General features: G+C 38.2%; 1 protein-coding gene across 4 annotated transcripts; it reads left to right on the plus strand.

Moving 5' to 3' along the window:
* The first annotated feature begins 409 nt into the window (after positions 1-409).
* acsbg2 (acyl-CoA synthetase bubblegum family member 2) lies at positions 410-43,937 on the plus strand. Of its 4 annotated transcripts, none has more exons than XM_088350091.1 (14): positions 410-554; positions 20,455-20,587; positions 21,905-22,026; positions 24,321-24,865; positions 29,741-29,829; positions 31,828-32,029; positions 32,105-32,254; positions 32,326-32,502; positions 33,951-34,132; positions 34,207-34,443; positions 36,924-37,141; positions 38,822-38,961; positions 40,259-40,502; positions 42,873-43,937. In XM_088350091.1, exons 2-14 carry the CDS (start codon positions 20,478-20,480, stop codon positions 42,980-42,982), a joined length of 2,526 nt encoding a protein of 841 aa, XP_088206217.1. In that variant the 5' UTR covers positions 410-554; positions 20,455-20,477; the 3' UTR covers positions 42,983-43,937. The 4 variants fall into 4 exon arrangements, with proteins under 4 accessions (XP_088206217.1, XP_088206215.1, XP_088206218.1 ...); XM_088350089.1 differs by lacking the exon at positions 410-554 and adding an exon at positions 716-860; XM_088350092.1 differs by lacking the exon at positions 410-554 and adding an exon at positions 720-864.
* Positions 43,938-59,572: the final 15,635 nt, after the last annotated feature.

Below are 59,572 nucleotides of genomic sequence, written 5' to 3' on the forward strand. Positions count from 1 at the left end.
TACACTTCCAAGTTTCAACGCACGATGGCAGCATAGATTTATTTTCAATTGCAAAAAGCATTAAAGTGACTAAATATTCAGCTTTTTTTAAAATCGAAATATAATTTTTAATCAAGGGAATATTTAGAAACATAATGTAACTTTCAAACACCACAATCGAGTGAACGTTGTGAACCGTTTATCAATTTAAGTCGACTTTAATACTGTAATTGAATGTAGCACATACAACAGCAATGACTTACCCCAATAAAGCGTGTGTTGAACCCAGAGGTTAACCTCCATAAACCACAAAATTTCTTATTATTAAAAAAGGAAAATAAGATGACTTAACTGTTGTCTGAAAAATGTAACAAGGGGAAAAAAATCTGCTCACTCCTTGAACCTTTGTTCCCGTGACATCAAAGATTTCTGACTTTGTGAGATCAAACACACTGCGAAATAACGTTTCTTCGAGAAGACTCGCATTTCCACATATGCGACGGTCAAGACCAGCTCGGGTTCGTCAGATTCCACAAACGTGACGACATAAACAGTGTCCTTCGTGCATCTTTAAGGTTAAGTTTTTAAATATATATATATATATATACATTTATTTTTTGGCTTTGTTTTGAGATGTTGTTCATGTACCATATATCACAGCGCCAGGCGTTTTAACCATACCAACAACATCTCGTGGATTTTACTGCTCAGATTTAGTAATGATAACATACCTTAATTTTTATTTCATATTGTATTTTGTATTACAATAATACGCTAAAAGTGGAGAAAGGCCTCGGCTTGTGAGTTTCTGTAACTATGTGGTCGCCTGAGTGAAAAATGAATGTCAGACGAGAGCATTGACACCGAAATTAGGATCAAGGGTGGGTAAGACCTTATTTCTAAATTTCTTTTTTTAATATTTTAAAGTTTTGAAAGCTTTAAAGCAACGTTTACATTGAATATGTAAATATATTGCTAGGGGAACTGTCGAGCCGGAACATTTGTGTCATTGGGCATGAGACGAACATATGCATAAGGGTTTCAATGTGATTTTTTTTTTTCAAATTCATAAATATTTTTATAATTTCAAAGTGTGTATTTAACTTTTGGGGATATATGTAAATGTAAACACGTAGTTCTCAATTTAGCCCATGTTCCCCCCTCATCTGATTTATTACAGGGCCACTGTTTGACTACACGATATCACTGTATTGTGTAGTGAAACCAAAAACGAGTGCTACAAAGCACAAATAAGAACACTAACTATGGAGACTCAAAGTGACCAAACTGCACTTTTTTTTCTTCTTTTCATGCAAGATGGGCGACAATCATGTTAGATCCCTGTTATGTTAAAAAACAGACATTTCTTGACCTATGAGTATTTGGAAAAACACGTTTGCGTGATAGTTATGTTTGTATCATTTTTTAAATTTATATTGTCAAGTCAAGTCATAATTATTTGTATAGCCCTTTATCATGAAAAGTCTCAAAGGGCTGTACAGAGCACAACAACAACAAAATAACTAGTAAAATATAACATCAGCTACATAAAATATGTTTGTAGGAACGGAAATATGTCAAGAAAAATATGGAAAAATAAATATGTAACTTGGTTAACATAGAATCCAAGTGCCAAATATGATTATATAAATAATTATAATATTGTAATGTAAAATTCATACTCAAGTAAAATTAATTGGAGTTAGATGGCTAGCTAAAACAGTAGAAAAATAGCATGCAAAAATGTAAAAAGCTGAATAGCTAAAAATATACGAAAATAGCTAGCTTAAAAAAACCTGCACTTGTTTTGCTCATTCGCTTTATGAAACCCAATTACTGATTGAAGTTTTTCATAGCACTAGGAGGCACTACATATTGTGTTTTTGTTTCAACGAATGACCTTTTTTTACCTCTCAATAATACACAGTGTCTCTTTAACAAAGACTAATTTACAAATGGAAGATGACAGAAAACTAAACAATGAGGTTATACAGCATAAAACAAAGGAATATTTGAATGACAAAGGTAAAGGAAAAGACTGAAACACATAAAAGAGGTCTCAAACTAATCTATGCTCAAAACATCAAAACAGGAACACACTTTAGAAGTTTTTACAGCCGCATTGTTTTAAGAAGTAGATATAAAGTGCAAATATTTGTTTTATTCCTTTAAAATTTCACAAAGAAAGTTTTGACTTGCTGAATTTACATTTATGTAGATAAATCTTAACAGATATTACCAAATTCAACATCCATTTTGGCCTGGTCATCCCGGAAGGGTGATTACCCTTATGTGCGGTCCCCATTTTCAAGGTTTCTTCATTTTCCTCATAGTTAGGTTTTTAAGTGTTTCCTTGCCCTCATGTAGGTTTTAGATCACGGAATGGTGTAATAATAGTCTGTAGTCTGTAATAGTCCGTGGTTTGTGCAGCCCTTTGAGACTTCTTGTGATTTAGGGTTATACAAGTGAACATGACATAAAAGACAAATTGAATACAACTCCCTTTGATTCCCTTTGTTCTTGTGAATAAAAAGCTCACTGAATTTCTTGCAGGGGTGTCAAACTCATTTTAGTTCAGGGGCCACATGTTAGAAAAAAGATTCACATGGGGGCTTGGAAATTAATGGCATACAACGTCTGCCTTGGCTGAAGGGCTGGGGTTGTTTTTGGAGGCTCAAAATTAAATTATGGATCAGGAATGTAAAATTCGATCGTAAAGCGATTTTCTTCTTTCATGCAGATTTAATCTCTCGAAGTGTTTATCAATCAGATTCAGATTCAGATTCAGATCTACTTTATTGTCATTCTAGTACACGTGTATACAGAACGAAATGTCGATGCATCTGACCCCCACAGTTTCCTTGAATGTACAGATATAAATAATGTTGTATTGTATTTTGGCTACGTATAGTATTTTACCATAGTGCCGATAGTGCAAGAAGAGTAGCTAACCAGATGTGCAAAATGGGCAGTCAGGTTAACAAGTCAGGTACACAGTAACATTAACACTGTAACAATAACGCTGTAATTACAATAGTGCAGAGAGCAATGTGCAAGGAGTGGCAAGCTATAAAAAAAAACTGCCAGTAGTGCAAAAAGTCAGATTAGCAGCCGTTTAGATTTAAGTTAACTATATGTTAGATTGACCATTTAACAGTCTAATGGCCAGGGGGACTAGACTATTGCGGAGCCTGGTGGTCCTGCACCGCACACTGCAGTACCTCTTCCCAGAGGCTAGCAGAGTGAACAGTCCATGATGGGGGTGAGAGGGGTCCCCGGTAATGTTTTTAGCATGGGATAGGCAGTGCTTCTGGCCAATGTCCTGAATGGAGGGAAGTGTAGTCCCGATTATTTTCTCTGCTGTCCTCGTTATCCTCCTCACACTACCCCAGTCGGTAGCGCTGCAGCCTCCACACCACACAGAGATACAGCTGGTCAGGATACTCTCTATGGTGCCCCTGTAGAATGTAATGAGGGAGGGTGGGGGCAGGTGGGCTCTCCTCATCCTCCGCAGGAAGTACAGGCGCTGCTGTGCCCTCTTAACCAGTGATGCAGTGTTCACGGACCAGGTGAGTTTGTTTGTAATGTGCACCCCTAGGAACTTGATACTGCTGACAACCTCCACAGCCTTGTTGTTGATGCAAAGTGGGGCATGGTTGGGCTGGTTTTTCCTAAAGTCGACAATGATCTCTTTAGTTTTGTCGACATTCAGGACCAGGCTGTTGTCCCTGCACCAGCCCACCAACTGCTCCACCTCCTCTCTGTAGGCCAGGTCGTTGTCATCCCTGATGAGGCCCACCACTGTTGTGTCGTCAGCATACTTCACGATGTGGTTTGTGGCGGACCTAGGGACGCAGTCGTGTGTCATCAAGGTGAACAGCAAGGGGCTTAGGACGCAGCCTTGGGGGGAGCCCGTGCTGAGGTAGATGACATCTGAACTGTTCTGACCTATCCGCACTGATTGGGGTCTGTCACAGAGGAAGTCCAGCAGCCAGTTCCGCAGGGGGGTGTTGAAACCCAGGAGTCTCATTTTGTCTACCAGATGTTGTGGGATGATGGTGTTGAATGCTGAACTGAAGTCCAGGAACAGCATCCGCACATGGGTGTTCTTCTCCTCTAGATGTGTCAGGCTCAGGTGAAGCGCAGAGGAGATGGCATCCCTGGTGGAGCGGTTTGTCCTGTAGGCAAACTGAAAGGGGTCGAATGAGGAGGGGAGACTGGAGGTGATGTGCTCTTTAACCAGTCTCTCAAAGCACTTCATTATGATAGGAGTCAGTGCAACGGGCCGGTAATCGTTGAGTGATAAGATCTGGGGTTTCTTTGGCACTGGGATGATGTTGGCAAATTTGAAGCATGATGGTACTTTGGCTTGGTCTAGCGAGGTGTTGAAAATGTCTGTTAGTACACAAGCCAGCTGATCGGCGCACTCCCTAAGTACCCGCCCCGGAATGTTGTCCGGGCCTGGAGCCTTCCTTGTGTTGACCCTTCTCAGGGTCTTCCTCACGTCAGATGAGTCCAGGTGGAGTGCCCTTTCGTCCTGATTTGGAACCGCTTTCGCTGCAGTGGTGCCGTTTTGTGCCTCGAACCTTCCAAAGAATTTGTTGAGGTCATTCAGAAAGTCCATGCTAGTGTTCTGCACTGGGGCGGTGGTTGGCTTGTAACTGGTGATGGCCTGAATGCCTTTCCACATATCCCTGGTGTTGGTTGTGCTGAGGAAACGTTCCTGGATTTTTTGACTGTGCGTTCGCTTTGCTAGTCTGATAGCCCGGTTCAGGTTAGCCCTTGCTGATAACAGCGCCTCCTTGTCACCAGATCTAAAGGCAAGGTTCCGTACTTTTAGTTGTTTTCGTATTTCAGCAGTCATCCAGGGCTTCTGATTGGCACGGGTGCATATAGTTTTGTTATTGCTGACGTCTTCTGCGCATTTACTGATGTAGGCTGACACAGAAATGGCGTACTCATCTATATTTATTTTGTTGTTGTAAGTGGCAGCCGATTTAAACATGTCCCAATCAGTGCAATCAAAGCAGTCCTGTAGTGCCTCCATTGCCCCCTCAGACCACACCCTCACCTGCTTCACTGTAGGTTTTTCTCTGGTCAGCAGGGGCTTGTATGCTGGAATTAGCATAATAGAAAGGTGATCTGATGAGCCAAGGTGGGGGCGGGGGGCTGCTTTATATGCACCTTTGATGTTTGTGTAGGCCAGGTCTAATGTGTTCCTACCTCTTGTAGCAAAGTTTACATGCTGATGGAAATGCGGGAGAACTGTTTTCATATTGGCCTGGTTAAAGTCCCCCGCCGCAATAAAAATGCACTCGGAGTAAGCATGCTGCAGTTCACTCACAGTTCGGTAGAGAACGTCCATTGCCTCCTTCAATCTTTCATTTGTAAAAAAAAAACAAAAAACGAACAAACAGTTGAAATAATTTTCACCACAGTCTAATTAAATGTACAATGTGTAATATTTGACCACTAGATGACAATGTAAAGTCTGATGGGAATGAAAACCAGTGCCAAATGAGCACCGTGTAGCAGCAAGACGCCAGAGAAACATGGCGGCAACTACGAGGTACGGATTCCGCTATGTAAAAGAAATGAAAACACTTTGACCTATGAATATTTTTATAAAATAATATTGGATAGTACATGTTTGTCTGCCTATTATTTAAGTCAATGCTTTTTTACAGAATGAAAGTTATTTTGTACCACTAAAAGGCACTAAATATTATTCACTGTTCCTTTAACTGTCACCTCCAGGTGATTAAAAAAAAAAAAAAAAAAATAAAAAAAAATATATATATATATATATATATATATATATATATATATATATAATGAACTATTGAATAAAATTACATTTTTAAATACTTGTAGATCAAGAAACGTGTATGTATTTTACATAGCATGGGGTCCACCATCTTTGTGCTACTGGTACCCCCAAAAACCTTGCGGAAAGCTCGGCAGAAAAATGAGAAGAAAAATGGTGCGTTCTGGTCACTTTGAGTCCCTGTAATTTGTATACTTCCTTATGCTCCGTAGCACTTATTTTCAGGTGCACTACACAATACAGCGACTTTTAGTGGTCAAATATTTCACAGTGTCCCTTTAAAAATTGAACAAAAGAATTTGGAGGCAATTTTTTTTTCACGACAGTGGCGCAAAAGTAACAGTTTTAAAAGTAAATACCTGTATACCATAAAACATCACTTGAAGTGTCTAACTTAGAAATGTTAACAAAAAAAATAAACAGAAATGGTGAGTGTTGTGCAGTGTTGGGCCTGGAACTGAAAAAGCTCGGTGACCTTGGGGGTATCGCACCCGCCCCGAGACTGGGAGGTTGTGGTTAAAGCCTCGGCCGAGTCATACCTAAGACTTAAACATGGGTACCCGTTGCCTCCCTGCTTGGCTTTCAGCATTAGGGGTTGGAATTGGGGGGTTTGGTCACCTAATGACTCCCAACACCTCAGTTGGGTTGAGCGAAGGGGCTGGGAATCCCCTCCTCTCGGCAGTAGCTCAGGAGGTAGAGCGCTCGTCTTGGGATCAAGGGATCCCAGTTCGAATCCCGGCTCGTAAGTGTTACATGTCGATGTGTCCTTGGGTAAGACACTGAACTCCTGATACCCCCAATAAGCAGGTTAGCGCCTTACATGGCTGCAAGGCCGCTATTGGGAAATGTGGAGCACATTGTAAAGCGCTTTGGGAAGTCATTGACTTGAAAAGCGCTATATAAATGCAGATCATTTCATTTTTCATTTCATTTCTCCTCTGAATCTCCCAAAAAGAATCAGAAATTACTCTAGCCACCTCCCACTAGCGGGATATGGCTGTGGTATATACAGTATATATAATGTATATATATATATATTTTTTTTTTTTTTAAATAATATATATAATATATATAATATATATAATATAGTTACCCGTTACTTCATTTAAAGAGTAATTGCATTACCCCCAAGATTATTGATTTTGTTTCTCTATTTTTCAAAATGTTTTTCTCTTTCTGCCTCGTTTTTCTCCTTCTTTTCCCCCTTTAATCTACTAACCTGGCCCCTGTGAGAGTTTTTTTCTACCATGTGGCCCACGAAAGTTTAACACCCCTGGGCTTGAGGCTTAAAGTAATGACATAAAACTTAGAGGGACAAGTTTAATATTTACTGACTCCTAGTGGTACAAAAAAATCATTCAGTAAAAAAAAACAAACAATCATTGATTTGAATACTATAAAATAAATCACAGTTTGAGATTTTTTCTTCTTTAATATTGTGGAATCCCCGGCTAGAAGTTGCCGCTATGGTTGCCTGGCATCTTGCTGCTCCGCAGTACTCTTTTGGCACTGGTTTTTATCCGCATTAGTCTATACAGTGCCATCTAATGGTCAAATATTACACATGTTTGTTTGAAACTTGTTTTATATCAAGACTATTATTGAATTGTTTTATTTGCCTGGTTTACACCAAATTGATTCTCCTGAGTGGAGTTACATGAAATGAGTCTATAACGCAGGGGTCGGCAACCTATGGCAAGCGTACCAGCAGTGGTACGCGAGGGGTTAACCAGTGGAAAGAGAGCGCACGGCAAAATAATAATGATTTATTTTTTTTTTTTTTTTTTAAAGCGTATTTACCTGAAATTTAGACATCCTCAGTTGCGCGCCATGTTATGTAAAGGATTTACGTTAGGCTTTACGTGGGTTTTTTAGTGTGAGTTTGCCCTGCGCCTCAGGGAGAGAGAGAGTGAGAGAGAGAGAGAAAGAGAGAGAGAGAGAGAGAGAGAGAGAGAGAGAGAGGAAGAAACACGCGCGCGCGATAAATGAACGAATCATGACGGCTCCTCAAGCGAAAAGATTGCGCTCTCTCCAGCCAGCGTGGACAGATGACTGGGTCTTTGTGCTAAAAGTGACCGTGCTGTTTTGTGCATTATGCCCCGAGAGCGTCAAGTTTTAAACGTCATTACGAGACGAAACATGAACATGAATTCAAGGCGGAGACATTAAAACTCGCTGTGTCCAGATACGGCAAACAAATATAAATCCTTAAAACTCCACCACTGAAGCTATTTAATAAATTGTTCACTGAATAGCATAGCACGGAAAACCATTTACTGATGGCCAATATTTTAAAGAAGGGTGTGTGTGCGCGTGTGTTCTGCATTGCTGCTGTTTTTTCAAGTTTTGATATTTTCTACAACAAGATATCATTGATAAAAGGTATAGTAAATGACCATATTACTTGTTTTTTGATTGTAGTTTATAGTTGATGAAGAATGATTGATTCTGGCTAATTCTTGTGGTAAAAAGTTGAAGTCATGGATGGCTACAGGTCTTTCCACATGTTGTTCACATTCATATTTTAGTTAATTGATTAACAAGAATAGTGGAAGATAAATTGGTCAGTTATACCAGTGTGCCGCTGGAATTTTGTCTTTCCAAAATTTAGGCCATTATTCAGTATTTTTGCACTCTTCAGACGAGGAACTGTAACAGTCATCCAAATCAGTAGGTGGCAGTCGATTTTTATATACTTTTTATGTACTAATTATCTGCTCTTGAGGTACACAGTACATTTAATAACTTAATTTATTAATTAATAAATTTAATTTAATTTGTTTACCAAAGCGGTTTAAGATTGTACTGTAAAAAATAAAAACATAAAGCACGTCATTCTTTTTTATATTAAGTATTATTTTCTTCTTTTTAAATACTAATTATCTGCTTATGAGGTAGTACAGTGAAATATTTGACATAACTTCATTTTCAAACATTTTCAACGGACGGTGTGCCACGGAACTTTTTTATAAATAAAAGTGTACCTTGGTTCAAAAAGGAGTTGAAAAACACTGAGTTATATGATTAAAATGTCTATCCATGTTGTATATTTGGACTGGTGTAAAATGACAGCTCTGTTGGATATGAAAAAAATGTTGTGCCAGTCATTAATCTTGGTGTGGCACACTGATGTACAAGGACATTTGAAAGTGGCACTCCGCATCGAAAATGTTGCTGACCCCTGCTATAAAACATGTATTGTAATATGTCATTTAGGACATCAGAACTTGCCTCACAATAGCATATTGTTAGTAGTCCTGACATGATGCCATAGAAACCTGCTCTAGTGGAGCATCTGTCGAGTGACTGGTGAGGTCAATGACTGAACGTAACCTTTTTGAGCGACACGTCAGCATCTACCGCGGCCAATAGCGTGTCGGCATGCGCGCGTGCGTGCTTTAGATTCTGCTGTCTGGTGATGCTGTGCTGTGTTTTCTCACTGAGCGATTGGCTGAGCCTAATCTTGCTATAGGAAGATGCGGCGGCGCGCAGTCAAGAGGGCATTCGTCGACGAGTAAGATTGGAGAAATGTTCCTTTTATAGTGCAGGAGTCACACTTGTGTGAGAACTCTTTCCACGGCCACTGAGATGATCTTGATTCATTATTGCAGGGGCGTCAAACTCATTTGAGCTCGGGGGACATGTGGTAGAAAATAAACTCCGTGGGGGCCGGAGTCGTAGAAAAGAGACAAAGGGAGAGGGGGGAAACAGAGAAATAGAGAGAGAGATACAGAGAAAGGAAGTGGAGGAAAAAGAGTGAACCGTGAAAGAGAGAGAACGCGAAAGACACAGGAAGAAAAAGAAAGAAGGTATTGAAAAAATGAGAAGAAAAGGGAGAGAGACTGGGAAATAGAAAAAGAGCGAGAGCAAAAGAGAGAGAAGAGAAGAAAGATAGTGAGAATAGAAGAAAGGGAGGCAAATAGAGAAAGGAGAAAGAGAAAAATAGAGAGAGGGAGAGAGGAAATGGAAAAGGGAGAGAAAGGCAAAGAAAGGGAGAAAAGAGAGAGAGAAGAGAAAAATAGAAGGGAAAAGAGAAAGAAAGAGAGGGAAAAAGAGAAAAAGTAGTTTGCAATAATCTGTTGTCTGTGCAGCCCTTTAAGACTCCTTGTGAAAAAGGGCTATACAATTAAACATGATTTGACTTGACAAAGAGAGAAAGCGAAAGTAAAAACATGAGAAAGAAGAAAGAAATGGGAGAAGTAAAAGAGAGAGAGATGGAAAAAGAGGAAGAGGAAAGGGAGAGAGACCGAGGTATAGCAAAAGATAGAGAGTAGGAAAGAGAGAAGAGTAAAATGATTGTGAGAGAGAAGGAAGAAAGAGAAATAGAGAGAGAGACAAAAATAAAGAAAGGAAGAAAGAGAATAGAAAAGGGACAGAAAGCGACAAAGAAAGGGAGAAAAGAAAGAGAGAGAGAAAAGAAAAAGTGTAATGGCCAAAGAGAGAAAACAACAGTGAAAGAGAATGAGGAGAAAGAATGAGAGACAAAAATGAGAAAGAGGGAGAGAGACAGAGAAGCATCAACACTGTCATCGTCAGTGGCGCCTGGTTTTGGCGACTACAAGTGGACATGTTTAAAATTACAGCTCGTTTTTCTCTTGCGCTTCCCTTTGTGTTGTCTAGCGGACCGGAATATAGCCCATGTTTGACACTCGTACATAATTATAACATACAGCAGGAATCATTGTGTATATTTTTTCACTGAAAATACTTCTACTTGAAGAAAGTGTTGTTTATAGTTAATATTTTTTGCTCGCTATTATATGGTATTTTAATCCAATCATATTTTAAAAAGTATTTGAATTGAATGAATGATAAAAAATTATTATTGAAGGTCGGGGGCGTCGTTTGAGGAGTCCTTAAAAAAGTTAAAATATTTTCTCTATTACGTATGTGTTAACAATTCCCAAACGGAGAGCCCTTAGGCTTTACTTTCCATCACGCCCATCTGCTCTTATCTTAATTTAAGCAAAGCTGTTCGGGGCAGAACGCATTAGGCAGGAGGAATGGGGAATAGGGAGGTTGGGCTGGAGAGTTGGATTACAGCTTTTTTCGCCCCTTGAAAACACTTGATAAGAGACCAGTATTTGAGTCTATGGTTGCTTTATTTTAAAGTGAGACAACATCTTGTAGTCATTTCTAGAATACAAAATAATAATTTTAAAACACTCAATCCAACAAAGAGATTTTTTTCTAAAGATAAAATAAATATTAAAATATGAATATAGATATTGAAAATCTATTTTAGATAAAATAAAACAAACAAATATTTGTAAAAGACATTTTTGTACAAATATCTGATAAAACTTACTTTAAATAGTTAGCGTTCAGCTTTTGTGCAAAAGAATAGGCATTTGTTGCATGTGTCTAACCACAATTACCTTTTGTGAACCATTGAAACAATAATTCTGCTAATTGTGTAAAGCTTGTAATCAGTTTCAACTCTTCAAGGGACATTGTGTATTATTTAGCGCCTCCTAGTGATACCAAATTTCATGCATAAAAATGGTAAATATTCTGCATTTCAATTAGTGCTTTTCAAGTCATTGAAGAGCTCCCAAAGTGCTTTACAATGAGCTTCTCACTTACACACACACACTCTCACACTATTAGCCAGAGGCAGCCATACAAGGCACCTACCCGCCTCATTATCTCATCTCATTAGCTGCACCGCTTATCCTCAGTAGGGTCGCGGGGGCCTACCTGCCTATCCGGGCAATTAGAGTTTCGGTGTCTTGCCCAGGGACACTTTGAGATTCAACCCGGAGGAGCCGGGAATCGAACCTGCGACTTCTCAGTCCCAAAACGAGCGCTCTAAAAAAAAAAAAGAAAAATAGCGAGAGAGAGAAAGGCTCGGTTTCCTCGGAGCTTAAGTAATCAGTCCATTGAATGAATTAAAATAACTACACATATTTCCGTCAAGTTCCTATCGATGCCGATAATCCGGCGGGCCAAATATCGGTCGGCCTCTAGAATGAAGACAGTACTGCAACATTAGAAAAATGGCTTGAATGTTTCCTACTTCAAGTATGTTTCTTCGGTGTGCACGGTCACACCATTAAAGCAGCACTGCAACATTTTTTCCACACTATTCAAAGTTTACAAGAGAGTAAAACTTTTAATAAAAACGAATTTGGCTGCTTTCACTTTGCAGTTACATTTAGGCTAAATCATATAGAAATACTTGTGGAGTCCATACTGTAAACCATTTGCAAAATTGACCTGGCTACATGCAAACAAATAGTTCTGTTCACATGAAGGTAGTACAGTATTATTATGTGGTTGCAAAACAACAACCTGTTTGTATGCAGATTGCTGCTGTAATAAAGTATTTGGTTGGCGTTGCGGTGGTTCATTGCTCTTTCGCAGAACTCCATGACCTGGCTTTTTGCATTTTCCCACATGCACATCTTAACGATACATATGACAGTGTTGAAAAAGTGATGGGTACCGGGGACTCACTTGCTCAAAAATCTATGGGTCCCAACAGAGATCTATGGGTCCCCAAAATTTAGTGTTGTGGAGGTTGAAATCGTAAATCGGCGACAAATATATAATATAAATCTATATATTCATTCAGTTTTAATCATCACAATTTATTGATAATACAAATCAGTTATTTCTTCCAAGATTTTTCAGTTCACAACAATATTGTACATTATACAAAATAATATTGCTGAAATATTAATTTATATATTGATGCAGTTTTAATCATCACAGTTAATTGGCAATACAAAGCAGTTATCATTTAAGATTTTTCAGTTCATAAATTCTTCGTGGTTTGCTGTCCCGCCACAGTTGTAATGCCTTCTCAAGGTCCAACCCATTATCATCCTCCTCATAGCGTAACCAGGAATATAATTCAGTCCATTTTGGAAGAAAAGTCCTTTCCTTGCTAGGAGTATTCTTTTGTTTATTTTCTTTAGTCAAATCGTTCGCTTCAACACACGTGTTTTCCTTGCCTCCGCGACCTTCCGAAGAATTTCTCCGCCTTTTTTCGTGCCAGAATTATTGCCGTTGTTATCACTTTCTGCATTATGTTTCAACATATTACTGACACTGAAGAAATTACCAATTTTGTGTTGATTTTCACCTAATACTGTTTTTTCGGAGGCATACTTAACCTTCACCTTATCTCGACGACAACCCCCACTACAGTGACGAGACCAAACTCGAAACGCGAGACCAAAAGAAAAATGGCGGATCTGCCTGAGTTTGGAGTGCGGTAAATATTTGTCCAAAAAAAAAGTAATTGGGTAATAATGACAATTTTTTGTCAAAAAAGTTGCGTCCTGGGGACGCACGATGATTTGACAGCAAAAAGGGACGCGGGCAAACGAGAACACTCTTCACATTAAAATAATTTTGGACATAGTATACTGACAACTTGGCACTTCGAGCCACTTTTATTTAAAATATATTCTTATTTATATTTTTATCTGTCACTCTATTGTGTCATGTATTCTGTGTAGCACTATTTAGATATTCTATATAACACGCTACAGAGGGCATTTGCACGTCACACTGGGTATTTGTATATTGTATTCTTTTTGCTTTATTATTGTATTGTTCTCAGCTCAGGGATGCTGCTGGAAATGTGAATTTCCCTTCGGGGATGAATAAAGTATCTATCTATCTATCTATCTATCTATCTATCTATCTATCTATCTATCTATCTATCTCTATCTAGACAAACCATGTCAGACTTTTTCATCTTTCCTGCCAAAGAAAAATAGTCAAAATAATAATGACAATATATATAATAGTAAAAAAGGTAGTACTTATAGAATTGTTTTTTGATGCCAACTAAAATGGCACTCCATAAGAAGTTCTGTAGAAATACTAAAAAAATACAACTAGAGTAATATTACAAATTCCTCAAGATATACTAAAAAAATTACAATGGAAATACTACGAAAATACTCCAGAAATACTACTATGAAAATACTTAAAAAATAGCAGAAATAAAAAACTACCACAGAAATAGTACAACCAAAATAATAGTCAAGTCCTGTTTATGTGTATACTCCTCAATCACAAGAAGTCTCAAAGCGCCACACAGACTATTGCAAACGACAGAGTATTAGTACACCATCCCCTGATCTAAAAACTACAAAAATACTACTTCAGAAATATTACAACAGAAATACTACAAAAATACAACTACAGTAACACTACAGATGTACTACAAAATTGTACTATTTTAAAACTGCAAACATACTACTACATAAATGATCCCGAAATACTTTAGATATAGAGAGTGATACTACAAAAACACTTGAGAAGTACTAAAAAAATCCGACTGCCGACATACTACAAAATACTACAGATATACTACAAAACATTATGACGGAAATACTTTAAAAATACTCAAGAAATACTACAAAAATACACCGAACCCTGATAAGCAGGTAGGCGCTTTGCATTGGCTGACACAACTACTAGCACAATGTAAAGTGCTCTGGGAGGTCTTCGGTGACTTGAAAAGTGTTATAAAAACAGATCATTTACCCTTTACTATGGAAATACTAAAAAAGTACTACAAACATAAAACCACAGTAATGCTACAAACCCAAAAATCAAATTTAGTGCTTAAGACAGGGACGCAATTTTTTTTTGCTTTAATTGTGAGCGTTTCAAAACCAATTTGATGAAACTCATCTATTTCAAAACAAATGACTGAGGATTCATGAAGTACTGTAAACATCCTTTTATTCATTGTTTTCCATGTCCAAAACCTTGGAGAAGGCTAAAAAGTTGAGGAAAGGTGTATTTTTGGATTGAAAGGTTTCAACAGGACAAAAATGTGATTTACAAAAATATTGGTTTAAAGTCGCTGCCATGCAGCGCAGTGGTTAGCGCGTATGCGGCACAGTTCTGAGGTCATGAGATCGAACCTTCCTGTGTGGAGTTTGCATGTTCTCCCTTCTCTTGTGTGGGTTTCCTCCAGGCACTGCGGTTTCTTCCCACATTCCAAAAACAGGCATAGCACATACCTGTCAACCTCCATGCCCTTACAAACTGTCGTATTTTCCCTTACAAAATAATCTTACACCATATTTTTTTTCAAACGTGTTTATTTATGTAGTTTAACATGTTATATTGTACATGTGTTTGGTTATATCATATATATTGTTAATTAACATTTTGTTGTGAGATCCTGAGTTGCTCGACATGAATGAGGTTTATTATAAAAGAAGTTCAAAAATTAAGTAGCTTGGACGTTCACTGTAGAAGGAAAAAATACATGCAAATATAATTAAGTAGAATAATACACTTTCTTATTCAAATTATGAATTCATTTTCTGCATTAAATTATTGTTGGTAATATACTGATTAAAGGGATAACCACAAACCAGTCTTTTTTCATTTTCTGATTTTATACTTCCTTTTTGTCTTAACTTTTTTATACAACATAATAATTCGTAATATAATGCATCAAAGCAAGTGAGCCGTTTGATAGCTGGCTCTCTTTAATGAGTTGAGCCGAAAAAGCCGGTTCTCTAAAAAGAGACGGGCTTCGTTTGCAACGAAAAAAACTATACCGAGATAGAGGTTACCGCGGCGAACTCGTTTGACTTGATTGATTTGCCGTTTCGAGATAGTCGGTGTATACCGGATGGTACCCATCATTGACAAATTTGCGTTTTTCCGTTCAGATTTTCTCGTACATCGTACACGTCTTAAAATGCATCATAAACGTACTTTGTACGGCAAAACCGTACAGGTTGACAGGTATGATATCAGGTTCATTGGCCGATTCAAATTGTCCCTGGGAATAAATGAGAGAGTGAGTTGTCTGTTTGTGTGCCTTGCTACTGGCTGGCAACCAGTTCAGGGTGTCTCCTGCCCACTGCCCGAAGATAGCTGGGATGGGCTCCAGCACCCCCGCGACCCTACTGAGGATGAGCGGTGCAGATAATGGATGGATGGGGTTAAAAATTGCCTCTAATTCATGTAGTGTTTTTTTTTTTTCTTGTTTCAATTGTGTATTTTTTTTGTCGACTTGGTCTTAAATTTGATTAAAAAAATATATTAATTTAACTTGCCTTGAGCTGTAGGAACCCTGCACTTGGAGTGATCCAAAAAAATAAGATACAGCGGAAACGTATAAGTAGCAGGGTTGGGTAAGGTTACTTTAACTTGATTACTTTCAATTACTTTTGGATTACTCCCTCCAATACCATATATGCTAAAAAATGACAAAAGAAACTAAATATGAATAAAATGACTAAATTTTGTGCAGGCTTGGGGAGTAACGGAATACATGGAAGGGCAAAAATGATGTTTGCAACCTGTTTGGATTTATTTTCATTTTGTTTCTGTCGCATTTTATGTTCGTTTTGCCGGAGATCAAAGCGATCAAAGCCAGGAGAGAAAGCTTACCACGTGTTGAGTCATAATTTTATTCATTTTTAGTTTCTTTTGTCTTTTATTAGCATATTTGGTATTGGAGTAATACAAAAGTAATTGAAAGTAATGAAGTTAAAGTAATCCTACCCAACCCTGATAAGTAGACAGGTATAGTGATATTGGGGGGGGTTATTTAAAAAAAAAATCAAGTAGAGAGTCCAGAAATGTTAAACAAACCGTTTGAACTGCAATAACCTTCGCCGGCATGCCTGCAGATTGTTGTTAAACCGCGTGCCTGCCTAAATGTGTATTACGGCAGTAGGGGGGGTGTGTTTTTGGATCGTCATTCTTCAGTAGTAGCGACAGAGCGTAAACCCCTTCAGTGTGATTTATTTGGCTCGGATGACCTTATACGGTATGTGAGTCTTGTGGCGTGAGCAATATCACCCAATCAGAAGTCTTCAGAAGGGGGGAGGTGTGCGAGCTGTAGTAGGAAGTAGGCAGACCTGGTAGGGTGGGGTTTTTTGGGGCGAGGGAGGGACCATCGAAGCCGGCTGCCGCTCCAAAATGAATGATCGGACGCTTGTGTTATAATCGTAGACAACACTGGAAAATCAGGACGTTTTACGAGCTCAGTAAATATATTTAAGGGACGTTTTACCCCGAAATCTCAAGAAGGCAGTGAAAGCTTTTTTTTCAGGGATGCATCGTGAGTACTGTATTACTGCAGCGTTTATTCGGTTTGTCATGTAAATGGAATGTATTCATCCCTTTACTTTCACTTATATTTATTTCTCACCCGTGTACAAGAATACGTGTTTGGATGCTGTGTGTACTTTGGGATTCTCTGATTTTTGTTCATGTTTATATAAGCTAATTGTTTTTTTTTAAATTCTGCTCCAATTACAATGGTGCACCTACATCTCTTAATTTCACTATTGATCACCAAATCCATAGACGCATGATTCGTTTGGGATGATAATTTTGGAATTAGAATGGCTTATATGGTCATTGATAACAATGTAGTGAACATTGTTTATAAAGGCATTAGTCATACCACTCAGGGATTAAACAAGCAATAAAGACTTCAAAGAGAAAACAAAAGAAAGAGTGCAAAAATTAAAAAAAATTATAGACCCGTCTCCAAGCATTAAGTTTTTTCCCCTTTTCTAGTGCATCATTATCTCAATGCAATGAAAAATGTCTGATAATGACACGTGGAAATGTGGTCTAGTGCAGCAAGGGTGTAACCCAACCGAGTCCAGCAGTAGCACTTGTTGTCAATGTTAAATGTTATCCGAGGAAGGAGATCAATGAAAGGTTTTTATAGTGCGTATGTGAAATAGACTGACAAAGTGGTGGCATTTTTCTTGTCATGCAATAAGGAAGAATGCCTAGGGTGAAACCAGAAACACACTGTTAAATACATTTAAAAATCTCTGTTGCCATATATGTCTTCTCATTTTCAAATATTGTTTTTCTGGATTTTCTTTTCCGTTGATGTAAGAAAATAAACTTAAAACGTGGACAATTTTGCATGTGACTAAGAGCAAACATTGCCTGCAAAATAAGAGCAATGGTACTTTAAAGGAGTGAAATGGTCTGAAACAAAAATACTTTGATTTGCTTCTTTTATCCGCTTTTCCTCAACTTTCTATATAAAGGGTGCTAATCTGGGTGGTTTGCAGTTAAGCAGCAGGTGAACAATGTGGAATTCATCCTTTTAAATGTAAAATATGTCAAATGAAGCCAAAAGAATCAAACTGCTGAGATCCAAATGTTCCTTGCAATATTTTTTTAATAACTTTTTGTTATTAGTTTCCTACTTATTTTCTTTTGTGTCTGTCTGTGTATTTGACGTTCCATGGTCTTGGATTGTGAAAAAGAAGAGTTTTTTTTTAAATTTCACATTAAATGTATTCAAGCAACTTTTTGAGTTGCAATTTGATGCCTGAAAAGTGCTATACCAATGCATTTATTGATTGATTGATCTCTATAGTATAATCTTGCATATATGATATTGACACGACAACATTTCCATTTATTTATTTTTAATGAAAAATGTTTGAATCAAAGTATATTTGAAAGGACTTTTTTAAACACAATTTCCCCAAGTGACAGTTAACTTAGTAATTCTCTGTTTTTGCAAGAAAGTAATTCATAAAGAACTATGGGATAAATAATTAGCGTTCTTTCAGAGACAATTACGCTCCACAAAAGATTTAGAGTCAGAGTCAGACATATTGTGTCTCTCGTGTCATGACTTCTGCACGATTGAACAATGCATACGTCTGAAGGAACAGCAGTGACATCACCATGTCTTTTCAATGTACAACATATTTAAGGGCAAGGAACTTTGCACAGTAGGAAAAAACATGATAATGAAAATTGTATTCATTTTTTAATAACATCGTACTGAAATATTTTAGCAAAATATAGTATAAACTATGGCATAATTTATGGGTTTTGTCACAGTTGTATTTTAGGAAAACTGCTTTACTCCTACTCCCATTGGAAAGAAACTGCTCTACTTCCATTGTCCACTGGAGACAACCTGAATGCCATATTTGGAATTTGATCATTTTGATCGATTATATATTTATATATAGATATAATTATTATTTTTTTCCAAGTAGTTGATGTTGATTTTTGTTTTTTTCTAATATTATTTCATGAAATGAGACTATTATTTGAAATGTTAAGTTCAAATCCTTTGAAAATAATTAGATCTGGTTTGACTAGTTTTAGAGTTGATGTACCATTTCAAATGAAACGAATCGCAAGATCAAAGTCATGACAGAACCACAATATCACTCTGAGAGAAGTGAAAGTTTCCATTTTCAAACAGGCGTGCAACAATTTGCCACCTGAAAGATACACTGTTATGTTTACGTTACAGAAAAACAAACACACTTCACTTCAGCCTTTCATAGCGTGTGAGCAGCAACACAACTCTTGACTCATCTCACATCAAGTGTGCACGAGGTCAGCTAACTTCTGGTCTGTCACATGACAGATGATCTAGAATTGTCATTTAATTTTTATTTCCGTGTCATGGAATAATATCTCATATGACCTCTCACAGTCATGTCAGTCCAGTTGTCTTGACATGTCATTACTAACTGGGTAACAGGTCACCTAACACAGACACAACCCACGTAGCACCGTGTTGGGACTGATAGAGGCTCACACAACATAGTTTAGGAATCTTTGGGTTGATTTCAGCTTTTTATTGGTGTCATTTATTGATGTGATGAAAAACTTTAAGAGTCATGAGCATTATTTTGCTTGCATTGGTAAGTTTTGTTTAGAAACCTGACTACATGGTGATTAATTGACAACTATACTAAATTACTCGTTTAGATATCAATAGAATTAGAAATCATCTAAAGCCTCAAAATTTTAGCTTCTTAAAAGTGTTTTTTTTATATATATATCTCCAATAAAAGGTGACCAGTTACTCTTAGCTTAAATTTAAACCAAATATTTCACTGATGTTGGTAATAAAATGTATCAATCTCAGTGAGGTCAATTTCATGTTTATTTACATTCCTTAATATTGTTCAGACAACACCTGATTGTATCCTTTTCCTAATCATTGATAATTTGGGGATATCTTATATAAATGATTTAGAAGGAATATTGTTTTCATCAGACACTAACTAGCAAGATGCTTTAACTTAGGAAAAATTAAGATCAACACTTATTAATTTTAATTAATTTATTCTCTGACTCTACTGGACAAAACACTAACTAAATTATTACGATGTATGTTTGAATGAATGTATTTGACATTTTATACGACATAGATTGAAACAAGATTATTTTTACTTTGTCCTCCTTATAGATTAATGGATAAATTTATCAGCAGATTAGTCTCTCATTCGAATTGTCATTTGTAAAAGCCTTAATTCGATGACAGGAGATGACCAAACAGTTTCCGAATACTCTCTGGTCTTACATTATAATGCGTTTGACACAGATATGTGTGCAGAAGATGTCAGAATAACCTTGGCTGGAAGGGTCACTGGTCTGACGGTGAAAAAACCCAAGTGCCAGTTCTGTGTGTACAACAGCAATATGTCACACAGTTTGAGTAGAAAAGGTATTTAGCTCCATGTTATCAAATGGCTTATTGTACATTATGTTTATACTTCTGAAAGGATCATTTTGACAACCAAGATGTCACGCTCAACTTGGGTCCATCCAGAGTTGTTATCAGATAGTGATTTCACAAACATTTGGGTGAGCTCTGTTCTCATGTTATTGCTTCCTTTTTGTACCACCGTCTCTTGCAGTGACCGCGTGTGAGCCCACAACCATGGCCGAGGCTGGTGTCCTTCAGCAGTTTCAAAACGGCGACATAACTGAATCGACATGTGCATCAGGCAACAATTCAGCACCCCTTGACCATGCTTCGGAAACGACCAAGTGTGTACACTCACACTCGCATACAGAGATCCCTCGGTTTTGGCAAATAATGGGGACAAGAACCCCCCACGAAAACCGAAACACCGCGAAAATGCTTAGCACTTTCATGACGTCATTACGGAAGTATACGACTGTAATTTTAAGCATATTGCATCAAACATCACACCACAAAATTTACAAATCACCCGGAGGAAAAAAGGATGACTGGTTGAAGCCAAAGTCTTAAAGCAGACCCACCCACTAAAAACTTTGGACGATTCTTTGATCAATCATTTTTAACTTTTGAAAATATTTTTGGGGGCGTGTCCAGTCGATAACCACTATCAAACTCCCATCCCAAATTGATTAAAATGTCCCTGGGTCCTAATTTGTACACTCTTAGCCTATAAATGGTGTTAAACCTGGTCTTTACTGTTTTTTTTAATTCATTCATGTTTGTGGCACTGTGCATACAAGCTCGAGTTTCAAAAGAAACAGACGTTTACAGATTTGATATTAAACCCGATATATTTGAAAACTTATTTTAAATCAGTGAGATGTGGTGAAGTACGTGTCTGGTGAGGTACTGTCAGATTTACAACTAAATGAACTAATTTGATTGGCAGAGTAATAAAAAAATAAGACAGGTTTGAGGTCTGCTACAAATCGGAATCTCACAATCGCCCTCAACCAGGGCAAGTGGATTGTGTTCCTCACTCTGCATTTGCAGACGCTCAGCACAGTAATACGTTGTATTATTAATATTCAGAATATGAGAAAATTGTGAGATATAGAAAAAGAAAATCCAAAAATTGAGAAGTGAAATGAGGCATAACTTCAACACTGAATACTGTAGATATAACCATTTATTACATTTTTAATTCTATATTTCAATGATGACAGGTGATAGCCTCACCTGCCTTCCCTGTCACTGCTACAATTCTTAATTTAGATTGAGACTAATTCTGTTTGGAACTGATTTTTAAAGACTTCAAGACAAAATGATAGATGAGCCATATGTTTTTATTTGTGTTTCATGCGTCAAACTCAGATTGATAGAATATTTGTAATCATAGCTGTTTTAATTTTAGAATAAAACAAAGAATAGTACCTTCTCCCTTGAAAACGTAAGTCTCAAAGCAAAATTATTCAAAAAGTTCATAACACTCAATAATGGACAAATACTTGCAGTAGAGTCAATTAGGGAAATGCCAACTGTTCCGTTTCTGTGCAAGGCTCATGTTTCTGTCTCTGGTTTCCCACAAGGAAGAGGCGCACTCCATTTTAGGAAGTCACCCTCCTTTGTTCTAACGCGTTTTTCCTGTCTGTTCACCTCAGTGAGTTGTCAGAGGACGAACCCACAGTGGAAAAGGAAGAGGTGAAAGCTGACCTCAATGTGGTCACTGGCAACAAGGAGGTCCAGCAGGTCACTGATGATCAAACGTTAAACACACAAACAGGTGAAGCAGAACACACAGAAGAAAGATAAGAACACTGTTTGCATATGCTTGCTCTGCCATTTGAATGTTGTCATGGGTGGTGTGGATGGTTTATGATCACAGTAGAGTTTCACCAACAAAAATGGCTTTATGTGGGAAGGGTTTTTGTGGACTTACCAGGTTCTCTATCTCATTCTGAGGAAGTGAATGTGCTTCCTGCCATCAATCATTCACTTGCACACTTCATTTCCTCATTTTGTATTGAATAGCAAAATTATCCTAAAAATTCTTAGGCTTTTCTGTTCATTATTTCGTATGAGATTACAAAAAAATAAACACAATGCACAAGGAGTTGAAGACTTTTTGAGGGGTGGCAAGTGTTAAAAGTATTTAGCTAGTTTCTGCTATCAGACCCATCAAAGAGCAGGTGGGTTTTGGTCATGAAATTTGCTATCCGTTACTTCTGTTGTGCACAGGTGAGCTTAGGGTTTCTCCTTGCTTGGCATTGTGCTGGTTTTAGATCAAGGAATGTTGTAATTGTGGCCTGTAGAGCCTTTTGAGATTCTGTGATTAAGGGCTATACACATAAATGTGACTTGACTGAAACAATAGAGTCAGCCATTTTACTTTCTGTTTCATAATCTGTAATGTTTTGACGGATGTTGTGGACCCAAGTAGTTTAAAGCAGGTCTGATGAGGCTGAGCTCTTCTCAAAAAATAGATTTCATTAAAAAGATAGAAAATAAATCCAAAATTAGAATGAAAATAAATATAAACTTTTAAAAGGGCATTGTGTATTATTTTGCACTTCCTGGTGGTAAAAAAAACACCATTCATTAATAGTATGTTATCTGCATAGCAATGAAAACTCATGCTTGGAGATGGGCCTTGCCGATATGACATAAATTGTTATCACGATATAAAATCTATTATTCGATATAGATAATTATCACCTTAATTATGACATATTTTTTTCTTTCACATTTTAAGTTTAGTCTTTTCCCCTGAATGAAAGTTGACAAAACCAGATGCCGCTTTGACGAATTTCCTATGTTAGAACAAAGGTGCAAGGTGACAAACTACTACAAAGAATTTTACAATAAATGTGGAACATTTGAACACAATTAAAAGTTAACAAAACAAGGTACCCGGTAATCAAAAAGCAGAACATTGCACACAACCAAAGGGTAGACCTGCATTCCCCCAAAATTATATAACCATATATAAACAAATTTTAATTTACACTCAGCAACAAACATGTTAAAGCTTTTATGTGCAATGCATTTTAAAGTGTCTTACGATGTTAACAAAAGGAAATGGCATGCTGCTAGAAAACACTGCAATGAGCGTTTGTTGCTGTTAGGGGTTCAAGAATCGATGGCCAGGTCTTGGCCCGCTAGCACTAGTTTGGGGTTGAATTGTTTCTAATTCTGTATATTTTAGCAGGTGATATTGTTTTAAATGGTGAAACAAATTTGTCGTATCGTCTTGGTAGCCTCACATCTGCAAAGTTTGCAATAAATGCTGCCGCTGTTATTTTTATCAGTGCCCCCATTTTCTCTGGTGTTCGGGTGGTGTAATTGCAGTTCAAATATATTGATTTTCATCAAACAGTTTTATTATTTATCGTGGCACTAATTATACCACAATAATTATCGTCATTGTTTTATTGCTCAGACCTACTTGCAGATTCTATCACTAGCCAAAGAATGTAAATACTAAAGGGGGCGCCATCTACTGAGATCTATTGGACTCCATACGTGACACCTAAAGACCAAAAGGTTGCATTGCCGTAATTAACACAACACGTCCTGTCTGAGAGGAAGGACCTCTAAACCATGAGAGTATGATTCCTCAGATACCAATCCATTTTTTCTCATGATCCAGTAGTATGTTGTGGTTGATGGTGTCGAAGGCAGTATTGAGATCCAGTTGCAATAATATTGACGAGGCGCTGGAATCCATGGCCAGGAGATGATCAATGGTTACTTCAACCATGGCAGTGTCAGTAGAGTGATTAGCCCTGAACCCTGACTAGACAAATTCAAAAGGATTATAATTTGCAAAGAATCAAACTGGCCCCAGTTTCAGATAAAATCAATACCAAACCCTTGCTACAAAGTGTCTACATTAGATAAAGGTAATGTCAGATCAAATGCATTTAATTAAGGCAATGCTACAAAATGTGTTGGGGGAACTTTGACCAAGCAGTTTGGTGTCTCTTTTCCATTTTTTGTCCTTTATTTCTGGTTTATCCTACATGTAGCAGAATGTGTAGTTTGTGATGGTAATTTACATCTAATACAAATCTTTAGGTCCTCCCATTAATGGCCAGCGCCCAGACTCCCTGCCAGTGCCGGCTGCAGTAACACCAGAACAAGAGGCAGCAGCAGAACCAGAGACAGCAGCAGAACCAGAGACAGCAGCAGAACCAGAGGCAGCAGCAAAACCAGAGACAGCAGCAGAACCAGAGGCAGCAGCAGAACCAGAGACAGCAGCAGAACCAGTAGCAGCAGCAGAACCAGTAGCAGCTGCAAAACCGGCAACAGAAACATCCACAAAAACAGCAGTAACAATAGCACCAAAAACGACAACAACAACAGCAGCAGCAGCAGAGCCAGCCCCAATGCCAAAGTCCAACCTGTGGACAATTGAGCCCAATGGCGAAGTGAAGATTCGCACCGAGGGTTCCGGCCTGGCCGCAGAGACCCCTATGACGGTCCACCAGCTCTTTAAATCAGTTGTGAGGAAATTTGGCAAGTATACTGCTGTGAGCTGGAAAGAAGGCGAGCGAAATAAAAGCTTGAACTACAAAGAATACTACGACACCTGCCGCTCTGCAGCCAAGAGCTTCCTGAAGGTGAGATATTTAAGATGGCAACACAAATATTACTTAGTCATTGGGTGTTACAAAAGACTCATCGGTTGATGCGTGGACAAAATTATGTTTTACACTTAAGAATGGATTTTAGCCTTTGGAATGTTGGTTTCCTGCTGTGAATAATCATAAAACGTATCTACAATGGAAGCATTTACCTTAGTTGGTAGGACAACACAAGATCTGAATCAGAAATGTAAAACGTTTTAAATAAGATTTGAGAATATCAAACCATATGGTCTGAGGACAGCTGCTCTGCAGCCAAGCCAAGGTGAGATTTTAGAGATGCCGAGAAATATCACTTATTCTTTCATCTGGGTGTTACAAAAGACTAATTTATTTATGCGTGAACAAGATGAGGTTTTACACTTTAGACTGAATTTCAGCCATTGGAATGTTGGTTTCTTGCTTTTGCTGTGAATAATCGTAAAACTTATTTGCAATGGAAGCATACACCTCAGTTGGTAGGACAACACATAATCTGAATTAGAAATTCAAAACATTTTAAATGAAAATAAGAATGTCAAACCATATAGTTAGAAACCTGCTGCCCTCCAGCCTAGCGTTTCCTTAAGGTGAGATATTAGAGATCCTGACAAAATCGCATCGTCATTTATCAGGGTGATACAAAAGCCTCATTTGTTAATGCGTGAAGATGATGAGGTTTTACACTTTAGACTGAATTTCAGCCATTGGAATGTTGGTTTCTTGCTTTTGCTGTGAATATCGTAAAACATATCTGCAATGAAAACATACACCTTAGTTCGTATGATAACATAAGATCTGAAAGGGAAATTCAAAATAATATCTACAAGCAAAATGGTCCAGGGTTTCTGGGCCGAAGATTGCTTTCAACTGCTTGGAGTAGTCGTTGGTCGGGAGCTGATTTTTATCGACTTTTTGTCGGGGTTTTATTGGGGGTGCTTTGACACGAAACCAAGCAAAAGACACGGTTCAGTTGTTTCAGAGTCCATAAGTCACATACAAAAATTATGGATTTATTAAGTAGTTGAAATCTAGATGAGTTTTGAGAACGTCAAACCATGTGGTTTGGGACCTGCTGCTCTGCAGCCAAAAGCTTCATTAAGTCCTTTTAATTTATTCACAAAAATACCTAATAAATGGTTTAGACAACAAAAACAACCTGTAAAGCTGTTCGGGAGCCGAAAGCGAAAGCTCTTTTTAGCCGAAAAAGCTGGTTCTCTAAAAAAAAAGTCTGAATTCCCATCTCTTCATCGGACCATTCGATTCCTTGAAGAAAAACTCCGGTTCAAGCGTGTTTCGTATTGAGAGCATGTATTGCATTAAGTCGCGGGTTTTCTCGCTACCCCAGCACACTTGAAGAATTTGGCGACCGAGCGCCAAAATATCAAACATGTATGATACTCGGCGCAGGGCAGCACAGCGGCGCAGTGGTTAGCACGTGTGCGGAACAGTTCTGAGGTCATGAAATCGAACCTTGCTGTGTGGAGTTTGCATGTTCTCCCCGTGCTTGCCTCGGTTTCCTCTGGCCACTCCGGTTTCCTCCCACATTCCAAAAACATGCATGTCAGGTTAATTGGCCGGTCAAAATTGTCCTTAGGTATTAATAAGCGAGTGAGTTGTTTGTCTCTGTGTGCCCTGTGACTGACTGGCAACCAGTTGTGTCCCCTGCCCACTGCCCGAAGATAGCGGGGATGGGCGCCAGCGCCCCCGCGACCCTACTGAGGATAAGCGGTGCAGATAATGGATGGCTGGACGGATCCTCGGCGCCATTGGCGCCGCGCTGTTTCCCTCCAAAAATTTCCCCAGCACACCTGACGCCAGAAGCAAAATGACGATTGCCAGTGGCGTTGCCCTAGGTGTGCGGGGGGCTTTAGGGGAGATATTCGAGGTACAGGCAAATATCGCTTAGTCATTTACCCAAGTTGTACTAAAGCCTCATTTGTTGATGTGTGAACAAGATGAGGTTTTACACTTTAGAGTGAATTTCAGCCTTTGGAATGTTGGTTTTTTTGCTTTTGCTGTGGCACCTTAGGGCACACCATGTGGAAGGGCGCAGTCACAGTAGCTGGTTCTATATCTATATTTAAGACATAACACGGGGCGCATTTAAAAATACAACGTAAGCAAGACTGAGTTTCTTTTTGGTTTCCGGCCAGAAGAGCTTCACGTAATCTTAAATCAAGGGTTGACTTTTTTTTACTTTCAGAGCCACTTTCCGAAAGATCGAACAACAATCTCAGCAGAAACATTAGCCCAAGCGTCGACAATCCATTCTTTTAATTATAATCAGCAGGAAGTTTCTGTGCCACCGTTGTCCTGTTCCGGATGGAGAAATGACACCTTATCTTAAAATGAAAGCACCAAGATGATAACAAAAACTTTCAAATTGCTAGATATGCAACGGCGTTAACATCTGTGAGTAGTACTTCCGCAAACAGTGAATGCATTGCGTGTGATGTCACGTGTCATCTTCTGCTTGTTGGAAACCTGCGGAAAACAAGGGAGAAGGCATGAAAGTCAAAGGAGGATCAAATATGTCGCATTTGATTGGAAATGTGAACAATCTCACAATGGAGTTTATTTTTCATTGCTATGATAAAATTAAAGAAATACCATAAATGAATCCATATTTTATTTTGAGGATTTGTAAAGAACAACAAAAAGGAAAGTGACATACCCCTTAAATGGGTAACAAAAAGAGATCCTTAGTAAATTTTCTCTTTTTTCCTTTGGGGTCTTTGACCCATCTGACACCCATCAATTGGTTTAAAACTGCATGTTATCCCGCCCTGCGGCTGTGTCTTAAGCTATGATGCACATCTTTGTTGACAGAAGTGTTGACATTTTAAATGTATTCTACACATTTTTTACAGCATTGGAAAACGTTAATAATTTTGTCATACATGTCTTTCAACAGAAACCATTTTCTAACATTTTTTTCAAAAAATCGTCATAAAGAGCCGCATGTGGCTCCAGAGTCGTGGGTTTCCGACCCCCATCCAACACCATACACGTATTCTAGTACATTGTTTGTACATCAGTGAAAATGTGTTGTTGTAGCTTTAAGGTTTAATGATAGCCAAACCCGAGCTTTGATCGCCATATTTCGAATGTGAATCACAATAATAATGAGGTGAGCTTACACCTATCAGATATGGCTGCCTAAATAGGGTTGCTTGGATGTAGACTACGTGATGGGAACTGAAAATGCTGAAAAATATCGCTTAGTCATTGAGCCAGGTGTTACAAAAGCCTCACTTGTTAATGCGTGAACAAGATAAGGTTTTACACTTTAGACTGAATTTCAGCCCATGGAATGTTGGTTTATCAGCTTATGCCGTGAATAATCATCAAATGTATCTTTTGTTGTAAGTGAATATTTCAGTATTTCCTTAAAATAACATTTTGATGTTTCCAGTTTGGCATTAGAGCTCATTCGTCACTTGCCCCCACCGAACAGCTATGCAGTCTTGTTCTTTGAGATATCATGTGGTAGCTGCTTTGAAAAGTCAAGTTGATGTGGGCAACGGCAAAAAGCATGAAGTCGTCTGACTGAACCGCAAGCCTCCCTTTGGGCTTTATGGGAAGCACACACGTGCTTGCTTGTATGGAAAAATGTCTGTGCTTGTACACGTTGGTTGTCATCATGCGGCATTTAGATCATTAGATTCTTAGGGGTCAACTTACACGCTTCACACCTTGTAACATAAAGCTTTGTTTTTCCCCTTGCAACCACTGATATTGAATTTCATCTGCTGTTACTCAAAAGCCCGTTGGTGGGCAAACTTGTAAAGTATAAAGTTACATGTCATTTTGTATGTTAATGGATACAGAATACAGTAATCCCCCGAAGTATCCTAGTTTTTCTTATCACAATTTCTCTACTTGATGGATTTTCATCGTGCATTGTCTTCTGCATTCTGATCAGCAAAACAAAATAACCCTTCTTCCGATCCCCGACAAATTTGCACTTCTCGACCCACTAAACCTGTTCTGGAGCCACATGCGGGTCTTTTGCGCTCCATAGTGGCTCCCTGCAACTTTTTCTGAAATGTTTGATAATGGAAAAATAGATGGATACATGAAGTAAAGTAAGGTGGATCGTTTTCTTAGTCCATACAGTGCAATAAAAAGGCTAGATTATTTTTAAAATTATAATGCGACAGTTCAGAATAAAAAAAAAGAAGTTTCTAAAGTACATTACTTCTTTTGATAAACAAATAGTTGAGCCTGGAAACTTGGTTAGTTGTTGAGTATCCATTCATTACCTGCACCACTTATCCTCAGTAGGGTCGAAGGGGTGCTGGAGCCCATCCCAGCTATCTTCGGGTAGTGGGCAGGATACGCCCTGAACTGGTTGCCAGCAAGTCGCAAGGCACACAGAGACATACAAGTCACTCGCTCATTCACACCTATGAACAATTTGGACTGGCCAATTAACCTGACATGCATGATTTTGGAATGTGGGAGGAAACTGGAGTGTCCGGAGGAAACCCACGCAAGCATGGGGAGAACATGCAAACTCCACACAGGAGTTTCGATCTCATGACCTCAGAACTGTGCCGCACACGCGGTAACCACTGCACCGCCGTGCTGCCCTATTCAACGACCCGTTAATAATTATTTAGAGCATTTGATCTTCAACATAGATGGCTAAAGGGGGTTAACTGTTTATTGCTTCTAAACAAATATATTTTCTTTTAAACAAAATGTGAAAGAAGTGAAAAATTAGAAGTTGCAATCGTATCCGTAATGTAGGAAAATCTCATTTCTACCTTTGCATATTTACAAAAAAAATCCCAAATGAAAAGACCTGCCATGCATGTTCCTTTGTGTTATACTTATTGTAACATAAGGTTTGTCTCTCTCCAGCTTGGTTTGCAGCGTTACCATGGCGTCGGTATCCTCGGTTTCAACTCTCTTGAGTGGGTGGTTGCTGACATTGGAGCCATTTTTGCAGGGTAAGTTCCCATAGTCACAAAATAAGAACTTATCACAGGGTAGCGATTTGCATGCTGGTCAGTTTCTTCCTTCATTTGTGTGAAATTGGTGTTTGCTTTGACCAGTAGTCCTCTTTGTCTTGCATTAAAAACTGTCAATAATGATGTAAACGATTACTAGTGATGAAGCGAAACACAAGCTTGATAATTCACCACACTTCCTCATGGATAGTGAAACTCAAGTAGTTGTATTGTGTCATCTAGAAACGAAAAACATTGAGGTAAAGCTGATCTGCGATTGGTTAGGGTTTTGTCTGCACTCCTTATTAACAGGTCAGTATTGAAGTATCACTCGGTGTTATATTCAGAAGTTGAACAATGAATTCAGAGTGAGCAATACACTTATGACTTTCAACCAGAGAAGGATCCTTCCCCTTAGCGCAGTGTTTTTCAACCTTTTTTAAGGCCAAGGCACATTTCTTTCATTGAAAAATCCCGCGGTACACCACCAGTCTGTGCCATTGCATCTTTGGTAAAAGTAAATCCAAATCTAAAATAGCTTTTGTTAAACCGCACAGGCACACAAATTGGATAATTTCCCACCGTGTGCCGCAGCACAATGGTTGAAAAACACTGCCTTTGTCAAGACTAGAACTGACACAGCCAATTACGTTACGCTTCTGTAGTGAGCGATGGCGGTGTCAAACACGGAAAAACAGGTCGATAGTCGGGACAGGAGAGCAAAATCGCGGTCGGGTTCGGAAACGGGTCGTAGGACGGGACAGGAGAGCAGACGTAGTCAGGATCAAAAACAGGTCGTAACCAGAGACAGACGGGAGCAAAAACGGGACAGGTGGGAGTCAGGGTCGAAAAAGGCTTGCCTCGTATACACTGAGGTTCGCAGACGGACTGACAAAAGGGGACCGACAGGAGTGGGTTTGAATAGTGACAGGGAGCCAATCAGAGTCCAAGGCAGTTGGCGCCAAAGGAGCGGGCACAGGTGATTCACATCGGTAATCATGACAGCCTTAGCAGAAAGTTGTTCAAACAATAACTCAAAATATGACATTTTACAAATTATAACGAAATAAACTTGACTTTTAATAAAAAGCATACAGGTCCAAGATATATTTGAATTAAACCCATATTCCAAAAACATGCACGTCAGGTTAATTGGCCGGTCCAAATTGTCCCTCGGTGTGAATGAGCGAGTGCGTTGTCTGTCTCTGTGTGCCCTGCGACTGGTTGGCAAGCAGTTCAGGGTGTCCCCTGCCAACTGCCTGAAGATAGCTTGGATGAGCTCCAGTGGCCCCGTGACCCTAGTGAGGATAAGCGGCGCAGAAAATGGATGAACAGATGTGATGAAGAATATACATGCTAAGAATTTTCTTGAGAAGAGGAACATACATTCACAAATCAAGACAGTCATGATGGTAGACTGCCCTTAAACTGAAAGACCACGAGTTCAATCACAGGATTAAATGCACCAAAAACTAAAATAAAATGATTGAAGAGAATGCAATGGTAACAGATTGCATACATGGATTATCATCTGATTTACAATTCTACGATACTCGTTCGAAAACAAAGGTATGTTTATTGAGGATACAAAGTACACTTTTTTTGCTTTAACTCAAATAGTGCAGATTAGAGTAATATTTCCATATCCAGTAATCCCTCACTATCACTTGTTTCACCCCTCACAGTCTCTTTACTTCATGGATTTGCTTTTTGTTCTGCATTCTGAATGTACATGTACAGTAAGCAGTATTTTTTGTCAGACAAATGCTTGGGCTTGTTAAAAGTTTTGTTCTGTGGTTTAAAAGATTGTGGAGTATCTTTCATTTTATAATAAATATAAAGTACCTGCTTCCCTGATTTATAGATTCTTTTTTCAACAAAAAACTGAACTATAATTTATCAATATACTGACATTCTACTCTTTGACCAATCATAGTCACTGTAGAGCCCAAACAAGTTTGAACAAGCAGGAAAACATGTAGTCCTTATGCGTTTCAGTGGCTTTGGCGTAGGAATCTACACCACCAATTCCCCAGAAGCCTGCCAGTATGTGGCGGAAAACTGCAGGGCCAATGTCATTGTGGTGGAGAACCAAAAGCAGCTGCAGAAGATCCTCCAGGTGCAAGATAACCTGCCCCACTTGAAAGCCATTGTCCAGTACAAAGGTGCACTGAAAGAAAAGAGACCAAACTTGTACAGCGTAAGTAAATGAAGATCGATGGGGCGTGTCGTGTGCAAACAAGAAGTTATAGTTTTGCGTCATCTCCTTGTGCAGTGGGACTCTTTTATGAAACTTGGACGGGACGTGCCAGACGCTACGCTTGATAAAATCCTCGCCAGTCAGAAGCCTAATCAGTGCTGCACGCTGATCTACACTTCAGGGACTACCGGCAAGCCCAAAGGAGTTATGCTCAGCCACGATAACGTAAGCACCAATCGCTTTGATGTTAAACTCTCCCTTGTTTATAATCATGCTTTCATCTCCACCAATCTCAGCTGACTTGGACGGCACTCTCCACCTGCCGGCACGTGCGCCTGACAGAGGCCACAGAGTCTCAGGAGGTTGTTGTCAGCTACCTCCCCCTCAGCCACATCGCTGCACAAATGGTGGACATTTGGATCACCATGAGGGTGGGCGGAATGACACACTTTGCAGATCCAGACGCACTCAAGGTGAGACCTGCCGTCGTGCTCGTTGGTGAACTTAAAGAAAACGTGTGTATTATTTAGCGTAGGGGTCGGGAACCAATGGCTCGCGAGCCATATATGGCTCTACATCTGGTTTGGAGATAAATGTCAATCTACAGTCAACTTTTACCTTATTTATAGTTTCCAGTTGTTTATACTAAGCAAACTTTAATGTCAAGGAACATAGAATCCCACAACAAAATGTTAAGTAAAAATATTTACTTTTTAGTAAAACAATGCAACATGCAATATAAAATACAAGAATAAACTATTAACTTTTTTTACACACAACAAATTTAAAGTAAAACAAAGGATCCTGAAAAAATCTCTCTCTCTCTCTCTTTCTCTTTTTCTCTCTCTCTATCTCTATCTATAATTTGAAGATCTACAAAAAATGAATCATAAAATACAAAACAATTAGTTTTTTACGCACTGAACAGATTTAAAGTAAAAATCAAAATAGAGTCCCTGAAATTAATGCAAAACATAACTTAAAAATATTAATTCTGCAGTGCTATAAACAAATTATAAAACACAAAATCAGTGTCTGAAATAACGTCTGCCCGGGGCGTGCATCTTTTACGTCGGGTGTACAACTTACAAAACGTCTCCGCCTAGGTAGCCGACAACTTTTTCAAGGGGGACAAAAAAAAAAACCCCCCGAAAGATATATATATATTTTTTTCCAAAACAAACGTTTGCTTTATTCCAATTTCGAGATATTCGTTCGGTTTGGAAATTTCGGAATTTCGGTTCGTTTTGGCAAATTGCTCACTCGGCAGCCAATCAGAAGACTGCACCGAATGACTTGGTGCTTCTGGACTTTCCCAAGCGTTATAAGGTTGTGCATTTGCATATCATTTTCCAAAGTAGACGCACATACGACACAAGAAAAATTGATAAGTGGTTAGGAATCAAGCCAAAACCTCAGCCGCAGAAGAAATATTCAAAAGAAGCTTACAAAATTTCTGGCGCTACAAAACGTAAACGTACATTAAAAGCATCGTGGAAAGAGGAGTTCACATGGCTTGTAGCAGACGACGTAACGCAAACATTGCATGAATGAAGATAATACAGGTACATACTGATGGCCCCGGCCCACGGGTATAAAAGGCCCAACTGACCCGAGCCCGACCAGTTAACTTGAAAACAAACCCGAATTTTAATGATTTATTTGTGAGGACACGGGAGGAGTTTTCCACATTGCTGACTAGCTGCATGCTGCGCGAATCCTCCATTCAGAAAAAAAAACATAAATCATGACGGGTGGATAATTTCTTTAAAAAAAAGTCAGCGAGAGAGAAGCCCGGCCCAAACTTAAACAGAATTATTGACAGTGTGAGGTCTAAGATCTTACCTCTAGTTGGTACTGATTCCATGACAAAAAGAATAATGTTGGCATTTATAGCTATGTGTGGTTGTCTGATTTTCAGGGAACCCTGGTGAACACCCTGAAAGAGGTGCGACCCACCGCCTTTATGGGGGTGCCTCGTGTTTGGGAGAAGATGCAAGAGAAGATGAAGGCAACCGGAGCAAAGTCCTCTACAGTTCGGCGCAAAATCGCTGCCTGGGCCAAGGACGTGGGCTTGCAGACCAATCTGAGCAAGATGAATAGGTACACAAACGCATTTTTGACGTCGGAGACTGGATACAGCCTGCCTGATTATTACTTTTGTTTGAATGCATCAGAGAAGCGGAACACACGCCGTTGAGCTACCAAATAGCCAAGAAGCTTGTTTTTAAGAAGGTGCGCAAAGCTCTGGGTCTAGACCGCTGCAGCAAGTGCTACACGGGTGCGGCCCCTATCACCAGGGATACGCTGGAGTTCTTCCTCAGCCTGGACATTCCGGTCTACGAACTGTACGGCATGAGTGAGAGCACTGGGCCGCACACCATGTCTCTTCCGGATGCCTTTAGGATCACCAGGTATTTTCCTTATCCTTTATTGACCAATTATCATTCAGGCAGCCTGGAATTATTTTGTTATTTGAGCCCTTAAACATTCAGAAATCATGTTATGAGTGATTACTCTTTTAAACACTCTACAACCGAAACTTTCAATATCGAGCGACATCTAACATCACTGTGTGTTAAGACAATGTAATAACAGTTTAAAATGAAAAATAAAACAAAAAACAGACTTTTTTCAGGATTATAATGACCGGAACTGTACATGAACCCATTGTACGACAACATAACTGGAAAAAGGAACTGTAGAAAAATTTACCCAAAAAAGTTTTGAATCTTTTGTTCATATATTGTCAACTATTTTTCACCAAGAACACGGGTTTTATGGTCCTGTGTGATAGATAGTGGAGCAATTCCTTGAGACAGAGACCCATATCATTCATGACCCATCAGTACCCCAATTCAATGCCCATCTGACAATCAAAACGAGTAATGTTAAAACGATTCAAATGTTTTTTAATTGGATGCAGACAATAAAAAATGCTTTACTGAATGCATTAGCGGCATTAGCTCAGGATGTAGAGCGTTCGTCTTGGGATCAAGAGATCACAGGTTTGATTTCCGGCTCCTCCGTGTTATATGTCGAAGTGTCCTTGGGCAAGACACTGAATCCCTAATGCCCCCATTAAGCAGGTCCGCACCCTGCATGGCTGCATGGCCGCTATTGGTGTGTGAGTGTGTGTGTGTGAATGGGTAAGTGTGAAGCACATTCTTAAGCGCTTTGGGAGGTCTTCATTGACTTGAAAAGCGCTGTGTAAATGCAGACCATTTACCATTATGCCCCGTCTGTGTCATTTCCTGCCTGTGATAGCCCAACATCACGGAGTTGCAGTAATGTAAATTAAGCTTGTAAAACGGGGGCGCTGTCGCCCCTATGGTAATGAAAGGTTTAAGCCCCGCGGAAACTGGCAATAAGTATTTAGATTTTGGGGTCAAGTCAAGTCATGTTTATTTGTATAGCCCTTAATCACGAAGAGTCTCAAAGGGCTGCACAGGCCACAGATTATTGCAAACTACAGACTATTATTACACCCTCCCCTGATCTAAAACCAACATGAGGGCAAGGAAAAACTCAAAAACCTTGACATGAGGAAAATGAAGAAACCTTCAGAGGGACCGCACACACCACAAGGTGGTATCAAGATTATAGCACGGCATAACAAATTATGAATTAAGCTCAAATGAAGGCTTTTACAAATAATTACTTTCATAACTTTGCAACAATAACTTTGAAATCCTTACTTATTTTTTTCTGTACACGTTCACCAAATATGCTCAACAAAACAATCTAAAGCCATGTTTGCTCAGGCACTTTTGGGAGAAAAACTGCACGGTGAAAATGGCGTCAAGTCTCAAACATTTGGTGCTTGGTCGCAAAAGTACAGGAGAGAGAAGGAGCCACAGTGAAACATTTATGACGGGCTCCAAGAGGAGAAATGAGTCAATGCATTTGGCAACATTATTCATATAATACATAGGAGCAAAATGGAAGGCTTGACTGTGTTTTAATATTGACTTCATACTCTTATTTCAACTTTTTCACTCACAAATCATGTCAATTTATTAGTTTGTTGGATAGCATTGAAACTTGTCCATCAAAAATGCTAGTTTTCTTTCTGTATCATCTGAGTCATTGTCAGGTCATTGGTGTTTCTTTTAATCCTCAAGAAATTATAACAAGCAAATGCAATTTGGTCTGTTACAACGGCAACCACGAGTGACGACAACAGCATAAAATTACAACATCTATTGTCTGTTTTGCATTCTGGCACTATTCTCCATAGTATGGTTGGATTGGCACTTTCATTTAGAGATAAAAGGGTCAAATTTGAAGTGAGTCAGCCCTCTTTTATGTTTTTTATTGGCGCAGTGGTGAATATATGCTCGTCTTTGTAATTTCTATCTGACTTTCCTGTAATCGCCATCTTGAATGGTCACATGATCCTAAAACACATGACTTAGACCGGTGGTTGGCAACCACCGCACTGCCTTATTTTTGTTTTTACTGTATTTATTAGTGTATACATTCATTTTTTACACCAGTATAAAAAAATTGTATGCGCGTTATACTGAGGTTTCTGGTAGTACAACACAGAAATGAGTCATTTATCAGTCAACAAATATCGCTGACCTCATTTCCTCAGCATTGGATGCAACGGGATTTAAACTGTAGGTGAGAGCGCTGAATCCCAATAACTAGGCCACTACGGTTGTAGAAGACAATGGAAAATGCTTAGATTTGATCTCATCATTACACTATTTTTACCCACAATGCCACATTGTACAACGTTGCCCTTTCATATGTTATCTAGATCATTAGTGATCTAGTGATTACACAGTAGATTTGGGCTTACCATCATTATTGTTAAAGGTTTCCGACCGCTCACAGCTCAACACATGTGCAAAATTGGTCTCATAATGTGTTTTTCCCCCTAAAGCTGCGGCATAGAGCTTCCGGGATGCAAGACGAAGTTGCACAACCCAGACAAAGACGGGGTTGGCGAAATCTGCTTCTGGGGTCGCCACGTCTTCATGGGTTACCTCAACATGCTGGACAAGACTGAGGAAACGCTGGACGATGAGGGCTGGCTGCATTCCGGCGATCTGGGCAAGCACGACCCCAACGGATTCCTATTTATCACCGGACGGATTAAAGGTATGCTTTGTGATGCAGTCGTCTTATTTTAAAACCCTCAACCTTTTTGTGCGACCTACCTCTTGTTAGTTTTATTCCCCACTTACAGTAAAACTCGATTAATGCGGATTCAAATGGACTGGGAAAATTTTCTGGATTATCCGAGTATCTGGATTAGCCGATGTCTGGTATTCACAGACCCCCTGACCTCAAAAGGATGTTTAATGGGAAATACATGAATAACTCATCTGGTTTCAATTGAATTCGCGGATTTATATTCATACAGTTCAAATGAGAGTTGTAGCGTGTAGGATCAGGAGTCTGAGGCGGAGTAATAAATGTCAGAGCAAACGAAAGCTTTTTTGATATACCCCTTCAAAACAGGATGCAAGAACAATAGCACGTTGCTTTGTCTTTAACCGGAAGAAGGGACCACGCAACTTGAAAACCTGTCCCACTGGAACTCTCTACTCAACAACAGTGTTTTGTGGGTGAATTATGCAAACCCACTACAGAATATTAATGAAACATGCATACCACGTTTTCAGAATATCTGACAATGTTTTAGGTTGTATGTGAAAATAAGCCTCAAAATCGTTCTTCATGCCAGTGTGATCGTTACAGTATTGTAGGATCTTTAATTTTTCTTCTAATGTCCGGTTCTCGCGACTCCTCTTTTTCACTGACGCCATGATGTGACACTGCGTAGTCTCCTTCAGTGTTGTTTTGCAGAAAAAGATCACAACTTGAATCGAAGCACAATGAGATAGTCAGGCAGTACAGCAACTGGGAAGACGTCCCAAGAAGACAAACGCATAGAGAAATTGGTTTGTCTATGGACGAAAGGATGGCGGGAAAGTTGCGTCATCCAGCCTCTTCGGGAAGAAGACGTCAAAGGCGGCATGTCGAGTTGGAATACGGCTCCGGAATGGACATGGCAAAATGCATAGGAATGGATCCAAACGATAAGAATTTTGATCTGGAATAGCCGAAGATCCGGATCATAAAATCCGGAATATGCAAAGATTTTTCGAAAGAAATACATTAGACCACACTTTTTATCCTTATCCGAATTTCGCGAAGATCCGGATTAATCGAATCCGGATAAACCGAGTTCTACTGTATTACCCCTACACATACATCATATGTTTTTTTTTATAGTTTGGCCAGGGATGCGACTTATACTTTGGTGTGACTTTTATGTGAAATTATTCACACATTATTATATTATTGAGTTTAAAAATGGTATTACCTGTACATGCTTTCACATGTTATTTTCACACTAAACCACAAGAGGGCGGGGGATTCTTCCTTTGGGCTTTAAATGAGAAAATAATATAAAAAATAATTTTAGGATGAATATATTTTATTAATTACTAATTGTCTGTCCCTGTGTGCCCTGCGATTGGTTGGCAACCAGTTCAGGGTGTCCCCTGCCCACTGCCCGGAGATGGCTGGGATGGGCTCCAGCCCCCCCGCGACCCTAATGAGGATAAGCGGTACGGCTAATGAGATGAGATGAGATGAGATGAGACTAATTGCCCATAGTGTAAACTTGATTTCTAATATTTCTAAATATCAATCGATCATTTGAATTGGCCAGAAAACGAAATATCAAATTACACCTTAAATGTTTTTCCTTTGTTTACACCTGAGTGAGAAATTCTCTCAAGCGCCGCTTTTTGTTTTTTTTCCTCATAGAGTTAATCATCACAGCAGGGGGAGAGAACGTCCCTCCCGTGCCGACCGAGGACGCCATCAAGGAAGCACTGCCGCTTATTAGCAACGCCATGTTGATTGGAGACAAAAGGAAATTTCTCTCCATGCTGCTCACCATTAAGGTGGGACCAGAACGTCACCACAAGATGATGTCATTTTTAAATAACATAGTTGACTACAAGAAGCCGTTTGAAAAATCAATCGTACTTGCTCTCGCATATAACATCATACACTCACACATGCACAACTATATTCTCATACAGACAGTCATACTGAGCACAAATACTACTATACCTTACATAATAGTATACTCTCACGCATACTACAAAACTCTCATAAGCACACCACTGTACTTTCACACATAATTTACTTTTAATATGCACTAATATACTCACGCATATTACTATACTTTCATAAACGCACAACTATGCTGTACACGCCTACGACTAGACTCTCACATATACTACTATACTCTCACATGAACGACTATACTGGGAGCCGCTCCTGTTTCGTGTTTAACTGAGCAACATATACCCACAGATCAGTGTGCATTGCCATGGTTACCCAAAGTACATAAAAAGAGAGAGAAAGAGATACTTGTGTGAGAGTATGTTTGTAAGAAAGATGTTTTTGTGTATGAGTCGTGTGTAAGGGTATAATAGTGTGTGAGAGTATGATAGTGTTTGTGAGAGTCTCTAGTAGTATGTGTGTGAGAGTATAGTAGTCTTCGTGTAGGTATATAGTAGTATATGTGTGTGAGAGTATTGTATAATTTTTGGAGCCTGCAGAGGGATGGGCACCACCAGGTTGTACGTGCCCTAGACGCACAGGAAATGGTGCCCTTACAATCCTAGCGGTTAGGTGATCCCTCCATTTAATCATAGTAGTATCTTAGTGAAAGCATAGTAGTGTGTATGATTGTGTATTATAGTGTTAGTCCATGGGGTTTAATGGTGTGTGAGAAATAATAAAAGTGAGAGAGTATAATAGTGTGTGAGAGTCGAGAGTAGTTTGTATAGAAGCATAGTGAAGTCAAGTCACATTTATTTATATAGCCCTTAATCACAAAAATGTCTCAAAGGACTGCACAGGGTTACAATTACAAAATTGCACAATTACCTAAACTTAAACCAGCATCATAGTAGTTGTGAGAGAGTAAAGTAGTCTGTATGAAAATATAATGTGTGTTGATGAGAGTATAATAATGCATGGGTATGAGGGTGTAATTGCGCTGGTGTAAAAGTATAATGTTATTTGAAAAAGCATATTTACTTCTCATATGGCCTCTCACAGGTAATGTTTCATAAACGACTCTTGTCGAATTTAACCCGTGACTGCCATCTGTTGGCCAATCGCATCACTACATGGCCCTCACAAAGGAGTTGCTATGATTTTAATTCTAGTTTGTGGTTTTACCAGTGCGAGGTGAACGCCGACGGCGCCCCATTGGACGAGCTGACTCCTGAAGCGGTGGAGATCTGCAAGAAACTGGGCAGCAAAGCCACTCGCGTTTCAGAGCTGGCAGGTGGCCGCGATCGCGCCGTCAATAGCGCTATCCAAGAGGCCATCAACCGCATAAACGAAAAAGCGACCTCCAATGCTCAGCGCGTCCAAAAGTGGCACATTCTCCCCCAGGATTTCTCCATCGTCGGAGGAGAGCTAGGTAAGGGAAAGGAGAAACTCTGTGGGGATTGGCTGGATGCAGTGCAGGCTGGTTTGAAATCTAGCGGTGGACAACAGGGCATTCCGATTAACAGATTCATTTTCAAAAAACAGGATTAAAAAAGGCTTGTATCAATCAATCAATCAAAGTCATTTCCCTGGCCTTTATACGACGATACCTTTACATACGAGATTATTTGTTCCCAGTTCAAGCTCGTATCTCCAAAATTAACTTGTTACCTGCCTCCCGAAAGCATCCATATTAACCCTACTTAGTTACCAAAGCACGAAAAACACATTTAAATAGTAATTGAGCTACAGAAATAAAGTAATATCATAAAAAATATGATAAAAATGTAAGTTTATCATGACCAGAAGTTGGCAGTTGCTAATGTAACAGAGGGGTATGCGTCAGAATCTGAATCACCTTTATTATCATAATATTGCTACAAAGAAATTAGAGTTGCTCTCCAGTTGGCATAGTATAAAGTATCAAAAATTATAAAGTATTCACCTTTGACAAAGTATTCACGTCAAAAATACACAACCGAGATATTGCACTTAGAACTGTGTTGATGGAGCACGAGACAGTTGACGATATGTAGGCACTTACTGTACACTTAAAATTAAAGTTACTGTAACTTTAAATGAACATTCACATACACATTTTTACAGCGCTTTTTCTTTATTTCCTGTGTTTTTGTTTTTTGAGTTTCAGTTTATACTTTAGCAATAAATTTTCCACATGAATGCCCGTAAAATGCCTGTTGCAATGATACAATCAGCATAGTTTAATGAGATGAGATTAAAGGCTACATGTAAAATTGTAATGGAGGATAGTTAAAATAATACAACATATTAAAGTCCATGGATATGCCGTAAAACCCAATCATTTTTCACACAATTTCTGGTTGTCAGTCTGGTCTGGAGCAGGCTAGCTGTAAAGAACAAATTACCATAATAACTGTGGAGCTGAATTCAATCCGTTTTCGTGCAACTGACTTGAGGCTAATTATATCCTGGCTTAATTCCTTATCTTGATATCATGTATTATCCCAAAAGTGTATGTGTGTGTGGTGCCTCCCGCAGATTACTGGAACACAGCGTGGATCGACAGCCCAATATTTTCTTTGTATTGTACAAGTGTACCAGATCATATATTTTTATTTCTACCGACTGCGTAACATTTGACCACTAGAGGGCACTGCTCTCTAATGCGAAAGAAAACCATTGCCAAATGATCTCTGCATAGCACCACCAATGATTTTTTTTTATAAAAAATAACTTAATGAAAGGTATGATAGTTCATGTATTTTTGCGTAGTATTCAAATCAACGGGTTTTTTTTCTGTACCAATAGGAGGCACTAAATATTACACACTGTACCCTTTTACGCCTTACCTATTTGAATGAACGGAAGAATGAATGCAAACTTTATTCGAACATTAAAATAAAAACAGAACAAAAACAATTACACAACAACAAAATAATATTACATAATATGTTCGCAAAGGGGTAGTCAGAAGCAGATGCTTATATTCCCTACCCCTTCATCTTCCCTATTAAATACACCAATTATATAACAACAATTGTAATAATATTAATGATAACAGTTATGATATAACAATGGCAACAATAACACAAAGTTAATCATAGTTCTAGACGCACTATTCCCAATCTCTCGTATCACTCATACCCGATATTCTTCATCTCTATTCCGTCAGGGATGTTTTTTTGTATTTAAATTTGAAACAAGTGAATAGTTGGACAAAGTTTGACTCCACACACAGACACACACATACTTTTCCTGGTGGTTCTCACCTTTGGGATTATGAATTTACTACAGCCCCTTAAATTATAATTTCCTTCTTTCCGAATGAATAATTTATGGATGTTTTCTGGCACTACGTTTTTGTTGACCTGAAATAGCAGTTGTGCAGTGAAAAATGTTACTAAATCATCTAATTTTAATAGTTTGGACTGCAGGAATAAATTATTAGTATGATATCGATATCCTACCCTGTGTATGGTTCTAATTGCACGTTTTTGAAGGAAAAAAAGGGTCTGTAGTGAACTTTTGTAATTATTGCCCCAGACTTCTGCACAATATGTTAAATATGGCAGAACTAGAGAACAATATAATAAATACAATGCATTACAGTTTAAATTTAATTTGGCTTTATTCATTATTGAAATGCTCTCAGATACTTTAGTTTGTATGTGTCTGATGTGTGTTTTCCCAGCTTAATTGTCTATTTATTATGACCCCTATTTGATGCCTGATTACTGTATACTTATCCAATTGGGTTTGTCGAGGGTTGCAAATTAAATTATTATGATTAATGCGGCCATTTTGATCGTGTTTTTCTCAGGTCCCACCATGAAACTAAAGCGTCCAGTGGTGTCCCAAAAGTACAAAGAGCAAATTGACAACTTTTACAAAGAAGCGACGACTCCCCAAGACCAGCTTCCTCCCAAATAGAGAAACCAGTTTCTCACTCGGTAAACGTTGCTCGTTTTTGCCATTTAACCTGTTAACCGTTTTTTTCATGGGTCTCGGTTTTAGACCTGCTTTACTTGTTTCGATTTACATATGCGGAGGAGAAGAAACTTGTAAATGTCATCGGCTTTATCATTTCTTTCCAACTATTTATTTGTTTCATCCAGACGTGAAGTTGTTTGTGATGATCATTGCACTGTAGAACGGAAGGAGCCCAAGTTAGCTTCGGAATGAGATACATTTCAAATGAAATGCAGGATATTACGTTTTGTCTTAATGCAAATACTTCATTGTTGGAGCATTTTCAAAAGGAGTATGGCGGTTTCTCTTTTTTTTTATCTTCTTTAAAACCTCAAGCCATTTGTGAAGCTTTATGGCCAACGCAACCGATTATAGCCTCTTGCGCGTTCACGTTCTGTGCTCTTTCGTAATACTGTATTGTACATACGCTCTCGGTTTCAAAAGATTTTACTTGAACGAAGGGGAAGGAGACAAAGTTGGATTACAGTCAACCTGTATACATATGGGATGCTTTTCCGTTTCTGTCCCGCGACTTTTTTTGCAACGTGGCAGCCGCAAGCATTTAGTTCCCTACTTGAAAAAAGAAGACGAGGAGATCCAAAGAGCTGAACTGTAAATGTATGAAATATGTAGCACGCTTGTAATTGTTACAAAACAGTGGTTTGAAGGTTCCGGGTTGTGTAGAAATTCCCTATAGTTGATGTGGTGTAATTAAAATCGACAGGTTTTTTGAAGGGATTTGGGATGTAAGCGCGGTTTCCTCTTGTTAAGTTACAAATGTGATGTGCTACCAGCACAATACTTTAACACATTCCCCTCGATTTAATGAAGGAGGCACTGCTTTGTTTTTTGTTTTTTTCAAAGCATCAAACTTGTTGAGGCACTTGTTCAAAGGAAATAAAAGTTGTACATCCCATTTTTTGGTTTTTATTTACAGATTTAAAGGACAGATTTGTTAAAGCCCCGTTGTGTAATATTTAACTACTAGATGTCATACCTGGTCATATTCCTCGAGAGGGTTGAACGACAGCAAGAGAAACACACACAAAAAGAAAATTAAAAAAGGGAAAAAGTAGCATAAAACACACACAAAAAGTTTTGTGGACCATGGCCAACCCAAATGCCCAAACACCCAAACAAGTTAAGCACCTCGGCACCCAAGTCGGTCATGCTTTCGTCCCTCCAGATGAAACGGGACACGAGAAAGCGGCCATGTCACTCAGGTCAGCGTGACACAACACACTCCTTTGTTCAACAGCAGGGCCCGACAGCTTTCACTGGTTTACCCCTGCCGCATCATACAGGTGTCCTGCCCATCCCTTAGAACACGTCCAAACATCCTACTATCCTTTTACAACACCTGTCCACTCATTCCTATCACCAAGAGCTCTAGCTTCCACTAACAGGTCTAAACCTCTCCTGCAGTGCACTCACAACACCATCTATCTACATCAATCGCGACCTTCCTCTTGGTGTCCTTCCATTTACTTCTGCTTCTACATGAAATATGAATTAAAATATTCACAGATCTACAAAAACAAAAATTAAAATACAAAACTATTTTAGATTTTTAAACAGGGCAGCACAGCAGCGCAGTGGTGCTGCACAGTTCTGAGGTCGTGGGATCAAACCTTCATGTGCGAAGTTTGCATGTTCTCCCCATGCGAGCGTGGGTTCTCTCCGGGCACTCCGGTTTCCTCCCACATTACAAAAACATGCATGTCAGGTTACTTGACTGGTCCATATTGTCCCTAGGTGTGAATGAGCGAGTGAATTGCCTGTCTCTGTGTGTCTTGTGACTGGCTGGTAACCAGTTCAGGGTGTCCCCTGCCTCCTGCTCGAGCACAGCTGGGAAGGGCTCCAGCACCCCCGCGACCCTACTGAGGATAAGCGGTGCAGATAATAGATGGATGGACACACTAAACAGATTTAAAGCATACTAACACCATACCCTGAAAATGCATAACAATTCAATATAAATTAAGAATATTCACCCTTCAGTGCTATTAATGAATGACAAAATGCAAAAAAACTAACTACTTATCATTCTATTTTAACCAATTTAGATACACATTTTCCCCAAAACACTCAAAGAATTAAATAAGTAAAAACAAAAAGCAAAAGATCAGCAGATTGAAAGAACTTTGCTTCGGAACAATCAATACCATTAAAATGAGTCCAAATTTGGTTCATTTTTTTGCTTTTTATGAAGCTTTGAATACTAAAATTAAATTTATATCTTGCTGCTAGCACATTTTTGTGCTATACTTCACTCTTCCCACCTATGATCTACAATGTCTGTGTCAATTACCCAACACTTACTAAGCCCTTTTTCCGTGTTTGTAAACTAGTGTGACTAATTGAAGCTGCATGTGCATTGTTGAAGCAGAATGGCAGAATTCATGTCAGTTTATAGCAGCCCATTGACACAAAAAGATCGTAGATCATAGTTAGGAACAGCACAAAGTATGTGAGGGCAGCAAGATGGCAACTTTAGGCAAGTCAGCAAAGCCAACAACAAAAATATGTTCTTTCGACTGATGCTGGAGTTTTTCCTTTGAAGGTACTGGAAAAATTGGCCGGGTGCTGGGATTTGGCCATGAAAAAGGTATACGAACCCTGTAGTTGGTGAAGGATTTTACACATTTGACTATAAAGGATTTTATACGATTGACTCATAATGCAATGAAGATTTTCACTGAATAGGCTTTAGTTCAATGCCAGGTCAGACTGTTCCAAATGCAGAATATTTTGTCTAGTTCTGTTGATAACAGGACTCTGACGGAGGACGGCAGGCGTTGTTTTGAGAAACGCTCTGTGTTGTTTTGAGGAACCACAGACATCGGGATGCTCTTCTACGAGATGGTGAAGCCCAGGGGGTTTCTTTGGCGCGCCCATGGGAGGAGTCGGCATGCCATTATGCGGGGAGAAGATTGGCCAATAGAAGAAAGCTAAATGACTTGAGAAAAAGGCTTCCCAGAGACTCCAACGTCGCTAATTCGGCCATTTTCGATGGAATACACTTAGTCAAATTGTTAGGGAAAATAAATCAGCCAGTTTAATTCCAACAATGGCACTGTGTTATTTGGTGTAAGCGAATGCCAGTGCCATCGAGCACAGGGTGGCAGCAGGATGCCGGACAAACATACCGAAGTGGGGATATCAATGTGTCAAAGAAATACAAATTTCTCAACCAGATTTTTTTAAAAACAAAAATTAACATTGGAATGATAATCATGTATTCTCCTAAATATTCAAATCAATGTTTGTTCTTTTACTGTATGAAAGGTTTTTTTTGTACCACTTGGAGGCACTAAATATTACACACTGTCCCTTTAAGTGTCACGCTTGTATATTGGTACTTGTAGTGTTTCTCATGCTATATAAAGTCCCTTGCAGGCCGCCAGGGAGTCCTGGCAGAGTTTCTTAAATTTGCATTTTTAGAAAATATATATTTTTAAAAATACATGTAAATAAGAAGTTAATCCAAAAATGTTTTTAGATTTCTATAGATAGTCAAAATGACCGAAACACACCATTTTTCTCATTTGCCTGGACTTTTTTCGAGTTGTGGGTTTTTGGGGGTACCCTTAGCAGCAAGAAATGATTTCAAATGCCATGGTGTGTGTTAGTGCTACGTTTTTCCTCAAAGTGCAACTTTTATATCAAAAGTATAGTAACTAAGGTATCTATACCTTGCAGTGACTAAACACGGAATTTTACACAAAAAGAATTGTTAATGATTACCAAAGTGTATCAAAACTATTAGGGACGGGACAATACTTATACTAGATTGATAGATACTTTATTCATCCCCGTAGGGAAATTCACACTTCCAGCAGTATCCTTGTGTTTCTTATAAACAGATTAACAGGATGGCCTCGGGGTGCTGTGTCGTAGTTTAGCAACATAACACAAACTATCACTATTGTACGAATACTAGACTTTTTAAAGTATCAGCTGCCCTCTAATAGCGTTTGGTTGGTTGGTTGAAACCCTTAACTTCTATCCCTTAGCATCTAATTCCTAGTTCATGTTTAATTTACAGTACTACGTGTACTGTATCCTAGCGCGCTAAGAATTTCGACATTTTAGTTCAATATTTCGTGCATCCATTCAATATGGTTGGTGTAAAGTGTTAAGAAGAGGCGAGACGTTTCTTCTGAAATGAAAGTGGAACAAGAAAGCTTGATGCGGTTGAGAAAATGTTCGGAACGCTTTATTTCGGCCACTTTTTACCACGGAGGAGGAAGTCGCCTAACTGTTGAAGCTCATCTTCCAAAAGTAAGTTAAACTTAACTTTATTTATATTAATAGAGCATATTATTTCATCTTTAGTACTAAACAATACATGTTACTTATACAAGCCTTAAACATACTTATATAAGCCTTAAACATAGAAAATATGGCACTGAAGCAACTCAAGAAAAAAATTCATCTTAAGAACGATCGTCCAGAACACATCTCGTTCGTAAGTAGGGCAGCGTCTGTCTTCAAATCAATAGTTTTTTAATGAAGTTCTCAGCCACTAGGAGGCACTGAATGTCCCTTTAAGGAAATTATTTTATTCAAATTTTAAAATAACGTTTTTGCAGAGGGATGAAAATAGTATGCACTCATGGTATCAATGGCTACTCATAATCTGGGTATCCGTCTGAAAAGTGTGATATTGCTTGTAGAAATAACAGTAGGTAATGAATGATTAATTTTAGAAAACAAACATATTGAATGATATCATTAAACCCAAAAAAAACTGCTGGGAAAACTGCTGTGAAAATGTTTTAAATTAACCTTAAAATATGATAAATATAGAATTAACTGTTAAAGGTGAGTTTATTTAATAAAATTACATTTATGGAATTACGACTAATTTAAAAGGGACCATAAAAGCTAATACCTACATTAAATAGTATCCCCTAATTTTAACTATTTCCTTGAAATACATAAGACATTTTTTCAAATTGTTTAGTCGAAATGTGCGTCCTTTTGGGAGGTAGAAAATGAGAAAATCGTACAACGTTTGAATTTAACGCAATATAAAAATATCCTGATTTAAATTTGAAATAAGTGACTTTTTGAACTAATAGTATATGAACATTGACGATACAATAGACATATTTAAAAATAATAAACTCCAGGGTTCGTCAGTTTTAAAGAGTTGAAATCGTTTGAAAAGGAAGGAAATCGCTTCGAACGCCGCCAGGGGGCAGTGTTACTGCAACTCATTCCCATTTTGGTCCTATATTCCCATACTCACCAAAAACACCATTTTATGCAGGGTAGTGGGAAACTATTTGGAGTTTGGGGCCGCATTGGCTTAAAAAATGTGGCCAAGGGGCCAATCCTGGAGACCTCATCCATTTTTTTCATTTATGAATAAGTGTTAATATTTTTTTCATTTTGTTTTAAAATAGATGAGTTTAACCAAAAGGGTTTCGAAATGCTGACAATTATATTAGGTGCCTGTTTAAGCACTATTTTGATATTAAGTATGTAGTATTACCCATTTTTTTAGTATTACTGTAGTTTTATTTTTGTAGTATTTCTCCAGTTGTATTTCACGTACCTTCATATTTTTATCGAATTTCTTCAGTCGTATTTTTTTTTAGTATTTCTCAAGAAAGTTTGTAGTATTTTCATACATATTTTTTAAAGTATATCTGTTGTCTTTTTGTACTAATACTGTAGTTGTATCTTTGCAGTATTTCTGCCGTAATCTTTCTGTATTATTTTTGTCGTGGTATTTCTGGAGTAGTATTTTGGGCATTATAGTATTACTGTCCAAGCATTTTTGTAATATTTCTGTCATATGAGGTATTTACAAAGTAGCATTTCTGTATTATTTCTTTAGTATTTTGTAATATTACTGTAGTTGTATATTTGTAGTATTTCTCCAATAGTATTTCATGTACCTTCCTAGTTTTAATTTTGTCGTATTTGTCTAGGAAGTTTGTAGTATTTCCATAGATTTTTTTGTAAAAGTATATCTGTTGTCTTTTTGTACTATTACTGTAGTTGTATTTTTGCAGTATTTCTGCCGTAATCTTTCTGTAGTATTTGTCGTATTTCTGGAATAGTATTTCGGAATTATAGTATTACTGTAGAAGTATTTTTGTAATATTTCTGCCATATGTTTGTAGTATTTTCACAGTATTTTTTTTGTATATCATGATAATGTTTTTAAAAGTACAGTAGTTGATTTTTTTTCAGTATTTCTGTAATAGTATGCACAATAGTATTTCAGTGTAAGTATATTAGCAGTATCTACAAAGTAGCATTTCTGTAGTATTTTGTAATATTACTGTAGTTGTATTTTTGTAATGTTTCTAGTGTAATATTTTCTATAGTTGTATTTTTGGAGTAAAATATCTATTTTTTTTAAATAAAAGCAAAATATTTCAGGTCTGTTTGAGAACTAAATTGTATATTTAGTATTATAGGAATTTTGCAGTATTTTTGTAGTATTTCCGTAGTCATAATTTTGTCGTACAAAGGGACAACGGGAAAAAGGTACGCACCAACACTGTTTTATTCAAATTCTACATGTTCCAGTAGTAATTTTCCACCCTGTTAGAATATTGAAACGGGCATCATATCGTGGATCCCAAGAGTTTGCAATTTCCAATGACATGACGTATTTCAAAGACGTGTGTTTATCAATATTTCGGCGTTAAGGTACCGTATACTATTAAAACCCATTCTGTGTACAGTCTTTCTTTGTAAATATCTCATGTTTCAATCTGGTTACATGCAGCTTATAGTCAGGTGCGGCAGATGTATGTACAAAATGGATTTTCCTTTATAAATGTACTGGGTGCGGCTTTTATTCAGGTGCGCCTTATAGTCCAACTTTTAGTGTATGTTTTTAAGAACGAAACATTTTTGGGTTAAACATGTTACGAAATGGCAGGATGGACACTGTTTAAGAATTAAATCCATCCCAGAAATTGACCACTATGTATTTCTTAGTGTTAAAGGATTTTATACATTCGACTATAAAATATTTTGTAAGATCAAATACAAATTACATTTAAATGCAAAATATATTCACTGGCTGAGCTGTGGGGCGAGTTCAATGCAACCTTGTGAAGAATGATGTTTACAGAAAACAGCAGGAACTGGGACGAAGGGCTAATATGATAATCAGAGTTTCCTGGCACAAGAGGGCCTTCGTGACGCTGGAACGCTCGGGGTCCAGACATCGAGGCGACGAGGTGGAGCCCACGTGGGGGGTTTTCCTGACGCGCCCATGGGAGGAGCCGGGGCGCCGGCTAGCGGAAAAAGGTGTGGGCCGGGAGAACTTCAGAAGATCTGAGAAGATCGAGGGAGAATCGAGAAAGAGGCTCGACGAAGACTCGAGCGACACTAATTCGGCTAATTCGATGGAGTTCACTTGGTTAAATTATTTAAGAAATTAAATCTGCCCACGTGTGGAAATGCCGGTCTCTTGTCCGTCTTTTCACAAAAAGAAACGAGCACGCATTGTTAGGTGGTGTTTGGTTAATGGAGTCAGATAACTAATTCGAACAATTTGGTAAACGCTACATATTCTAATATTAGTTCCTAACAGTGTCAAACATATAAGTAATAAAGTCATAAAATCAAAAATGTCGGTGTAAACAAAGAATCAAAATGGAAACTTCCCAGCGATCCCATTCAAGGCGGGCACGACCTCACGAGGGCCCACATCACGGCCAACGAGGTCAAATCGCCATTTTCCCAAACGCTCTTTCTTAATAAAGCCGACCTGACATCCCATTGATCAGACCTGTAGCAATAAGGCCCCCCCACTCAAGGAAAAAACACTTCCCCAAAGGACAATTGAACTAGTTTGGCCCCTAGGAGCCCCTCTGTGTCCTTTTCACCCCAGGCGAGGTCGCACGAACTCCATTTGAACCCCCGTGACCGGGTCAATGACGAGACGGCGTATCAACAGTACATGACTTTTTATTATTACTTGAAAATCCGAAATAACAAAAACATGTTGCGTCATACGGCCACATGGTGGCGTTCCAATGCAAAGTTGACCAAATCGAATTGCTCTTGTTAAGCCCACCCCCACGACGGATAACGTCACGTTCCCTCGTCCGCTTACCCCGCTCGAAGGAATGAACGCTCTTTTCTGACTTTTCATATGTTATTTACGTAAAGGTGGTTCAGGCATATTATTGACCTCGGATTCGAGGGAAGATCGGGCCTGAAAAGACTCCAAACCCAACCCGAGCCCGACGAAATGTACTTAATTTGAGGGACCGAGCCCGAAGGAAACCCTAATTTTCGTATTTTATTCCTCCAATGGACATTTTCTAAATAATCTGTCATTGCTCTTCGGGGTTCGTACACCTTTTTTATGTCCAAACTCAAGCACTTTTCAATGACTTTCAAGGCCAGTTTAAAAAAAAAAAAAATCCAGTGCCAATCATAAGGTTTTTTGTTGTTGTTGACTTTGATGACTAAAATAAAGTGGCTATCTTGCTGCTAGCACATACTTTGTGCTATTTTGAGCGGTCCCCATCTATGATCGACCATCTTTTTGTGTCAATGGGCTGCTGTAAACTGACATGAATTCTGCCATTAAGCATTAACAATGCACGCGCAGCTTGGCTATGTCACACTTGTTTACAAACACACAAAAGGCTCTATAGGTGTTAAGTAATATTTGAGATCAATATGGAAGACAAAAAGCAACACGGTACTGTTTGTATAAAAAAACTGAAAAATGAGCCAAATTTGGACTAATTTTAATGATAAAGATTGTTCTGACCCGCGACCCTACTGAGGATAAGCGGTGCAAGTATTGGATGGATGGATTGCTCTGAAGCAGAGTGCATTCAATCTTAGAGACTAATATTTTGTTTTACATATATGAAATGATATTTTTTTGCATATTTTTCAGAAGATGGGTCTTTATTGTTTAAAATACAAATGTAAATAGTAATTTTTTTGCATTTGATTTATTTGAAGCACTGAAAAGTGAATATTTTCTACGTGTATTTTGCTGTGTATTTTGCAAATGTTTTTGTAGGTCTGTTAATATTTGAATGTATATTTCATGTGTTTTTCTGGGAACCCCCGCAAAATATATGAAATAATTACGTAGATACTATTTCATTGTTATTTTTAATATCAATCCATTATCTGCACCGCTTATCCTCAGTAGGGCCACGGGGGAGCTGGAGCCCATCCCAGCTATCTTCAGGCAGTGGGCAGGGGACACTCTGAACAGGTTGCCAGCCAATCTCAAGGCACACAGGGACAGACACCCATTCACTCGTTTATTCACACCTAGGGACAATTTCGACCAGCCAATTAACCTGACACACGTGTTTTTGAAATGTGGGCGGAAACTGGAGTCCCGCAGGGAACCCACGCAGGTACAGGGAGAACATGCAAACTCCTCACAGGGTGAATATTATATCAACCAAGAATAAATCAATCAGAGGAGCTATTTAGGAGCCAAAAGACCTGGCTCTCATCAATGAGCCAAACCAAAAGAGTCGCTCCTCGAAGAAGAGCCAGAATTCCCATGACTAGTCTGATAAACCTGTAGGGGGCAGTAACACTTCACATTTAAAAATGATTATTGAAAAGCATGGTCTAATGAGTCACTGCCAGGAAACACTGCAATAGAAATCATTTCAAATATTTTGAAGCACCAAAATCAATCTAGAAAAAACATTAAAATGTAAGTGTTTTCTAAAATTTGAAAAACCTGTACGAACCCAGTTTCTTATTCTCTTTGTTTCCGCAGCAACGCGGGATGTGTTGCGCGAGAATGGCAATGAATCCATTGCGCGGATCCTCCACACAAAGAAAAATATACAAAGAGCAATGACAGGTGGATGAATTAAAAAAAAGTCAGCGAGAGAGAGCTCGGCCTGACCCAAACCTGAACGTAATGATTGACGTAATGATTGACATTTTAGGCCCAACCGGGCTCAGGTTCAAGATCTTACCTACACCTCAGATGTTTTATCCAAGCGTCCATTTTCAAAGTGTTCCCGCAGTCCTGCTTCTTTCCTATGTTTTGGTGTACAACGTATAGAAAAATTACCAGATAAAAACAAAAACACAGTACTTTTGTGTGTTTTTAGCTTAGCAGCTCCCTGAACAAGTGTGACGTCCTCGCAGTTATTGTGACTGGAAGCAGACATCAAAGCAAACATCCAAGACACTTTCTTCTTCAAATCTTTTGATCAGATACACAAAAACATTACAGGGAAAATCGAGGACTGGTCCTCTCATGAGTAGAAATAAACATGGGGATAGAATAATGATATACAAATATACGCCATATAATTAAAAGAACACAAATATATTGTAGAATACATAAAAATATGAAATAAATGTAATGTACTCATTCATGTTTTTAGTCATTTGTTTACTTTGGTATTTAGTACGTCATGCATTTTGTTGGGTTATTTATCGAGTATTTAGTCCAATGATTTGTTATTATACTTTATGTATTTTGTTGCGTTATTCAGCAAGTATTTCGTTGTGTATTTTTCAAGTATTTCGTAGTGTATTTCTTCAAGTATTTTGTTGTGCTTTTTGCAGGTATTCCATAAAGTATTTCATTGTGTTATTTTTTGGGTACTTTGAGTATTTCGTCGAGTATTTAGCTGTGTATTTATTTCATCGCGTATTTTGTCGAGTACTTTGAAGTGTATTTCCGTGTTATTTGTTGGGTGTTTCGTCATGACTTTCATTGCGTTTTTCATCGAGTATTTTGTGAAGTATTTTGTTGTGTGTTTGGTTGAGTATTTCATCGTGTATTCGGTAATGTATCTCAAATATTTAATTGTGTATTTCATAGAGTATTCCGTCAATTATTTAATCGTAATATTTATCATGTATTTTGTCGGGTATTTTGATACAAAATTTGTAGAGTATTTTGTTGAATACTGTTATTTCTTATATTGCGTTGTGTATTTCATTGCGTATTCGGTCGATTATTTTATAGTAACATCAGTTGTGTATTTCGTCAAGTATTTTGTCGAGTATTTTGTTGTGTGTTTGGTTGAGTATTTCCTCGTGTATTCGGTAATGTATCTCTAATATTTTGTTGTGTATTTCATAGAGTATTCCGTCAATTATTCTATCGTAATATTTATCATGTATTTTGTTGAATACTTCAATATTCGGTCATGTAATTTCTCATATTGGTTGTGTATTTCCTCGCGTATTCAGGCGATTATTTTTATTTGTGTCGTGTATTTCGTCAAGAATTTTGTTGTGTGTTTGGTTGAGTATTTCATCGTGTATTCTGTGATGTATCTCTAATATTTTGTTGTGTATTTCATCGAGTATTTGGGCGATTATTTTATCGGAATATTTGTTATGTATTTTGTCGTGTACTTTGTTATTCAGTCATGTTTTAATATTATTACATTGTGTATTTCATTGACTATTCGGTCAGGTATTTTATCGTAACATTTGTCGTGTATTTTGTCGAGTATTTTGTTGTGTGATTGGTTGAGTATTTCATCATGTATTCGGTAATGTATCTCTAATATTCTGTTGTGTATTTCATGGAGTATTTGGTCGATTATTTTATCGTAATATTTGTCATGTATTTTGATGTATATTTTGTCGAGTATTTTGTCGTGTACTTCGTTATTCGGTCATGTATTTCTATTATTGCGTCGTGTATTTCATGAAGTATTCCGTCAATTATTTTATCGTAACATTTGTCGTGTATTCTGTCAAGTAGTTTGTCGAGTACTCCATTGAGTTTTTCATCGAGTATTTTGCTGTGTATTTGGTCAAGTATTTTTGTCACATATTCTGTCGAGTAGTTTCTCGTGCGTTCATTTCCAACATAATGTTATTCAAACGACAACATTTATTTTGATAAAAATAATTTAGATTTATGTCATACGTACGTATTATGTGTTAATTGATATGGCATTTATTTGTAGGTTATATATTTCTCCCTCCATTATTTCTACATCTGGCAGGATCTGTCCTCCATAAAGGGAACATCCCAAAAATGTAAAAAAGTTCCGATCTAAAAAAAAGACGCATGAAATGAACAAAAACAAATAAGAAAAAAAGAAACAATATCACATTGCATGTCAATATTGTATAAAATCTTGAAAAATACAGTTTGGGTAACTAAGTACTGAAGTCGTCACAGGCAAAAGTGCAGAGGTCCATAAATAAAACATCGACTGTGCGGAGACTGCGGGGCTCGCCCGGGGGCCACATTCGCCTTAGCGACCCCGTCGCCTGAAAAGGTCAAAGGGTCAAAGTTCACCAACGGGGACGTACGCCGAGGAAAGGAAGTCGAGTTTGTTCTTGTCCTTCCGGCGTAAAGTTAGCGAGGAGTGTTTGTTTTGTCGAGGCACAGGCTGGATGGTTCGAGCTGGGGGGGAGGGGCCAGGGGGCCGGACTGTAAGGTGAGTCGGGGGACGAGCCCGAACGGCGCAAATTTTAAAGCTACATACACAAAGGTCGCAATAAATACAAAAAAAGGCAAAACGGTGACGACGCGGACCTTGACCTGGGAGGGCTGCTGTGCCGCTTTTTCGCATAATGGTTTGATTTTCAAGGCAAATGCTTGAGGATCCAAATAAATAGCTACACATATTCGTCATATGAATAAATGAACACGGAAATATCGATAACCCGTTTACAGGCATAACAACCATCAGAACACAACCATAAGTTATCGAATGGGAGACTGTTGATAGGTCTTTGGCGCACGCTCTGCTACGACAGCACTGACTGTACCCTCCCCTGTTACAGTTGGAGAAAATGAATTAGTATCATTATAAATCACGTAGTATCTAAATGTTTGACTTGAAAATATTTTAATCATATTTTTGTCATGTATTTCTTAATTTATGTTATGTTTTCGGCTTTTTTTTATTTTAATATATTTTGTCGTGTATTTTGTCATTTATTATATCGCCTATTTTCCTATTTCTCCTTCATTTTGCCATTTGTGTTGTCGTTTTTTTTGTCGTGCACTTTGTCATTTTTTATTGATTGTCTTTTTTGTCATTTATTTCGACAATTATTTTGTAATTTGTCGTGTATTTTATTGTTAATTTTGTCGTGTATTTGGACACTTCATTTAGCATTCATTTTGTCTCGCATTTTGTCATATATTTCTTTGTGTTTTTTCTTGTCTATTTTCTAATTTATTAAGTCGTCTAATTTGATATTTGTTTTGCACTTTAGGTTGTCAAGATTTTTTGTCGTGTAGTTGGGCATATATTTTGTTAAGTAACTTGTCATATATTTATTAGATAATTTTGTCCTGTATGTTGTCCTGTACTTTTTTTGTCACTTTTTTTATACATATTTTGTAAATATTTTATGGTGAATTTTGCCATTTTTAAAGTCGTGATTTATGTTAAGTTGCTTTTTGTTTTGTCATGTATTTGTATGTCTATAGTTATTTTCGGAATTATGTCGTTATTTTGTCACATATTTTTTCGTTTATTCTGTAATTAATTTTGTCGTGTATCTTATTGTTAATTTTGTTGTGTATTTGGTAGTTTATTTTGTCATGTATTTGGTTGTTTGTGGTGTTATTTGATCCATCATCAGGTGAAAAGCCATGTCAACCTCCTTATTCCTATAGGATAAAAGACAAAATAAATAAAATGAATAAACTAATGGCATTTTTGCCATAAATTTAGACGTCACGTGATTTAATTAGGTGTTCATTTATTAATATGGCATACATTTGTAGGTATTTCATACATTTATATCTACATTAGACAGGATCGGTCCTGCATACAAGAGCTAAATTGAAGTAGGGGTAGGAGTTTCATCCTGGTGGGTCTTTCTAACCACAAAACGATATTTTTTGACAGTGCAGTGTTTCTCAGCCTCAGTCAAGGCACACTTTTTTGTTGGAACAGATTTTTGACAGATATTAATCTTTGAAAAATATATGTTATACGGAATCAGGCAAAATGATCTGCCTGTGGGACAAGATTTTGTTTTCTTTGTCAACTGAACTCTTTTAAAAGAAAAATTAGTTAGTGAAATTATTCACACATCAAAATATATTTTTTTAACCCATTTGTGTATTTAAGTGTATTTTTCTTGTCTTGAAATATTTTAATCTGTTTTTTTAGTAGAATTGAAAAATATGTATATATGTAATCAGATAATAGACGCTAATTCAGTATTTCTTTATAATCATATTAACCCTCCTGTTGTCCTCATTTTCTGTATACACCCAGGGTCCTCTGGGTCAAAATGACCCGTCGTTACTACAACCCCACTATATGCAGATTGATTACATTTTAAACACCAAATTACCTATTTCCTAAAGAAAAAACGTGTTTTTACCCCAATAAATATAGTTCTTCTCTTCACCTGTATTTCTATAACTAAAGAAAAGGGCAAAAAGGAGTTTGGGATGCATATTTCTTCTTTTTCCAAGGTAAATGATTTGGGACAGTAGAAAACAGTGCAAAGCAATACAAAAATACGAAAAAATAACATCCGCTACTGATTGATCCAAGACACAACAAAAGCAATGTAACATTCTCTGTCATGTCATAAACTCTGACCCTGATTTCAACCTTATTTGCCTCAGGGTCATTTTGACCCAAAGACCATCTTTGTAAGTTTTTTTAGTACAGGCTTACGTAGAATTGTGATTTAAAACATTTCATTATTTCTACAGTCGTGGCTAATCTAGGAAAAGTTAAGTTTCAAGTTAAAAAAATATAATTTATGGGATTATAAGAATAAAGGAGGGGGGAGGTGTATGGATACCACAAAGTGGCGGAAGACAACAGAAGGGTTAAATGATTTCTCAAAGGGTCTTTGGGTTTTGGACCACGAGACGTTGCCGTATTGTGTAGTGCAACCAAAAACAAGTGCTACAAAGCACAAGGAAGAATAAAAACTACAGAGACTCAAATTGACCAAACCGCACCATTTTTCTTCTCATTTTTTCACAAGGATTTGATATTTGGGGATACTGTAAAAATGTATAGTCATTTCTTGACCTATGAGTACTTTTTAAAAATGCACATTTAAATGATAGTTCATGTATTTTTGCGTGTTAGTGAAACGTTTTTTTTAACCACTAGAAGGTGCTAAATAATAAACAATGCCCCTTAGTATCATCTCTCATTGATGTGTTAAAGATTTTCTAAATCTGTCAATATCAAATGTGTTGTTGCTTTAAAACCCCGGAAGTGCTAAAAAATACACAAAGCCCTTTCAAAATAAGCACAATTAATTTACCTTTGAAAAGATAAGACCCTTTAAATGATGCTTTTCAGCGAGTGGGTCGCAGGCCTGTTTTCAGTGGGTTGCGGGCCTTCGGCCTGGCAAGAGTCATAAAACGGGGGGTCATTTACGCACTTAGTGGCGATATTGCCCTGCTCAATCTCTTCTTCCTGTTCCGTCAATTGTGTTTGACTGGGACCACGTCTCATTTTATTTAGATTTTGTTTGTTTGATTTCTTTTTTCTAACTCTGATAATGGATGCCAAGAAAGTAAGTGATAGGGGTAAAGAAGAGTGGAAAACAGTGACAACAACGATCATGTCAAAGTGGGAAATGATTGAGATGTACGAAATTCTGTGTCTGCCATTGAAGAATTGCTTGAAGGTACAGGGCATTTAAGACATTTAGTTATTTTCCCAGTATATACATCTTTATCTACGCAATTAAATAATTATTGCTGTTGTTGGGGACAAACTTATTTTGCTAAGTGACTTTTTTAAAACTAATTCTAGGAGGTCATTTACATGTGATGTAGGATTATAGGCTAGTATGTACAGTACTATAAGTTGTCTTGGTTTCTCTTCTTTAAACTGCCCAATCCTTTCATCCAATATATTAGATAAGTGGATTTTTTTTGTGGGGGTCACAGCTTGTCTTTAGGGTGGACCAGTTGAGCACCACTGCTTTAAAGGACATCATTATTATTAAAGGACAAGATAAAATATCTAAAATCAAAAAAAAATTTTTCACAAATGGGCTAAGAATACGATTTATTCTTTGACTCTAACGCTTCTTGCTAGATGTTTCTTGAGCTTTTTTGCTGCCTTTGCTTTTTTGACCCCAATCTCACTTAGCCTTTCGTCCGGGTCTGAATTTTCAAAATCGCCTAATACTTTCAGAAGTGACTGCTTTTCGTATTCAAACCAATGAGATATCTGCCGCCACCCAATGACTCAGAAGAAAATTACAGTTACACTGCAGTTTAGTGGAGGACGGCACCCGACCACAGAGCAAAAATGTTTATTTTGTCGCAAATTGGACGATTTCTTGCAGCACTAAGGTTGAGAAACACTGCTATAAGCATCTTTTTCGGCAACAAAATGACAGTAATATGTAGCTTACATTTTCAGATGCTGAAGTTCTTTCCATTACAATTTATCACTGGGAAATACTACTTTAATTTTTGCATGGCCCATAATAAATGTCCATCACTGATAACGAATCCTTGCATTAGTACACATTCCATAATCCCCCGTTAAGGTGTGGCATGCACCTGTCCTATGGGCACGACCCGTATTGACGCTTCATAGAGCAGTACCGTACAAGCTAATGCCAGCTGCCGTG

Source organism: Urocampus carinirostris, chromosome 12, assembly GCF_059441175.1.
Source record: "Urocampus carinirostris isolate Australia breed hairy pipefish chromosome 12, RoL_Ucar_1.0, whole genome shotgun sequence".
In the NCBI taxonomy this organism is placed as follows: domain Eukaryota; kingdom Metazoa; phylum Chordata; class Actinopteri; order Syngnathiformes; family Syngnathidae; genus Urocampus; species Urocampus carinirostris.

Excerpts from the sequence above, each read along its gene's own strand:
- acsbg2 (XM_088350089.1), top strand. The coding sequence starts at position 821 with ATGTCAGACGAGAGCATTGACACCGAAATTAGGATCAAGG. Across the intron at positions 22,027-24,320 it reads AACGTTAAACACACAAACAG|GTCCTCCCATTAATGGCCAG; the intron begins GTGAAGCAGAAC and ends ACAAATCTTTAG. Across the intron at positions 32,503-33,950 it reads CAGATCCAGACGCACTCAAG|GGAACCCTGGTGAACACCCT; the intron begins GTGAGACCTGCC and ends TCTGATTTTCAG.